Here is a 60,948-nt window from a genome sequence, read left to right on the forward strand (position 1 = left end):
TGCAAAATCTGTTGAAAAAGTTTGTTCTCCACAATTCATAAATTCTTAAATCAACAATGATGGTGGGGGGTTATTCAGGTTGTCTTTGTCTAATATTAAAATGTGCTTATCTGAAATATTAAAAGGGGAGAAAAAAAACAAAACATTAGTGTAACGAGGAGTACTTCTTCAGTGCAAAGTAGATCAGAGCCAAGTAGATCTGTCTAGAATACAAATTAGACGAATACAAACTTCCTCACACAACAAATACACAAACACTCCTCTCACCTGACCTAATATCCAGACCACTGTTGTTTAACAATCATTACAAAAATCTCAATCAGCTGGAAGAAGTTGTCCAGTACGGAAAGCATTATGAGCACTGTAAGTTGCGTAATATCTTCTCTAGTAAAATAGGTCAATAATTGCTTTTCTGCAGGAGGATATCACAACAAAGTCTGGCAATTGCAGCTAGCTGTATTACCTCCTGTACCCAGAAAACATCTGCTTTTTGCAATGAAGACTTCAAAGGAACTGTGGATCTTGAATTGCATTTAGCTGCTATTGTGGCCAGCTCAGGTAATCTTGATTAGGTGTTTAGACTGAGGCAGGGTATACAGTGTCGGAGAGCTTCCAAGAGCTTTGGTCTAAAGCTATTAAAAGATTGTACATTATGTTCCCCTGGCTTTGAAGTAAGGGCCTGCAAGAGAAGAAGGGACTCTGAGGGCCGAGTGCAATAGCAGAAGATTGATCTGCTACTTCTGTCTTATATCAAAGGAGGCCCAGGCTCCGGAAGCCAATCATTTCTACTGCTACTCTCCCACTTAGCTGGGCTAAACATTTGTAGCATTAGAAAATTGTGTACATTTAATGACACGTCTAATTGTCACAAGTTGCCTTCGAATTGAAACTCTTGTCAAAGACTAAATGGGGTGCCTTACAAAGGTCTAACAACAGTAAGCTTCTCTAGACCTCTACTGATTTAGAAAACTGATGCTGTTTGTACATTTAACACTGCGGTCTTATTCGGAAAGATTCTGATGCACACTGGGGGAAAAAAAGAGGAAAAACATACATTGGTGTAAAAAAAAAAAAAGATATCATAACAGGATCTAAAAATGATCCATCTTACTTGAACCCATATTATGTTAAATCAAACTCTTAATCCACAGGATGAGCTCAGATTTGACCCTAAAACATTGATATTCTGTATATAGATATCACACCTAATTAGCTAGATGCTCTACTATTGTATTAATATGTTATATTTAGTACAAAGCACTTACTGTGGGAAATATATAGATACTACTGATTAGCAAATCATGAAAGAAAGAACCTCAAGAAAAATCCCATTTGATCTGAATAAACTTACAACATTGCATGAACTAATTACACTACAGCAACAAACTCAATATGACTAATTCAGATTAATTTTGATCCATTCAAGCCTACTTATAACACAGACAATTAAAAGACTATTCCAATGAAAGAATATGCTTAGGACAGACTAGAATAGGCTACACCCAAATGACTGCTCCTGTTTTTATTCCCTAGGTGCTCCACTAAATAAGACATGCCTTTGGGTAGATAAGGCAATTGTGAGCTGACGGGGAAATTCAGAGGGAAGATGAAAAAAACACGAGTTAAAGAGAGAAAAAGGCTCTGGCTCTGTTTACCACTGCAGACGGCTAACGGCTCTTGACTATGTAAATGGTGATGATATGAGACATTGTAGAGTGCTGGGGCTCAGATGGGTGAACAAGGCTGGGGGTATTATATCCAACAAACAATACTGTGGCCCCACAAATGGGCCATGTAGCCCATCCTGACCAATTATGCCACTGTGCCAGGTGCAGGGACAGCTAAGAGCCCATTGGTAACCACACGTCTCTGATGTTCTTGTTGTACACATCAATTCCTAATAGGCACTGCATAACCAGACATGGCTCTTTTTATATAGTGGAAGAGAATGCAGAGAAGAACAGCTAGGCTCTTTGGCCAGGCTAATTTTCCAGTCTAGGTTGGTCATACATAGAAATATTTTAGAGGCAATCGTCTGAGAGAACAACAAAAACTATAAACTGTGGGAACACAAGAAATATGACTAAATGAGCAGACTGATTGTGGACGCAAAGGGGGAAAGAAAGTCAGCAGGAAGCAATTTAGACTTGTACTCTACCTGACGAATGGCTGCACTTTAATGGTTCCTTCAATTTAGAACCAGATTTTAATGTAAATACAGATCCTTCAGCTCTTACTCATGAGTGAATACAGACAGTTAAAAAGTTCAAATTGAAATTTAGGCTGCGTTGTATTTAGTCCTCCACTCTGAATCATTTATAGATTGACCTGTAATGCATCTGGAAACAATGTAGCCAATCATACAAATTCACTGCATAAGAGGCTATGGTTTTATACTGTGTTTAAGATTTAGCATTTAATTGATCTTTTGTCATGGTTAGTTTATTTTTAAACATTTAGAAGCCTGTTGAATATCTAATCTGTAACAAGTCTTATAGTAACAATAGCTTGGTTTTCCAAGCTGAATTGACATTGATAGTGCAGCTCCTGGTGTCTATTTTCTATAACTGCAACTTGTCTAAAAAAGGCAACAATGGAATACTGCTGTTTATGGGAATGTGGAAACAGAAATAAAATCTAACTACATAGTTCTCACAGTGTTTTTAAGAAAGATACACATCTTTTTCCAATTGTGAAGCAACCCTTAAAATATTGGCCTAAATTACTTTTTTGTCAAAAGTGATTATTTTTTTTTTGTATCATCTATCTATCTTTTTGCAAAAAAATAAAATAAAAAATAAAAATAAGTAGTTTCTTTTTTTTCTTTTTTTGCCAAAATTGCTTTTGGCAATAACCAAAAAAAACAACAACAAAAAACAACAACAAAAAAACATTACATAGGCCTTTATTTTAAGAAGGTGACATTGTATAAGTGCAAGTGTTTCCACAGGGAGACCATGTTAGTGTAAAGTTACATCAAAGTGGTGTTTTTAACTCAATCTTGTTTTTATATCTGTCATTTTCCCTTTTCCATAATGTTGATACTTTAAATGAGTCTCCCTCTTGTTTTTCATTTCCTTCTTGGGCTACAGTTTTTGGATATGCACAGCTTAGATATTCTTTGTTGCCCTTTCACTATCACTGCTTCCCTTTTCAAAGGAAACCAAGTCCATAAACTGAATTGTAACTGTAGTTAAATTAGTAAATTGCATTTAAACATCCAAGGTGATTTCAGCAACATAAAAAACAGGCACTGCATGGACACATTAAAGAGTCTGTCTTCTTGCCTGGTTGTGCAAGCTGAATTGGAATTGATAGTGCAGCCAGTTTGTGACTTGTATCTGTTGTCTCCTTTTATTTTTCTTTTAAATTTTTTTTTTTTTTTTTTTTTTTTTTGCTTTAGAGACCTTTATTTATTAGCTAATAAAGAGGATTGTGAGAAAAGGGTGAAGATGAAGGGCTGGGACTCGAAGTTGTGACAGTCTCTTCGAGGACTGAGGCCTCTCTGTACATGGGTGGCACGTCTAAACCCTGCACCAACTTTGTGCCCCAGCCACCTTTTTGCTTCCAGTTGTACTACTGACAAAATGGCTTTTGAAGAATTAGTAAGGTTCTGAAATCTTTGGATTTTTACTGAAGCAGTCAGCATACTACAAGTTTGTCTTTTGTTTTTGTAGCTGAAATCAAAGGAAGCCGTTTCAGAAACCTATAATCCCTGTAAATAATTTCAGAAATGCATATGGTAAAGATAGTGTGTTTACTACTGTAAGACTGTTGCTATCATTGAGCCACTGCAATATTATTATGTTATGACAATTATAAAGGTCTATGGAACTGGAAAAATTACATCTCTTTTCTTTGGTTTCTTGTTTTTTGTGTTTAACATAAATAATAAAGGGAATAATAAACTGATCATCTCATATTTGGATTTTAGACTTAACATCCTAGAGAGGACTTGTAAGATTCCCACATTATTATATTTTTGTCAGTAAGACTATAAAGTTTTGAAATGGTCCCTTAACACTTTCCCAGGCTGTTGTACAGCAACAATTAGTTCTCTAAAGTTATTGCTGATGTTTTTCCACCACGACATTGAGTTATTGCATACCTAAATGCTACCGACCAGCATACTGCCAAAGCTATCTAATTTTGTAGATCTGCATACCCTTGCTGACAATCAGTGAAGTTTGAAAGCAGAGCTTTGCTGCCACTTAGATATTTGAATGTAATAAGATTATTTTTGTCTTCCTTCCTTCTTCTGTTTTCTGCCTCTGGTCCAGCAGTCTGAGTTGTATTCAAGAGGACATTTCAGTTTGTCCATGACTACATTAAGCATAGTTTGTTGTTGGTAATTGACATTTTAACGACATTTTAAGTCCAAATGAACCTTTCCATAGAGCTGAATGCCACATAGGTCTAGAGGGGAAGGTCAAAGGAGCAAGGGGCATTAAACCATTATTAAAATAATGATGTGCTCAAACAAAGAGCAGAGACTTCTGAAATTGAAACACATGAAGGGGATTATGAGCCTGTATTTACAGATAATTTTTTTCTATTTTCACCTCAGGCTCACTAATGAGAGAGTATTTGAGAGCTACTAGCGAGGGAATGGTTCACAAATGGCAATTTTCAGCTTATGAAATGGCTTGAAAATTGCAGACTAAAATGCTCTTTCTGATGGCGATGAAAAGATCTCATTAAAATAAATAGCAGAGAGCCTCTTTGTTGTGCTTACTGTGCTGACGAGGGGAGCCTAATTCTCCTGCCATGTTGTTGTGCGTTAGGGGTAGAGTTGCTGTGGTGTAGGGCCCTTCACTCCAATGAGGCTAAAAGGGTAAGGGATGTTTCTCTAATGACTCAGCCTCAAACAAGTAGGAGAATGCATTATGGACAACATGCAGCTAGGTGTGATACCCCCAACATTGGCAAAGCACCACAGTCTATTATTTCTTACAAAGATGCACATGTCTAAATACAAAGCTAGGAAAATATCAAGACCAACAATGAGTGGGAAATGAAAAAGTGTTCATACTCTACGGTCCTACAACATTTCTAGAGAGATAGGTTTGAACAATAGTGCAGCAACAGAATACAGTTGCTTAAACAGATTTTTTTTTTTTCTGGCAGGGATGAGGGATCCCCAACAGATTGAAAAACTATGTAGTGTCATTGTTAGAGAAGGCGTACTTGTCTTGAATAGGCCATACAGAGGATTCTGATGGGAAGACAATCGTGTCTGCTGTCTCACTGAAGCAAATGAGTCTTTTGATGGAAAAAATGAAGGCAATGTTCATCTAACACAAAATACTTAAGTAATAATATCTTTGTGTGCTACAAAAAACAAAGGAACAGTAACACATCTATGAAGATAGAAGACATTTGTAACTTTGATGTAAAGGTTTGGTTTTACCAGTAATTCTTTCTTCTTGTTGCACATCTGTTGTCATTAAATCTAATGAAGTAGATATTACATAATCTTTCAAAACCAGAACATTAACTAATCTTGTCATTCTGCCTGTATTTCAGCTTTAACGGGTTCATTAAATAAGTTATAAACTAAACTAAATAAAATGCATCAATACTGGAGTCAAAATTACCGGACACGCCTCTCTGGCTTTCATGAATTTTACTGTTGCTACGTTTGCTTTAGTAATATTCTCACTCTCAATCATAATACAAATACTGCCACCTACTGGCCAAATGGTGTAACCGTCGAGTAAAAGATTTGCCAACTGACTCAGGCAAAAGCTGGAGGATATTCTGATATTCTGTTTTTATTCATCTAAAAGCTAACATGCAAATGTGTTCCTTCTAACTCCATGGTACAGAGAACATTTACGATGTTCAAAATAGCAGTAAGCAGCCTTGATATTCTGGACTTGTGACTTTAAAAACAAATGCAATGGCTGAAAACCACAAACACAATCTTCATTCTGATCATGTTTTCTGTAAAACAAATATCTGAATTAATGTTAATATTGGTAGTTACAGTTTAAATCCCTCAGTTGTTCATTGCTCTGGCCAAGTTTTGGCTGGTCAGTATTTAGGGCTTTCAATCAATTAGGTTCTGGTGTTTGGCACCTTAAATGTCACTCAAGAATTCTGTACATTCCTGAAAATGTACACTTGTTCTGTTAGGTGCCAGTGCCACAATTATAGGACATATTAAAAATTAGGCTGGTTTAAATTTTAACACTGTATGGACCTGCATTCCTGGATATTTAACTCTCTTTTTCCCCAAGTTTGATGTACAGTTGAGAACTTGAGTATGAAACGGCAAGAGCACCCCCTAAAGGAAGTTAGATCACATGGAACTTGAATCCTTATCAGTAGATGAAACCTGTTTGTTACTGCGCAATAGCCAGCCCCGCCCTCTCCTCACAACTCCTCGGGCTGACTACTGAACCAGTTCTCTGTCTAACAGGTCCGGAGAATCTCTAAGACCTGGGTCTTACCCTGAACAAGATCTATAAGAGATAATCTGTTTAAACTGGTGGCGAAAGAGACACGTCTAGCACTGACTGCCTCCGATCCAGAAGTTATGACCCTTTTCAGTTAAGGAACAACCAACTGAGTAGCCTTCGCAGCTGTATAATTCCAATAACCACTTCTGTTAACGGCAGTTCTCTTTCTATTGTAACGGGCACTTGTTACCGGCTAGATTTTATTTAGTGGCTAAGATTTAACACAGGGTCATTATTTTCTCTCACCAAAGGAAAGTCTGAAGCCACCACATTACTAGAATCATGAATACTGATTTTACTATAAATAGAAGAACTTTAACTCGAGTGACTCAATTAATTTCAATGTCCACAACCTAATCAGAATTTTTAAAATATATGAATTTATTAAGCAAGCTTTAGCAGGGAAAATGACAGGCATACAGAATTTACTTGTGATTACCATACAAAGAAAATCAATATAGTTTAGATCAATTCAACCTTTACCTAACAACCTCCCTACACTGTCATCTTCTATCAGATAAGGCTTTGGGGTGCGGCAGAATCTCATACTCATCGGTGGGATTGGATCAGGGCAACAGAAATCCTTGTAGTCCTTGGTCAGAGTCTTTGACTTTGAATCATAAATCCTCTTTGGAACCGAAACAAAATGAACTGTCTGCCGTCCTGCCCGAACAGCTCGTGATCAATCCTGTGACTTTTGTTCAGTTCCCCAAGTCCGTTGCGATGTATTTTGAGATCGTGGAGTTGAGTGCAGAGTGGAAATCAATGAGGAACCAAGAGATGGGGTTGGTGGAACTCGCCCTTTGGTCGGCGTGAGGAGCTCCGTTGTCCTCCTTGTGAGGCGCTTTTCTTGGTTCAGGGTATAGTCCTCTGCTGGTCTTCTTGCCGCTCTTGTGTAGAGTCTCAGCGCGCGAGCGAAGAACACCGTATCACCTCGGTCTCACATTTTTATCGTTTCTGCACTTGTGGGCATGTACCCCAGATAGAGAGAGAGAGAGCAGGGGTGCTGCTTATGCGTTGCCCGCCTCTACACTCAGGCCCCAACCGTTGTGGGAGATTGCACACCACTCTGGTGACATTCGTGACTTGGGTCATATTGACCCTGTTGCGAGATAACGTGCTGCTTTGACACCTGCGACTATTGGAAACTTTCTCAAGTGGCAGGCATACTTGTGACCTGGCAGTTGCACAACTAAACCCACTCTCATGTTCTGACATTTGCAGTTTGCACCCACCTCAGCCTTCCTTCTCTTTCTTTGATTCTATACTCTTATCTATATAATTAACTTTAATCAATAAAGTTTGTTTTATATAAAACATCAATTCATTACATTAGATTATTTGATTTTGGTTCATCGTTACAGAAAACATACTAAAATACAGAGATTACACATTAAGCAATCACTATTAATCAACACACAAAGCTGTAGCAGTCTCCTAGGCATTTTTATAGAAAAAGAACATCTGTAAGCACATCCTCATGACTGCGCAACCAGGCCCCAACTCTTAGCTCAGGCCTTCGCCCTGGTTACTGTTGAAGGTTGCGAAATAATGCACCTGTGACACTTGTGACCTGGGTCACTTTGACCCAGGCACGTAGGACACGACTCCTTTTCCGAGAAAAGGAGCAACTGCATCCTCCAAACTCACCCACCTCGCCCACCCAGGGACGCCATGTTTGTTACTGCGCAATAGCCAGCCCCGCCCTCTCCTCACAACTCCTCGGGCTGACTACTGAACCAGTTCTCTGTCTAACAGGTCCGGAGAATCTCTAAGACCTGGGTCTTACCCTGAACAAGATCTATAAGAGATAATCTGTTTAAACTGGTGGCGAAAGAGACACGTCTAGCACTGACTGCCTCCGATCCAGAAGTTATGACCCTTTTCAGTTAAGGAACAACCAACTGAGTAGCCTTCGCAGCTGTATAATTCCAATAACCACTTCTGTTAACGGCAGTTCTCTTTCTATTGTAACGGGCACTTGTTACCGGCTAGATTTTATTTAGTGGCTAAGATTTAAGCCCCAAGGTCATTATTATCACTCACCAAAGGAAAGTCCGAAGCCACCAATTTACTAGAATCATGCATACTGATTTTACTATAAATAGAAGAACTTTAACTCGAATGACTCAATTAATTTCAATGTCCACAACCTAATCAGAATTTTAAAATGTATGTATTTATTAAGCAAGCTTTAGCAGGGGAAAAGACAGGTATACAGAATTTGCTCTAGGATTACCATACAACAGAAATTAATAAAATTTAGATTAATTCAACCTTTCTCTAAAAACTTCCCTACACTGTCATCTTTCTATCAGATAAGGCTTTGGGGTGCGGCAGAATCTCATACTCATCGGTGGGATTGGATCAGGGCAACAGAAATCCTTGTAGTCCTTGGTCAGAATCTTTGTCTTTGAATCATAAAATCCTCTTCGGAACCGAAACAAAATGAACTGTCTGCCGTCCTGCCGAACAGCTCGTGATCAATCCTGTGACTTTTGTTCAGTTCCCCAAGTCCGTTGCGATGTATTTTGAGATCGTGGAGTTGAGTGCAGAGTGTGGAAATCCAATGAGGAACCAAGAGATGGGGTTGGTGGAACTCGCCCTTTGGTCCGGCGTGAGGAGCTCCGTTGTCCTCCTTGTGAGGCGCTTTTCTTGGTTCCAGGGTATAGTCCTCTGCTGGTCTTCTTGCCGCTCTTGTGTAGAGTCTCAGCGCCGGGAACGAAGAACACCGTATCACCTCGGTCTCACATTTTTATACGTTTCTGCACTTGTGGGCATGTACCCCAGATAGAGAGAGAGAGAGCAGGGGTGCTGCTTGCGTTTGCCCGCCTCTACACTCAGGCCCCAACCGTTGTGGGAGATTGCACACCACTCTGGTGACATTCGTGACTTGGGTCATATTGACCCTGTTGCGAGATAACGTGCTTTTGACACCTGCGACTATTGGAAACTTTCTCAAGTGGCAGGCATACTTGTGACCTGGCAGTTGCACAACTAAACCCACTCTCATGTTCTGACATTTGCAGTTTGCACCCACCTCAGCCTTCCTTCTCTTTCTTTGATTCTATACTCTTATCTATATAATTAACTTTAATCAATAAAGTTTGTTTTATATAAAACATCAATTCATTACATTAGATTATTTGATTTTGGTTCATCGTTACAGAAAACATACTAAAATACAGAGATTACACATTAAGCAATCACTATTAATCAACACACAAAGCTGTAGCAGTCTCCTAGGCATTTTTATAGAAAAAGAACATCTGTAAGCACATCCTCATGACTGCAACCCAGGCCCCAACTCTTAGCTCAGGCCTTACGCCCTGGTTACTGTTGAAGGTTGCGAAATAATGCACCTGTGACACTTGTGACCTGGGTCACTTTGACCCAGGCACGTAGGACACGACTCCTTTTCCGAGAAAAGGAGCAACTGCATCCTCCAAACTCACCCACCTCGCCCACCCAGGGACGCCATGTTTGTTACTGCGCAATAGCCAGCCCCGCCCTCTCCTCACAACTCCTCGGGCTGACTACTGAACCAGTTCTCTGTCTAACAGGTCCGGAGAATCTCTAAGACCTGGGTCTTACCCTGAACAAGATCTATAAGAGATAATCTGTTTAAACTGGTGGCGAAAGAGACACGTCTAGCACTGACTGCCTCCGATCCAGAAGTTATGACCCTTTTCAGTTAAGGAACAACCAACTGAGTAGCCTTCGCAGCTGTATAATTCCAATAACCACTTCTGTTAACGGCAGTTCTCTTTCTATTGTAACGGGCACTTGTTACCGGCTAGATTTTATTTAGTGGCTAAGATTTAAGCCCCAAGGTCATTATTATCACTCACCAAAGGAAAGTCCGAAGCCACCAATTTACTAGAATCATGCATACTGATTTTACTATAAATAGAAGAACTTTAACTCGAATGACTCAATTAATTTCAATGTCCACAACCTAATCAGAATTTTAAAATGTATGTATTTATTAAGCAAGCTTTAGCAGGGGAAAAGACAGGTATACAGAATTTGCTCTAGGATTACCATACAACAGAAATTAATAAAATTTAGATTAATTCAACCTTTCTCTAAAAACTTCCCTACACTGTCATCTTTCTATCAGATAAGGCTTTGGGGTGCAGAATCTCATACTCATCGGTGGGATTGGATCAGGGCAACAGAAATCCTTGTAGTCCTTGGTCAGAATCTTTGTCTTTGAATCATAAAATCCTCTTCGGAACCGAAACAAAATGAACTGTCTGCCGTCCTGCCGAACAGCTCGCGATCAATCCTGTGACTTTTGTTCAGTTCCCCAAGTCCGTTGCGATGTATTTTGGGATCGTGGAGTTGAGTGCAGAGTGTGGAAATCCAATGAGGAACCAAGAGATTGGGTTGGTGGAACTCGCCCTTTGGTCGGCGTGAGGAGCTCCGTTGTCCTCCTTGTGAGGCGCTTTTCTTGGTTCAGGGTATAGTCCTCTGCTGGTCTTCTTGCCGCTCTTGTGTAGAGTCTCAGCGCCGGGAGCGAAGAACACCGTATCACCTCGGTCTCACATTTTATCGTTTCTGCACTTGTGGGCATGTACCCCAGATAGAGAGAGAGAGCAGGGGTGCTGCTTGTTTGCCGCCTCTACACTCAGGCCCCAACCGTTGTGGGAGATTGCACACCACTCTGGTGACATTCGTGACTTGGGTCATATTGACCCTGTTGAGATAACGTGCTTTTGACACCTGCGACTGTTGGAAACTTTCTCAAGTGGCAGGCATACTTGTGACCTGGCAGTTGCACAACTAAACCCACTCTCATGTTCTGACATTTGCAGTTTGCACCCACCTCAGCCTTCCTTCTCTTTCTTTGATTCTATACTCTTATCTATATAATTAACTTTAATCAATAAAGTTTGTTTTATATAAAACATCAATTCATTACATTAGATTATTTGATTTTGGTTCATCGTTACAGAAAACATACTAAAATACAGAGATTACACATTAAGCAATCACTATTAATCAACACACAAAGCTGTAGCAGTCTCCTAGGCATTTTTATAGAAAAAGAACATCTGTAAGCACATCCTCATGACTGCGCAACCAGGCCCCAACTCTTAGCTCAGGCCTTCGCCCTGGTTACTGTTGAAGGTTGCGAAATAATGCACCTGTGACACTTGTGACCTGGGTCACTTTGACCCAGGCACGTAGGACACGACTCCTTTTCCGAGAAAAGGAGCAACTGCATCCTCCAAACTCACATCTTCGCACCGAGAGTTGCTGACACTTGTGACCTGGGTCACTTTGACCCAGGCACGTAGGACACGACTCCTTTTCCGAGAAAAGGAGCAACTGCATCCTCCAAACTCACATCTTCGCACCGAGAGTTGCTAAAGTCGCACCCACTTTTGCTCAACAACCTGTTTCCAAATAAGGTGTTGACCATCTCTGCTCTCCTGTTAGTTCCTCTTTCTCCCTTAACCTTTCACCTTTCACCACCTGTTATTGCGCCACATCCCCCCCCCTTCCTTCCCTCTCTCTCTACTCACTCACTCTCTACTTCCTCTTCTGAGAGGGGAGATGTGGTACCAGCTCTCCATCTAACGGGTTAATCGAGTTTCCTAAATCTGCTGAGATTTACCCTGTCCAGAACTGAAGTAAACTCTGTTTAAGCTGGCATCGAGAAACGATTCGCCTGGTTTCTAACGACCTCCATCCAGGTGTCCCACCCTTCTTCCCCCTGTGAATTAGCCAGACTGAGCAGCCTGCAGCCAACTAGTTTCACAGAGCACACCTGTTAACGGTCGCTCGTTCTCTTTTATTACAATTTGCTCTTGTTACTGAACCAGGTAGGTTTTAGTGACTCGGGCAAGTCCCAAGGATGATGTTTTAAATTTGGGCTATCAGGAACCAATAAACATTTTCCACCTCTTCCTCCCCAGAATCGAACATCATAGCTATTTTACAACCATCAAAGAACTTTAAGGTGACTCATTAATCGAATGTCCACAACATCTTTTAGATTTTCTTTATGCTAAATATTTTATTAGTAAGGCAATTTTGCAAGGGTCAGTACAGCTCAATTCAGTAGCAGAAATAATCAAATAAGAAAAATCTATCATCTAGTCTATCTTTCCCTAATGCTGACACTGAGAACTAAAAAGGGAACCTTTGAGAGAGACGGACGGAGTTTGGCTTTTCGAACCCCAGACCTGGCCTGATGATGAAGGAGGTGTTGCAGCAGGAGGAGGATGTTGGTTGATGAAGGCAGGGATCTCTGTAGGTCTGATGAGCTTTCTTCTCCTCATGGGTGGTGAGGTCACACAGGACTTGGGTGCTGGCAGAAAGGAAGGCATCAGTTCTTCTTCTTTGTCTTTGTTCTTTGTCTTTGTCTTTGTCTTTACCTTGGTCTTCATCTTCGTCTTTGGGGTCTGAACCCAGCTGATGAGAGAAGTGCGATTTGAAGCCACATGTTGCGGGGCAGATGGGTTGGTCCCCATGATCAGGACAGTCTTCGGCTCTGTGGCCCCGGCTCTTCTTCAGCTGCAGAGTTCTTTGTCCATCTCGATCTTGACTCGAAGCTGCCTGGAGGATCCAACCAAAGTTTCCTCTTTTGCACCCACCTTTTATAGGGTTCATCCACCCTTTTGGTTCATTTGCATTGGCTAGCACTGTTGCTGTGCTTATTTCATTGGCTACCTGCTTGGACAGATGATCTCATCTCCATCACTGTCTTAGAGACATTGTGTCCTGATGTCTGTGCTAATGTCTCAGGTTGCTTAACAACCTGTTTCCAAATAAGGCATTGACCATCTCTGCTCTCCTGTTAGTTCCTCTTTCTCCCTTAACCTTTCACCTACAATCTACCTCCAACACATCAGTGATCTTTAATTGCAGTTACACCTTTGACACCATTTCAAGTTCAGAGTAAAAATCACATTTATAACATTTCAAGTTCAGAGTAAAAATCACATTTATAACTTCTTTTACTTCTCTGATTTATCATTCATTTATAATGTTATGATAACCATAATTTATCAGTTACTCTTATTATAATCTTAATGTGAGTTATTACAAATGTTTTCTGTAAAGAAACCAAGAATAATCCATGATTCTTATTATTTGATATCAAAGTTAGTTACTTGTTTTACTTGTAAGAGTTCCCACTAATGTAAGTGTAAGTGTAAGTATTATTACAAGTAAACCAATATTAATATAAGTATTTTACTTTGAATCTTATCCAATTACTCACAATATTTAGATTTCTTTCTTTAAAACTTTCATGCTTTGAGATAAGTAATAGTCTGAACTATTTTTATAAATCTGCAGGCTGGAAACTTACTTCCTCTTTTTCCAGGAAACTGCTTTTCCTGTTTCATGACTCTCTCTGTCTTGACTATGATTTCTTATGATTAAATAGAAAAAAGTAGAATTAAAGCAAAGTTTGCAGGAGACAGAAACAACACACACAACCAAATTGATTTTATTGACATTTAAGTCTAATGTTGGGTCTAGATTTTACTTGAGTAATTAATTTTAAAGATAACTTTATTTATTTTTACTGTTAAACTAAAATCTCCAGCATGGGGAAGTGGGATGATCTCGGATTTTCTTGACAAACCAAATGTCCCTAATATTACATGTTTGTACCAACAGTAACAAAATTAAAATATTAGCCATTTTTGATCCCAACCCTATAGCATTTTTTTAATGTGTAGTAAAAAGGTAGCTAGCATTGAATTGAGTTTGAACACCTTGTAGAATCACAATTTCACATATTTATAAGCTCTTGCAGTTTTTTGCCCCCCTCCAAAGTGGCAGAGTGCTGAATTATTTGCAGAGATTCAATTAAACCAAACAAGAGTCAACAGTTGCAAATTTTATTTTTAAGGAAGTGACTGTCTATAAAACAAGACATGTCAAATCAGTGTTTGCTAATGCAGTTATGGACCTATTCAATACACTCTTAAGCTTGTTAGAACTTCTGCTGTAAGAGGGCTTCGGTCTTTACATCCCAGGAGGTAGGTTTGAGGGGATGGAATGTTTAGTCGACCTCCTCGATGGTTGGGCCAGAGGATCCGCCACCGGGAGCAGCACCGCCTGCTCCTGGGAAGCCACCAGGCATGCCTTCTGGCATTCCACCAGCACTCTGGTACAACTTTGTGATGATAGGGTTGCACACCTTCTCCAGCTCCTTCTGTTGGTGTTCATACTCATCCTTCTCAGCAGTCTGAAAAGGGAAAAAAGAAATAAAAAAAAAAAAAGATAAAATTAGGTATTAAGGCAGTTTAGGAGTGCACAACAGGAGCTTTCCCTCCCCTTTATGTACCTGGTTCTTATCTAGCCAGCTGATAACTTCGTTGCACTTATCCAAGATCTTCTGCTTGTCATCATCACTGATCTTTCCAGCAAGCTTCTCGTCCTCCACAGTTGACTTCATGTTGAAAGCATAAGACTCCAGGCCGTTCTTTGCAGAAACCTTGTCGCGCTGCACATCATCCTCTGCCTTGTATTTCTCTGCTTCCTGAACCATGCGCTCGATGTCCTCCTTACTGAGGCGACCTGAAAGCAGAGGGAATTAAGAAACTGCCAAGAAACATTTGGAAAGTGACCAATAGCAGCCCAAAACTTACCTTTGTCATTTGTGATGGTGATCTTGTTCTCCTTGCCAGTGCTTTTGTCGACAGCAGAGACATTCATGATACCATTAGCATCAATATCGAAAGTCACCTCAATCTGTGGAACGCCACGAGGAGCAGGAGGAATTCCTGTCAATTCGAACTTCCCCAGAAGGTTGTTGTCCTTTGTCATAGCACGCTCTCCCTCATAGACCTGTTGAGACCCATTTAAGACAATAAGATTGACATGTTCACCTTAACATAGCAAGGTCAGGCCAAGCTCCTTTAGAGAAGATGGCCAGAGCATTCTGACCTGGATAAGCACACCAGGCTGGTTGTCAGAGTATGTGGTAAAGGTCTGGGTCTGCTTTGTTGGAATGGTGGTGTTGCGTTTAATCAGGACAGTCATGACACCGCCGGCCGTCTCGATACCCAGGGACAGAGGAGTAACATCAAGAAGGAGCAGGTCCTGTACGTTCTCAGACTTGTCTCCAGACAGAATGGCAGCCTGGACAGCTGTAGAGACAAAAGGAACATCCCAAATCGGTTAGCACACTGGACTGAAGATCACCATGGTACATGACCTGATAAGTGTTCTTACCAGCTCCGTAAGCCACAGCTTCATCTGGGTTGATGCTCTTGTTCAGCTCTTTTCCATTGAAGAAATCCTGAAGCAGCTTCTGGATCTTAGGGATACGGGTGGACCCACCTACCAAGACAATGTCATGGATCTGGCCTTTATCCATCTTGGCATCACGGAGAGACTTCTCCACGGGGTCAAGGGTTCCACGGAAGAGATCAGCATTGAGCTCCTCAAAACGAGCTCTGGTGATAGAGGTGTAGAAGTCAACTCCCTCATAGAGAGAGTCGATCTCAATGCTGGCCTGGGTGCTGGAAGACAGGGTGCGCTTTGCCCTTTCACAAGCAGTACGCAGACGGCGGACTGCCCTCTTGTTGTCGCTGATGTCCTTCTTGTACTTTCGTTTGAACTCGGCAATGAAGTGGTTAACCATGCGGTTGTCAAAGTCTTCCCCACCAAGATGAGTATCTCCAGCAGTGGATTTCACTTCAAAGATTCCATCCTCGATGGTCAAGATGGAAACATCAAAAGTGCCACCACCGAGATCAAATATAAGCACATTCCTCTCTGACCCAACCTAAAAGTTCAGCAGGTAACAAAGCTAATTATTAGTGAACTGCAGTGATTCAGTCTCAAGTTGAAGTGTGAAACTGATTTCTGCCTACCTTCTTGTCCAGCCCATAGGCGATAGCAGCTGCAGTCGGTTCATTGATTATACGCAAAACATTGAGGCCAGAGATGGTGCCAGCATCCTTTGTGGCCTGACGCTGGGAGTCATTGAAGTAAGCTGGTACTGTGATCACAGCATTGTTGACAGTCTGAAAGAATAAAGGCAGTCGTTAGCATTCAATTTATAAAATCAGGAAAAATGTATACAAAATAAAAATTAAGCCTTACTTTTCCAAGGTAGGCCTCAGCAATTTCCTTCATCTTTGTCAACACCATGGAAGAGATTTCCTCTGGATAGAAGGATTTAGTTTCACCCTTGTATTCAACCTGAACCTTGGGGCGGGTGCTATCATTGATTACAGTAAATGGCCAGTGCTTCATGTCTGATTGTACAACACCATCGTCAAACCTCCGGCCAATCAATCGTTTGGCATCTGTAAAGAAAAAGAGCCAAAAATGTAACCAGAGTAAGGGATCAGCCTCACCTTCCTGGGAAGTAGAAAATGTAAATAGCAGAAATCTGCACCTTAAAGATGAACCACTTGAGTGAAATTTGTTAAAATGCACGTTCAGTATAAACAGTGAAGAAAAATGGCAAAATGGAAAATTTAGAATTAAAATAGACTTTCATACCAAAAACTGTATTAGTAGGGTTCATGGCAACCTGGTTCTTGGCTGCATCTCCAATCAGCCTCTCTGTATCTGTGAAAGCCACATAGCTGGGTGTGGTCCTGTTGCCTTGGTCATTGGCAATGATTTCAACTTTGCCATGCTGGAACACACCAACACAGGAGTAGGTGGTTCCAAGATCGATTCCAACTGCTGGTCCCTTAGACATGTTTACTGAGACAGGGAACAACAAACATTTTTAAAAACCCTGAAAGTCTACATAATAATGAAAAACAAGTACACATTTAAACTATACATATGTAGGAATATGTAGGATAATACAGACAATTATATTAAATAGCTCTTTATCCCAGCAACAAACACCCGGAAAGACTGCAGGAAGCGTAACCGCCATTAGAGAACATTCGAGAATGTTCCAGAAACCCCTCCCCCTACCGCAGTGAGAACACGCTGCTGACCAACTCAAACGTCTATTCATAATCCTGGCATATAAATCGTTTAATTTTAGAGTCATCTTTTACCCAGGCTTAAATAATTAACAGTATAAAATTTTATTAGCGTTCAATTACGTCTTATTTTAGAGCTGTAGGTATAAAATAAAACGTTAACAAAAGCAGTACTCACACCCTCAAACAAGAAGATCGACTTGCTAACAAAACGAGTAACAAAAATAATCTTACCAAATCGTTCGACCGGGGTTGACAGAATGTGCTAGAATGGAATGGGGAAACGGTGACAGACTTGAGACCGCTCTGGGATGTGAAGGATAAGGAATGTTCTGCTTCTCGGAACGTTATATATCACCGGCATGGCGGCCAATCAGTGTCCAGTCCTTGTTACAGCACCAATGAAATTGGTGATATCTGATGACGCTAATGACGATGTCCTCACTTCCTGTTCTTTCGGCTGAAGTCTTTCATAATCACTTTGAGAGAACACGTGCGTGAGCATGGCATCCTTTATTGAAACAAAAGGTCATTGGCTGAAGCGCATACTTTTACAAGGATTGTGCTGATGCTGATAACGAGTTTAAGCACATTATTAAAGTACAAAAGGAACTCTTAAAAGTTCATTTTGTTTTCATCTATTTTGATGGAAACAGCTGAGTGAAAACATGTCTTTCCTTCTATATTGTTAATTTTTCTACTTATTCACAAAGTGCCATGCATATTGTTTGGTTCAAGTGTTTGTAACCTTCCAGTTGTTCATTATTGCCTTGATGAGAGACTCAGAAAGTCTGTTTCATAATGCTAGTGTTTAGGCAGGAACTGTCTGTAGTTAGTTATTCATATAATTAATAAGGATGATAAAAACTGATCAATTTAATTTATGCATATAGATCCTCATCCTCGCTCATACAATATTTTGTAGCAAAATAATATTTATTGGTACAAAATGCATACATATATTTACATTCCTGTGTAAAAAAAAATACAGTCTTTTCCATGTAAACAGTGTATTTAAGCATTTTATCAAGAACACATGCAGTTGTGTAGTTAGTAGACGTAAACACCAGCAGACTTCCCCGCTTCACTTCATTTTCACATATTGCATAGGAAAGAAAAATATACATTTTCCATAGTATAACAGTTGGTCTTTAGTTACAAATTTGAAAAACATTTCAAATCTAAGGAAGGACAATTTCCCAATAAATACATGACTTTTAACAACAGACTGTCTTCGTACTGTATCATGATTTGTTGTAATTTTCAGATTTTGGCACTTTTATATATTGCATTCACAACAACACACCAAAACTGTTTGCATTTGAGTATTTCAGATTAACACACATGCATATCCATAGTTTATCATCTTTTAATGACTATCCCAGGATGGCTCATAACTATAATAGTAAAGTTTCTGAGTGCAAAGGTAGGTAATGCCTCCTTTTATTGTGCTGCTCCTTGTAATTGCTGTTGACTCTGGAAACACAATTACAGGTTTAGTAAAGTCAGGAAATCTGACTTTACTGGTCAGGTCTATCATTTGATGATGAACTTGACCACAAGGTTCCATCGTCTGAGGTTATTAAAGTGAAGTCTCCTTTATATTGCTTCTGACTGCAGCTTCCGTCTGACTTTGCGAGGTCTGCTCCGTGGTGGCGCTTTCTTTTCGAGTCATTGCATTTGGGTTTGTTACTGAAGTTATTGTTGCTGGATCCTCAACAACATACTGTGCAAATACTGTGTTGAAGAGTCCTGTGAAATAAACAGACAATGTTACAATGACAGATTTTTTTTATTTATTAAAAACAAAGACAAACTCAAAACCATGCTTATAAGAGAGAGAGGAAACGGTAACTGTAAGGAATAAGAAATCTAACATAAACTTACAGGAACATTATAACCTAAATGTTTGACTCATTTTCTCTCCATATAGCTAAATGTGGGCATGAATTATGTTTGAAATATTTCCTGGCTGGCAAGTAAGCAGATTGTTTCTGCTGCACAACATCCCCACGCCAGTCATCTTCTTCAAATGGGATTCAGTGTCATTCTCAGCAAAAAAAAAAAGAAATCAAGCCTCATTTATAAGAATAATAAAATATTCAGTGTTTGGGTTCCAACTCTATTTGATGAATGAGATTATGATCTCTGCTGTCAAAGTTTGGCGACAAAATGAAAGGAATCACAATTCACTGCCATACCTCTTCGCCTTTGCCCTTGGGAGTTCTTTTCTTCTTGGCTTGATTTTGACTTACTGCTAGTTTCTGATGGGTCACAGTCTTCATTCTCTGTAACAATGAAAACTGTAAGATGTTTGTGAATGATAAGCACATTCAAATGAAAGCATCTCTATATACAATGTTCATAGCATTTAAAGCAACTCCAGCAGAAATCTGATGTTGGTGTGTTTCTGCTCACCTTTCTTCCAGGCAATGTGTGCTCTCCTCAGCTTGATAGCAAAGAAAATGACCACAACCAGAAGGGCAAAGATGAGGCATGTCACCAGAAGTACTAATAAGGAAGAGCTTTGTTTCCTTTCTGTTTGCTTATCAGGGTCTAGGAAAAAGATATAGCACAGCTCACTAAAAGCCCATGATTGAGCCATGTCAGACCCTACATTTAACAGCATATGGTGTGTACCTGTCATGTTTATCTTTGTAGTATTATACAGGTTTATGTCCTCTTGTAAATCACCTTTAAACATAAGAAAGACATAAGAAACATTTAGTTAGTGGCAGATTAGTTGTTCCTCCTTTTAATTATTGGTAGTTAATACATCTTCCACTTTCCATAGATGGCATGTCTCATGGAAAGTGTGTGTATGGTTGTATGCTTCTGTGTGGCATACTGAAAGACTAAATAATGTAAAGCGAGAATGAATAATTTAGCTCAGGGGTCTCAAACTCCAGGCCTCGAGGGCCGCAGTCCTGCAACTTTTAGATGTGTCTCTGCTGCACCACACCTGAATAGAATAATTAAGGCTCTGGAGAACTGGTCTACACAAGGTGGAGGTAATTAAGCCATTTCATTCCAGCGTTTTGTACCTGTGGCACATCTAAAAACTGCAGGACTGCGGCCCTCGAGGCCTGGAGTTTGAGACCCCTAATTTAGCTAAATCAGCCAGTGTGTTAAATGAGGATATCCGATTTCACCACTAGATGTCAGCAAACGCATTTTCCTCAACTCATCTTTTAAGCCAAATATTAAAATGACCAATGGGGCTGTGCTGTGGTGGCGCAGGGGCTAAGCACAACCCATATATGGGAGGCCCTAGTCCTGACATGGCCGTCACAGGTTCGATTCCCGGCCTGGCGACCTTTGCCACATGTCTTTCCCTTCTCTCATTACCCACTTTCCTGTCAATTAACTATCAAATAAAGCCAACAAAACATGACCAAGGTACCTGTAGTGTTTGTTGTTTCAGAGGTGGTGTCATTCCAAATTAGGTCTGGTGTTGTAGAGTTGAGCGAGTCCTCTCTAGATAGTACTGTAAGCAAGCATATAAATGGTTCAACATTGATGTTCAAACTAACTTATTGCAGGCAAAGTTACAGAATTCAAACAGACTTTGTTTGGTAATTGGAGATATTAAGAAAAAAAGGATGGACATGTGCAGGTATCAAATTAGTATTCAAAACCTATGCTGAAACTCAGTGTTCCACCATTACACTGAGAAGATCTGCACTAACAGTGCTAACCACACACTCTGAGCCCTCCTCATCGGAAACAGATTGAGTGATATCACAACCCACAGCTGAGGTTAGATGACAGTCTGCATTAGAAAAGAGAGGTATCTGTACTTTCCATCTCAAAAACCCACCACTTGTTGTGCATGCACTATTTAGGCCTCTTTTCCTCTATTGACCTTCATGTACAAAGTTTCATTTTTAAGAACCATTTGACAAAATTTAGATTAATTGAGCTTAGCAAAGCACACCAGACAGTATTTATATAAATTCAGACAGATAGAAAAAGACTCAGGATGTGGGTCATCAATTTTCATGCACGATCAGAAACAGGTTAAAAAACATACTAATCCAGCTCCCATAATATAATTTGTTTAGGGTTAGTGGTATCTCAACCTGCTTTCACTGGTTCTGGTCTGGAAACCAGTGCTCTGTTTGGCTGAGTCAATAAATGGTAGCTACTAGAAGGCTTTGCTCTGTCCATTATTTAAAGTATTTCCTTAATGATATTGTCTTTCTTTCTCTTTTTTTTTTTACAGTGAATGGAGACAAATAGTTGGATTCTATCCATCAGCAGCCAACTCACAGGAGTAAGCACTGGTACCCAACTGGGTGAGGGCTGTCAAAGAACAATAAACCCACCTGTTCTGGCTAGAAAGCCAGTGGTTACTGGTAGCCCAAAAGAGCACTGACTTATCACAAAACACTAACATGTCTGAGTTTATGGATCTTCTGTTGGTTTTGAGGGGTTTTTATGGGTAAAACTTGAACAACTCAACTTCACTATTAAGCGATATAAAAACACACTATTATAGCATGAGTGGAAATTCACCTCTACTGATATAAAATTTGTGTTAATATATTAACACGTTATCTGCAGTAGTTTCTGAGGTCCAGTTTCGTTTTCTGCTGTCACTATTTCCTCTTTGTCTCTCTGCTCTACATACTCACAAATAGTGGAAATATTATTCAGAGCACTTGCAATATGAAAGCTCTAAAATGACAGCAATTTCACCTACCAGTGGTGTTGAAATGTGAGTGAACAGATGTAGCTGGCTCCACAGAAGGTGCAGAGGTCACAGTGAAAGTCTTGGGGTCAACGGCTGTAAGCATCTCATTGGGCGCAGATGACCACTCTAATGAGGGACCATTTGTGTTTGTGGTTGAAAAGCGGACTGCTGGGTTATTGCTTATGAAGGATCTTGAAGTTGTCCTCAGTACCCTCACAGAACTCTGAGGCTGTGCTGTGGAAGGACTGGAGGTGGATGCGAGGACAAGTTTTGTTCCTGTGAGAGAAAAAAACATTTACATCATAAAGATCAGAAACAAGTAAGAGGAAGATGTGCGTTGTCATCTGGACAATTTACAAATGACGTATCTTGTCCAACTTAATAGAGGAAACCAAACTATTTAGGATGCACAGAAAGAGGAAATGATTTTGGTCTGTTATTTTGGTCAGAAGTTCAGCGCTTAAGCCAATGAGACGGAGCAACTGAAGGGAAAAAACCTGTTGTGTTTCTTGTTTTATGACGATACAACCACACTTTCACTGTTCCACAAATATCCCAATTTATTGGAGAAGTACTTTCCTGTAAACAGGTTTCAATAAAACCTCCTGTCAGTGGGAATATTTTTTCTGCCAGGAGATAATTGACAAAGATGGTAAGAGATGTCAGAAACTCACTCTGTTTTCCAACTTTCACAAACTGCATCAAAGGCCCTGCATGCAGATCTGGGTGGTGGACAAGGCACTTCACAGTGACTCTGCTATTCTCAGGATAAACATATAAGATTGCTGCTGTGACAAAAGTTTTAGGTTCTTCATATGTAGTTCCTTGAACTGTGAGAAGAAACAAAAAAACAGTGTTCATTAACAGCCACTGAGCAGACGATATATCTTACAACAGAAAATATTTATTTAACTGTTCCCAATATTGTGGGTAAGACATTTTCCTGGCAGATTACAAAAACTCCATCAACACCTCTTGTTTACTATACTTTGTCATGTGCTTTTCCTTCTACCTTTGTTCCTTTTTAAATCTCAATTCAAAGATAATTTTTCATATTGAAGTTTGTATTTTTCTTTTTCAACATACATTGAAATTCAGGTTCATTTTTAATTTTCCAAGTGATCTTGGGAGGTTGGTTGTTTCCCTTAGCAGTGCATTTTACAACAGACTTCTCTCCTTCCCTCGTCACTGACATTCTTGGAAGATCTTTAAATAAATGGAGAAACAACAACAACAAAAAAGCATTAATTGAAACGCTCCTGTACAAATGTGGATTAAAAGGCGGCTGCAAGAAATGTTTTGTTTTTTTATTACTTTATTTAACTCACCCAATACTGTCACCCTCACGGTCTTCACTGACAGTTTGGGTTTATATTGTGTGCAAGTGTAAACACCCCCATCTGTAAAGGTGACATTGGTGATACTGATGGAGAACTGTGAGTTGGTCAGCTTGGTGATGCTGTATCGTTTGTCCTTTATTGCTAGAAAAAAAACAACAGTTTCATGCCTCTTAGTCATCATTGTGACATATTGTCATTTTCAAAAATGTTTCACTAACACATACTATGTACAATATTCACCTGAAACATGATTGAAGAACATAATTTTGTTGTCTGGGTCCTTCCACTCAACAATGCCTTTATCAGATTTGCTAATAGGACAGTGTAGATCCACAGTGGAGCCCTTAAGTGCAGTCACATTTTGCATCTTTTCTGCAAGTGAAACTGCGACAAAATAAAGGAGAAGTTTGAGTTCCTTGAAAGACTAAAGTTGTAACTGTGGCTACAGCACTTCTGACAGAAAAGTTTGAACCAGCAGAAACAACATACACCTATCCACTGGAACAATTTCAATAAAAGCGTGGAACAACAAAATAATCTTTCCTTCTCACAACTGTCCGAAGCCAAATCTACTTCTCACACCTTGACTCATCTGTTCCCCTGTTTGTCATTGCTCTGCCTCTGCTTATGTGTGTGTGGAGGTGGTGTGACCTTAAAAGAAACACTACAGACAACCAGCCCCCCTGTAGCTTTTCTGCTGTGACAGGAAGTAATGTGGTCAATTCTCTTAGCTGAGAGAGAAAGTGGGGCGGGTGTGAGAGAAAATATAGATTAGATGTAGGCTGCTGAAGGGGGCTTTGAATGTTTTTTTCTTTCCTACAGGCTGAAACACACATCTGGAAAATAAGTTTGTGGGGGCATACTGACACCGTTACTCAGGACAGTGGGCTTCAAAGGCTATCAAGACCTTGTCTCTCTTTGTAATATTTCAGGGTCATTACCAATTCTCTTGCACGGCCAAATATAAAAAAACAGCAATTCATGTTTTTGGTCGAATAGAAATACATAGATCATACGATTATACAACTGCTAATAAAAGAAAGACATAATCTAACAATAAATCAACTTGTTAATGTGTTTGACACATTTGAGCTTTAAGTCAAGATCTTTAGATTGTTGACATTGACATTTTTAATTTATTATTTGTGGTTCATTTTCAGTTTTATTTGTTGCTGATGAATGTTTTACAGACTGCAATTGTATAAGTGAGAAATTGTTAATTTGATTGGAGTTGACTAAAGGAACAGCTCTTTGAATGAATCCAGTCATTCATGACAAATGTATTATTTTCTTTCCATTTTACTCAAGGCACTGTATTTGGGCTACCGGTAATTAGATTCTTGCTTTGCACGCTTGCCTTGTGGTTCATTTTTTAGACAGATTGTTGCTTTGTTGGCAATCTTGCGATTTATCTCCCCACTCAAGCCAGCAGTCACAACTGAACCATCTACTGAATCATTTGAAACATTAACAAATCTTCATAGAAAATGCCTTCAACCTAAACAACATCAAGGAATGATTCATTTTATTTTAGTCTAATTCTTTAATTGAGTATGTCAGGACTTCTGGTCTGGATATCTACTGACCTTTTCCAGGAAACTTGAACTGGTTTCTGATACAAAGTTTAAATTTGATAAACATCTAATGTTTGATTATGTCTTAATGATTGTTTTGTGCTTCATCTTGCCTGTGAATCAACTGATAACTTTTTTAATAAACTTAAATACAATGTAACTGATTAAAACAATTTGCTAATGCCAACACCATATTTGTATATGCACAATTGTATAGTTTAAACTTGTCCTAATATTTTTCAAGCTGTACCTAAACTGTTTGTGCACTCAGTTTCTCTACAGGAGAGTATCTGTTTTGAAGAAGTACAGGCGTGTTCCTGTTCTGCAAGCACAGGCTGGTTCTATATAGTTAAAGCAGCTTCTGTAGATTCTCTAATAAGGACATTTTAGAAGAAAATAGTGTTACATAAGTGGCCGTACTCATTGCCTAAAAATAAGTAAAAGTGAAACCAAAAACCATTTAACCACAAATCCAAATATATAAGTTTACTGAAGACTTCTCTCACAAGTACCAAAAAGAAATAGACTGAACAAATAATTTTCAGGACTAACTTTAGCGGCGAAAAAGTACTAAAAGTAAACTCACCTGGTATAAGCACCAAGAAGACAATAAGCTGGAGCTTCATTTTCACTCTTTCGTTCTTCTACTTTACTGCGCTTCCTCTGCACTCGCTCTATATGTACTTCACACAGGGACCTTCCATGACATCACACATCTGTGGTTTCCCCTGACTTTTTATTTCAAGAAACTTTCATGTGATTCTCAGATGAAAAATCCAGGTCGATAGTTCAGGAATCATACATAGTTTTTATGTTGTAGCTAGATAATAATTAGATTCTGTTGTATAGATCCGTGACAGAAATACATTGTTGTTTATTTTACTTACTTTGACAACCATGTCTTTTGTCAGTCAACTAGGAAACTTGAATTTATTATTCTTAAATCTGGAGTAACCTATTGAGGGAGAGCCCAATATGCTCTGTAAGGAGTTAATAAGAAAGCAGAAGATCGATTTAGACAATAACTGCCTTCAGTTTGGTAGTAATAAAAAAAAAAAAACAACTCATTAGGTGGGAATGTGTGCCAAGCACTTTGCTAAGCAAAGATTCTAGACATTCATCCAATGGACATCCATCCGTTGCTTATACTTGCTTATCCTTGTAGGATTGCAGGGAGACTAGTGCCTGTCTCCATGGGGCGAGAGGCAGGGTATACCCTGGACATTAAGTTAATGTACTTCCATTTTCTATTATTATCCCTGCAAGGCAGAGATTTTGCCTCAGATAGATACAAAAATAATCTAAAAACAGCAAATCATGTTAATCTTTTACAATTAAATACCACTCCAAATGAAAAAACAAAAACCAAAACAATTAAGTGTGATTTCTTTAATAGAAGATCTCTCTTTTCAAGTGAATGACCAAATTAGTGATATATTGACTCACTGGGACCTTTTTATTTTAATGTTCACATCCCTCGAAATACTGGATGAGGATTAAGAGCAACCACCATCTTTCAGTCATATTTATTGGGCCTTTTCATAGCTACATGGCCACTAAAACCACTTCTGTTTGTAGTCATACACCAGCCCCTTACTATTAAATTGTAGACCAATTATCACATTTCTTTGCTAGCTTAGTGTTAAGTACTGATAAAGTTATTGTAATGGGGGATTTTGTCATCCATATTGACACTTAAAGAGATAGCCTAAATGTAGTCTTTAATGCTGCTGAGGTTTATTTGGCTTTACTCAAAATGTCCACTGACCCATTCACTCCTCTTTTCATAGTCTGGACTTTGTGCTGACATATCATATAAAGTCTGAATAACAGAACCTTTTCCTGTTTGACTATTTTTTAAATTACCTTTGAGTTTAATCTACTCTGGTCCTGAGGCAAAATAACATTCTCAGACAATGCTGTTACAACTTTAAATTAATCTTTTCCATTTTTACTTTCCTCTGTATCACAGAAAACCACAGTAGAGAGCAGCCACCTCATTTCTGGTCTTTCACAAACTGCATAATGTTACCTTCTCATTGCATGTTGCATTAAACAATGTAGCCCCCTTGAAAAAGAACGTAAGTAGGCATTGGACTCCCTGCTTTAATTAAAAATTATGTATTTCAAAGCACAATACTAGAAAATCGGAAGGAAAAAGAGCTTTACACATCTAGAAGAGTTCTACTTGACCTGGAAATAAAATCTGCTGCTATATAAAAAGACCCTTTGCTGAGCTAGAACAGCATATTTCTCATCACGGAAAGAGGAAAATAAGAACAACCCTAGGTTACTCTTCAGAACAGCTACCAAACTTAAACAGAGTCATGGTTCTGTTGAGCCATCCAATTCTGCAGCTCTCGTCAGGAATGACTTCATAGAATTCTTTATAAATAGAATTTATTCTATTAAAAATAAAATCTCTGGAATCTGGCTGTAAATGATTGCTTGGTCAGTAAGTAAGACAGCATTGGAAATTAAAACAGAGTTTTTCTGCAACGTGTCTTGAGACGACATTTATTGTTAATTGATGCTAAATAATAGGTTCTGTTTCAAGGGCCCTACGCTGCATGTTCCTTATGCAATATGCAACAAGGTAGCAACACCATGAACAACAATATCAGTGTGTGAAGTGAAACTCTGCTGAGTTTTTCTGTGATACAGAGGACAGTAAATATGAAACAAATTAGCTTAAAGTTACGTGGAAACCATGTTGCTTTTTCACCTCAAATTTTACAAGTTGTAAACATCCATCCATCCATCTTCTTCCGCTTATCCGGGGTCGGGTCGCGGGGGTAGCAGCTTCAGAAGGGAGGCCCAGACTTCCCCCTCCCCAGCCACTTCTTCCAGCTCCTCCGGAGGAATCCCAAGGCGTTCCCAGGCCAGCAGAGAGACATAGTCCCTCCAGCGTGTGCTGGGTCTTCCCCGGGGCCTCCTCCCGGTGGGACGTGCCCGGAACACCTCACCAGGGAGGCGTCCAGGAGGCATCCTGACCAGATGCCCGAGCCACTTCAACTGGCCCCTCTCGACGTGAAGGAGCAGCGGCTCTACTCTGAGTCCCTCCCAGATGACTGAGCTTCTCAGCCTATCTCTAAGGAAGAGCCCAGCCACCCTACGGAGAAAACCCATTTCGGCCGCTTGTATCCGCGATCTCGTTCTTTCGGTCATGACCCAAAGCTCATGACCATAGACGAGGGTGAGAACGTAGATCGACCGGTAAATCGAGAGCTTCGCTTTTTGGCTCAGCTCTCTCTTCACCACAACGGACCGGTACAGAGCCCGCTTGATGGCAGACGCTGCACCAATCCGCCTGTCGATCTCCCGCTCCCTTCTTCCCCCATTCGTGAACAAGATCCCGAGATACTTGAACTCCTCCACTTGGGGCAGGACAGCCCCCCTGACCCGGAGAAGGCACTCTACCCTTTCCCGGCTCAAGACCATGGCCTCAGATTTGGAGGCACTGATCCTCATCCCAGCCGCTTCACACTCGGCTGTGAACCGCTCCAGTGAGAGCTGCAGATCACGACCTGATGAAGCCAAAAGGACCACATCATCCGCAAAAAGCAGAGATGCAATCCTAAGGCCACCAAAACGGATCCCCTCAACACCCTGGCTGCGCCTAGAAATTCTGTCCATAAAAGTAATGAACAGAATCGGTGACAAAGGGCAGCCCTGGCGGAGTCCAACTCTCACCGGAAACAAGCCCGACTTACTGCCGGCAATGTGGACCAGACTCTGACACCGGTCATATAGGGACCTGACAGCCCGTATCAAGGAGCCCGGTACCTCATACTCCCGGGGAAACCCCCACACGGCTCCCCGAGGGACACGGTTGAACGCCTTCTCCAAGTCCACAAAACACATGTAGACTGGTTGGGTGAACTCCCATGCACCCTCCAGGACCCTGCTGAGGGTGTAGAGCTGGTCCTGTGTTCCACGACCAGGACGAAAACCACACTGCTCTTCCTGAATCTGTGGTTCGACAATCCGATGGACCCTCCTCTCCAGAACCCCCGAATAGACCTTGCCAGGGAGGCTTAAGAGTGTGACCCTCCTGTAATTGTAGCACACCCTCCGGCCCCCCTTTTTGAACAGGGGGACCACCACCCCAGTCTGCCAATCCAGGGGAACTGCCCCCGATGTCCATGCGATATTGCAGAGTCGCATTAACCAACACAACCCTACAACATCCAGAGTCTTAAGGAACTCCGCACGAATCTCATCCACCCCCAGGGCCCTGCCACCGAGGAGCTTTTTAACCACCTCGGCGACCTCGACCCCAGAGATTGGAGAGCCCAACCCAGAGTCCCCAGGCTCAGCTTCCAAAATAGAAGGCATGTTGGTGGGATTGAGGAGGTCTTCGAAGTACTCTGCCCACCGGCCCACAACATCCCGAGTTGAGGTCAGCAGCACACCATCCTCACTGTAGACAGTGTTGGTGCTGCACTGCTTCCCCCTCCTGAGACGCCGGATGGTGGACCAGAATCGCCTCAAAGCCGTACGGAAGTCTTTCTCCATGGCCTCTCCAAGCAGACATGTAAGCATGTCTGCTTTTAATAGACAGCTATTTATTATTGATACCTTATAGATGATGTTCGTCAGAGTCTAAATCAGTTTTCTTTTACAAACACAAAGGAAGGTCTAAGTAGAGTGTCAAAAAAAGATTTGAGGGTTCTTGACAGAGGAATGGAGGGAAAGGCTTTTACTGCCTTAGACCAGTGCTTCTCGATTCCAGTCCTCAGGCCCCCCTGCTCTGCATGTTTTAGATGTACCTCTACTCCAGAGCAGCTGATTCAAATGATTGCATGACCATCAAGTGCTGCAGAAGCCTGTTAATCACCCACATATTCAATCCAGGTGTGTGGCAGAAGGAAAACACCTAAAACATGCAGGGCGGGGGGCCGTGAGGATCGGAATTGAGAAGCGCTGCTTTAGACAGAGATGGTAGACAGAGATGGGTGCTAAGGAAGAGGCAAAGATTGAGGAAAGTGCTGAGACTCTGAGATGGTAATGGGGGAAGAGCGGCAGGCTGTGGTTTCTGGTTGGGCAAAGAGAAGTCGCAGATGTGATCTTGGCTGGACGTGGTTCCTGGCTTGATACAAACAGCTCATCAGGATCTGAGATATGGCAAAACAGGATTAATTTGATGACTCATAAAACAGCAACATAAACTTGAGGTTTGGCTCTGACCAACAAGTGGGACCATTGAACAATGAATGACTGGTCCTCTGCTTCTTAAGAATCCAGCAGCCGATTACTGGAATCAGCTGCAGGTGTGCCAGCCTGCCAGAACTCTCTCACGAAGATCCTCTATAGCAAGAGCACTCACAAAACTAAATTGTAAAAGCCTTTAGTCAAAACTGGAGCACATTCTCTTATACTGTTAAACCTGTTATCGCAGCCGTTTTCCTTCTGTATTACCCCGTTGTCGCTGCCATGCTACTTTAACATATTGTTGCTGCTACGATCATCAACTTTGTTATTGATGATTGTTTTTATTCAGCAACTGAGAATGTCATTTCACTAAAACCTAACACAGGGGTGGGCAACTCCAGGCCTGGAGGGCCGGTCTCCTGCAACTTTTAGATGTGTCTCTACTTCAACACACCTGAGTCAAATAATGAGGTCATTAGCAGGACTCTAGAGAACCTGACTGCACTGAGGAGGTGATTCAACTGTTGGATTCAAGTGTGTTGGACCAGGGAGACTCTAAGAGTTGCAGGACAGTGGCCCTCCAGGACCAGGAGTGCCCACCCCTGACCTAACATAAAAAAATTTACCCTTGTGTTCTGTGAACAAAAAATATTTAGTGAATCTGTAATTTTATAGGATTTAACATGCAGATTTCATTATATTTTGTAGACAGATATGCACATTCTATAAAACTACAATAAAAACTAACCCTAACCCAGTGCTTCTCAATTCCAGTCCTCGGTGCCCCCTGCTCTGCATGTTTTAGATGTTTTACACCAGAACAGCTGATTCAAATGATTGCATGACATCTTCTGCAGCCACCAAGTACTACAGGAGCCTGTTAATCACACAAAGATTCAATCCAGGTGTGTGGCAGAAGGGAAACACCTAAAACATGCAGGGCAGGGGGGCGTGAGGACCGGAATTGAGAAACACTGCCCTAACCCAGTGCGCTGGATATCTACTCACACCAAAGGGCTTTCAAAAAATCTGACACTGTCTGCCTGTCAGAGGCTGAAAGTAACTGTTGGTGAGCAGGTGGATGGGATGAACCTGATTGCAGCGGTGAGAGTTGAGGAGGGAAACAGAGCCGGCCAGAATCATAACATCAGGTTAATAACATGAACTGTAAAATAACAATAAAATGTCTTGCCTAACATTTACTGTTATTTTACTGTTAATTTACTGTAATGCAATTTACAGTAATATACAGTTACTATAATAATGCTAAATTAGAAACATCAAAATTCAACATTGTCCTTGCTGGGATGTCAGCCGATTGTCTCAGTTTCTGATGGAGATGTACCAGCAGCCTCTGCTGGGCTGGCTGGCTGGATTTGGAGACAAAAGGGTAAAACCTTCATGTAAATGTAAATGTGTTCAAGTAGTCAGATTTTACTGTTTGTAAATTATGGTGATGTGTGATATTCATAAAACAGCTATGCTAAATATAAAAAGTTTAGACAAGTATATTGGCAGTGACTACTCCAAGCTCTGTGTATTTATATTGGTCTGCTACTTTAGAACAACCAGATACCTTATAATTGTTTTTAAAGAACAATTGAAATATATAAACATAACTGATCAGTTGATACAGTTGGCATTTATTTTTGTTATATTGAAACAAGCTGAGAGGCATACAGGTCAAATGGCAGAACTGACGGGGCTTCTGGGAATGTGTCGGTGAAAAAAAAAGGAAGAGAACATAGATTTATGGGAGCCCGCTGCCTCATTCTGTAAAAACCCGTAAGACAAAAACAGGCAAGAAAAAAAAGCAGTTCAAACACCCTTTAATGAAAGCACCACAAATAAACAATACACCCAAATGAGCTTACATCAGAGCTGTTCAAACAATCACCGTTCAGCTCTGCTTAAAAAGAAAGAGGTTTGTTCTCCAGCATCTCAAGCAAGAAGCAGTTAATTATAGAAAACAGCAGTGATATAAAAGCGGTAGCTCCACTACAGCGGCTTTCTTCACTTGCTCTTGGCCGGTTTCTCGGTTTTCTTCGGGAGGAGGACAGCCTGGATGTTGGGCAGGACCCCTCCTTGAGCGATGGTCACACCTCCCAGCAGCTTGTTGAGCTCCTCGTCGTTGCGCACGGCAAGCTGCAGGTGGCGGGGGATGATCCGGGTCTTCTTGTTGTCCCTCGCCGCGTTGCCTGCCAGCTCCAGGATCTCGGCGGTCAAATACTCCAGCACCGCCGCTAGATACACCGGGGCTCCGGCGCCGACGCGCTCCGCGTAGTTTCCTTTGCGGAGCAGCCTGTGGACTCGACCAACCGGGAACTGGAGCCCGGCTCGAGAGGATCGAGACTTGGCCTTGGCCCTGGCTTTGCCTCCGGTCTTCCCTCTGCCAGACATGGCTACAGATGGTGGGTTATCCCAGAGCGGTGCGGGCCAACGCCTCAACCTTTATGTGGCGTAGCTTGGTGACTGATGATGGCTCCTGTCCCGGTGTTCCTTACGTATCACGACTGTAAATTTGTTGCAGCAATACGTTAACTCCTCCGCCATATTGGGAGAGGAACACAGGGCTGTCTTGTGAGCGAGGAGCTGCAGTTTTCACAGTTTACTTCTTCTAAACTAACCCTAAAAATTAAGTGAGTCTTACCAAGTTGTTTTAAAGATAAATCTTATCGAGTTTACAGTATCGATTCACTCTAGTTATAACCAGTAGATCACAGTAGCTACCAAGACTAAAACAGCTTTTTTCTTCAGTTCTACATTTGAATTGAAATATTTAAAACCGTTCTCTACTGGAGCCCGGCTTCAGGAACCTAGAATTAAATTATCAAATGACTTTAGCTGGATTCTCAGACAGCTTCATCTGCGCTAATAGCAGACTGCATTGAATTTGGTCTTACTGCACCATGGCAACCATGTCGTAAATAATTTTTAGTGACTTGCAGACAGATGTGAGCTGGAAGTTCCCATCTGTTGTTCATTACATGAATAATTTTATCTGGATTTTCAGCACTATTACTAAACTCCCAGCTCCACAGTCTTTGCTGATCCTCCAAGAATTAGAAATAACCAGAAAACCTTTCAACCTGCAAAATACTATTTTACCATCAGAATGTCTGGATTCCATTTATTTGCTTGGGAATGGAATTTATGTCACTTATTTTGGAACTAGGTAGACCACTTGTTTAAAAGTTGAAATGTCTCATGAGATCATGATGATGTGTAGGGTTCCCATGTGGCTGTCCTGAGTTCTGCTCAGGCCTTTTGCTGTGTGATTTGGATGTTAACCTACTCTTCAATGAAATACCATTAGCAGAACTACATGTTTAAAAACATGGAGCTTCAGGAAAACTTTCAAGCAATTCATACCACTTCCATTTCCCTTTTAATCTGTCATTTATTTTTTCATGAAGGGTATTGCCAGTTGAAAAAAACAAACAAAAAAACAGTGATGGAGGTAGGTGTGTGTGTATGTGCCAATAAACAGAACACTCTTCCATATAGTTGCCCTGATCAAAATTTTCCAATGTTTAAAAGGTACACACAAAAAATATCCAAAGGGGCTGTAATGTTTTCCCAACCAAGTTATGAGTTGGTCTAAGGAAGTAATTCATGCAATAAGTCCGATATGTTTCCACCCAAACTATGGCACAGGTACAGTTACGTTGACCACCTGCCCCACAGATGGCATTAGAAAGTTGCTAGGCTTTTAAAAATATCTTAAAACCGAATTTAATCAGATGTTGCTATGGACTCAGGGACATGTTCAACTTTTTCAGTCACTCCAAAGTAAAATCAAACATGGGTTCATACTAAAAAAAAAAAAAAAAAAACATTTAATTTAAAAAGAAAAACTTTATTCATGGTTTAGAAACAAATATTTCATCTCTTTTTACTGCCTTTAGTTATTCCCTTCAAAGAACCACAAATTAAACCCAAAGGCCCCTCTCCCCCCAAGGCGGTTCTGGTGAAGCCAATGTGGTAACAATCTGCATCACAGATGTGTTTCTTGAACTAAAGTGGTAAAGAAGGATTGACACCAACCAGGTTCTAAACGGGTTCTATAAAACCACTGCCAGTTGAATTACTTAGTTTGCCACATCATCATTTCTTCACTTCTCATAGAGAGACACTTTATCTTAACAGATCCCATTATTTCTATTATCCACCAACAGTGAGTCCATGTGAACACACACACACACACACACACACACACTACAGCCATTAAGTGAAAAATGGGACTGTAGAAGCTCAATGTGACACACTGGTCTAAATTCCCAACATTACAGAATGGGCCTGATGTCACGCCAGTGTTTTGATTAGTCTACAACTGAAACTAACTCCGGAGTTTTAAACGTAGGACTCAAATTTTATTGGCTAGTGGGTTCTATATGATCCTCTCTCCTTCCTCTGACCGACTGAGACAGAACCAGTTGTACAGTGCCAAGATTGGTCTTTTCAGTTCATGAGACAAGAACTGGCAACAGCTCAGATTTAGCACAAGAACCAGTTTAAAGAGAAATAAAAACAAAAAAAACCACTCTGGGCGTTTAACAGTGAAAACCAATGACATTTCTTCACAGATATATTTACCATTCACACCTTTAAGTAAGAGAAAGACTGACTGATGAGCAGACCTAATGACTGGACCAATCATTTGCAATACTTATAGCTTTATAGCTACATGACGGACCATACCTGGCCAAGTATTTTTCTCTTAATAAAGCTCAATCGCATCTATGCTGGTAATTAGAACAAATAAAACGGATGCTAGCATAGCGACCGAGCTCCGCTAATGTGAAGTTCACTAGGCATCGATTTCTCCGATATTCAAATGATTCAGTGAAAATGTTGCTGACATCTGGAGACGTTGCTTCAACTATTCCAGTTTGTTGATGCATTTAAACTTGGCCTCTTCATTCAAGTTGGTCTCGGCAAATATCAGATTTAGAACAACAAACATGGGAATTACTGCTGATATACTTAAATATAAAGTTGGCTTCATCTCAGTTCATTGTTTTTTTTTGTGTTGTTTTTGCAAATATAATTCTAGAGATTTTCAATTTTGTGCCAAATGGTCTCAGGCTGTATTTATTCATAGCCTACTTCTTCAAAATGTCCAATGCTCAAACTCCAAAGAGACCAGAAGAGATGAAGGGACAAAGTGGCAGGGAGGGAAAGAGGTGGAAGGAATATTCTCCAGCCTTTAACCAGAATCAGCCCAGGAACTGAACAAACAGGGTAATAAAAAAAAAAAAAAGAAAATTAAAAAAAGGCAAATAAAGTTGAAAATGTGTCAATAAATAGTGATTTTCTTTTCCCGCCTCAGGTCCAGTTGTTATAATTCATCTTCTACATGGTTTCCATGTGCAGCACTCTCTGCAGACTCTAAACAGGAACAAACAGGAGGAGAGAGTTAGGCCTGGACTTACTAAGCTTTAGAGGAACTCTGCTGTTGTATATTTACTTATTTTCACTCAGAGCAGTCAGTTTTCTCAGCTGGTTAGATGCCAGTTCTGGTTTTAGAGGCCCCTCAAGACCAACTACCTACTGGTGTTGCTGACTGGAGAAAGTACTGCTGCACACAATCCAGTGGCAAGTGCTTGACTTTAATTAAGAACTTACTCAAATGTGCCCCCTGCTGTCACATGTTGTAACACAACTATTTTAGTTTTCTACAAAATGTTAAGTCATGGAGGATGAGGGTTTTTTTCATGCAACCCTAAAGGTTTAGCTATGTTGTTAAATGTCTTCTACATTGCAGATGCCCCCTTTCTCTTTCAGTGATCACTGTGGTATAAAAATCTGTTTTTACAATTTCTCTGATCTGATTTTGTAAACTTTCTTATAGTAAATGATTAATTTGCTTTAAAGTTTGAACTCTTTGCTTCATAAGTATTTTAATAGACTCAATCAATATACTTTTGTTTGCAATTTTTTCTGTTTTTGGAACTAATCCAGTTAATGATATGCAACATTTTACTACAACAGCAAAATTTGCACTTCATCAATGTCCTAGTACAAGGGTCTGCAACCTGTGGCTCCGGAGCCTTAAGAAACTCTTTGGACCTTCCACAATGGCTCCTAATAGCTTTAGCTAAAAATAATCAAGAATCAACAAATGTTAATAATAATCAAAAATTTGCAGCCGTTTGAAAATAAATTTTCTATATTCTGCTACTTTTTTGAAAATAAGTTGTCTGTTTTTCAAAAGTCATAGCATTTGTGCCTCTAAACTGGTTTAAATTAGGTTGGACAAAAAGGTCTCTTGTCCTAGTCTTGGAAATGTCATGTTTCAAAATTCTTTATGCGTTTCCTTAGAAGTTGAGTGACACCTAAACAGCTTGGAAAAACATTCAATAAACAAAATGTTTCTGTTATTTTGTGATCCAGTGAATTTTACTTTGCTTTCCATGTTACCTCGGTTATTGTGGATTTCTCTCCAGTATTGTGACAGACTAACCTTTGCTCAGGGACTCTTCTGTGGGTTGTGCTTGGCTGCCAGTAGCTGTATGTGGAGTGCCCTCTTCAGTGGGCGGGGATTCACCTGGCTCCTGTTCTTCTAAGCTTTCTGCTGTGAGACAAAATCATTCTATAAAGTCTAACACACAACAAGTACAACTAATAGTGGGACCTGCTCTGCTAATAACCCACCGCTCTTTAGGTTCTTGCTTTCCTCTGTGGGAGGAATAACCTTTTCTTCTGTTGTGGCATTGACTTTGTTGCCTGCGTCTGTGCTCGTCTCATTCTTGGCTTTAGGTTTAGGCTTTGGCTTTGCAAATTTGGCTTTGTTCAGCAGGTAGTTCATTTCCCGCTGCAGCAGGAGCAGCTTAGACTCGATGTCTCTGGACAGCAGGACTGGCCGCTCATGCGGAGATCGCTTCTCCTGTTCTGCCACCGTTTCGTTTTTCCAAACCTGCAGCACAAAAATAAGCATGAAGGCCAGTTTACCAGAACTAAACAGAGGACTACACATATTTTAGCTTTGCAACTAAGACAATAATAGAATACATTGAACACAAAAAAAAAAAAGAGACAAAACCCACAGTGGGGCAAGACAGTTCAAATTGATGTGGCCCTTTCCAGAAATAAACTAGAAGAGAAAACTGCAGGAATGAGAATTCTTGATGATCTGCAGCACAACGCCTTCAATCTGTCACAATAACAACACAGATCAACATGAACCACCTACCGTAGTTTCATTGATAACTTTTTCCAACATATTTAGCTCAACTTCTGTAAATATTTGGTCATCCCCTGGAATCAGTTTGGCACCCCTGTGAAACAAAGAGAGCTCAATCCAAAACCGCACAGGAATGTTTTCACACAGCTGAGTTCAAAATAGTGCTTTAAGCAAGTAAGTACAGCTCTTATTTCTGTGGAGTCGGATGCATTGAGAACAAGGCACATGTGAGGAAAACAGCCTTGTCTAAATTGACAAGCTCTAGTCTTTACTGACAAAAGTGAAAAATGCTTGAATATTTAGTTTCCTGTGATTGTACTTTCTACAATTTCTCAACACTTCTGGGTTTTGCCTTCAGAGATAAGTTCTCTGCTAGCTTGAGGTCTGGGGATTTCACTCCATGAGGTTCATGTTTATCTCTGACACTAACATCATAAAGTGGATAGAGTCACAGTGAACTGAACTCAAGCGTTTTGGGTCTCTGCTAAACTGGCTTCTAATAGCTTTACTATCTTCTACAGTTGCTATGGGTTACACATTGCACCCACAGTGACTGGCACGGTTAGTGGTGTTGGACTGACCTGAGGAAGAAGTTGGATGTGTTGAGTGTGTTGTCGAGGTCAGTCAGCAGCTCCGGCCACTTCCTTCGCTCTGCCACCCTGAAGAACACGTCCTTACACAACCCTTTGAGCTGAGACAGCTTCTCCTTCAGCTGCCTGGTGCTGGCACCATAGCCCTCCTCGTCCAACCAGTCGGAAGCCTCCTTCAGCTTGCTCAAGATCTGCTCCTGTTCTTCCTCTGTCGCCACCTGCTGGTGATCCTCCTGGTACAGCTTGTCCTGCAGACATCAGGCAGCACATGCAGCTCTGGCTCAGACAGGAGAAAAGCTTCAGCGAAGGCCGGCATCGAGCTGCAGTCACTAACCTGCGTCTCAAAGATAAATGCTTCCAGACTGTTCAGGATCTTCTCCCTTTCCTGTTTTGCTAGATCTCTGTCTGTCAAGTCCTGCAGCCTGGAGAGAGCCAAACCTTTGCTTTTTCTGACTGCATCAACAATATTGCAATGTAGGAATAAGAAGTTTAACACTTACTTCTTCTTTGAGGAATTGAGGTCCTCAGCAGTGGGGTCCATAATGTCATTGATGAGAAATTCCATGGCGACATCTTCCGATATCTTGGTTCTTTTCTGAGGTTTTGTCTTTTTCTCCATCTCGGCATTTTCTGATTTCTGGTCACCTTTTTCCTGCTGAATGATGGCAGAAAGTTTTTATAACAGCTGTTGCAGACATCCAAACAACAATATGAGGTCACAGATAATTGGTTAAAACTGTGGAGAGCGACTCATTTTACCGGAGTCTCTGTTTTACTGGTTGTGTCCTCTGGTTTCTCCTCGTTTTTCTCTTCTGTTGGACTTTTCCCTGAATCGTTTTTAGTCTCATTGTCCTTCTCCTCATTTTTCTGGGCCTCGTTGCTCTCCTTCCCAGACTCAGGAGGAACTTCCTCTTCCTCCTGGTTAGGGACAGATGCTCATGTTTATCCCCCGGCCTCACATTATGACGTTTGTCGCCTTGGGTGGACCAAATCACTGAGGGACACTTACCTGGACGGGTTCGGTTACATTTGGAGTTGGCTCAGAGGACCCTCCTCCAAACAGCGTGGAAATGGTGTTGCCCAGTTCTGACAAAAAGCAAAACTTTAGTTTTAATTAGAAGTCATTTGTCATGATAGTTTAAACGCAGGTCAATTTGTACATGTGATTTAGTGGATAAATGAACCTAACAGTAGGCCCTTAGCTCACTCTGGAACAATTCTTCTAATGTTCCCAGTAGGGCTGTATATTGTTATTGATAATGTATATCGTGATAGACATGTGATCAATCTTAATAGATAATACATCTGGTAGAATATTCAATTAATAGAATATTCACTGAACTCCAATCCAGAATAATTCAGGATTCTGGGGGATGTAGACAGATGAAAGGCTTTAGCTGCTCTCACAGCCCCAGCTAAGGAGGGTGGCATCAACTAACTCACTCACTGTTGGTTATCCTAACAACAATCTACTGAGTAACTTGAGCAGCAGCAGCAGTTTCAGGTTTTGCCACCGTGCCTCATAACGGCTTAAATAATAATAATAAAAAAAACAGCACAAGAGGAAACTGTGGACAAAACAAGAAAGGTCACACCATCAGTATTTCAGATATTTAAAAACAGAAAGCATCAATAGTTATTGATATCGACAATTACTGATATACACTGATGTGAAACGCTTATATCGTGATATATTTTCAGCCCATCGTTCAGTCCTAGTTCAAAGACTGACATCTAATGCAAGGCTGCTAGACCGACAGATTATTGGTTAAATTAACTTTTATAATCATCATGCATTTCTGTTGAAAGGAACAGATAACATCAATCAGTAAATGTTCAACATTTGCATGTTTGTGACTTCACAGCATTGTGTGTTTCTGATGCCGTTCCAGTGTTTCATGTCTGTTGCTGCTTGCAGCTGCACTGCTTACTAGTTAAAGTAGATTCCTCTTCCTTCTCTTCCACAACTGTCTCAAAGACCGACTCCACCTGCAGAAGGAATATTAACATTTATTTTAATTAATTGAATGAGACCTTCTCCTCACCTTTCATAAATGAATAACAATGAGGGAAAAATAAAAACAAAGAAAAACAAAAAAAAACACACTGCTTCCAACCAGGAAGCTGAAAAGCCCTACAGAAGTTGACTGAAAAGATGCTTCCGACTGGAGCCTTGACTGTGGAGGACCTCACCCGGTCCAGCAGCAGAACTCCACTTTCATCCATGTTGAAATGAGCTTTGATCCCCTTGGACTCAGCATCGGCATGCTTCTGGAAGCTGTGGCCCACTCCAGACAGTTTGACCGTCGTCAGGTTCAGAGAGCCGAACACACTGCCAAACACAACCATGACGGGAAATTGCTAATATTACCCCAATGGAATAAAGCAGAAGAATCAACATATGTCAAACTTCATGATGAGAAAAACTAAAATATTTGGAAGTTTCCAAGAGCAGAAGGTGTTGAAGCAAACCTGAGGTCCTCCTGACTTAGAAAGCTGAGGTCTCCATAGTTGATATTGAAGGCGAAGTCATCAGTGTAGCGATTGAAGGTGATAACTTTCCGCTGCGGGTAGGGCGCCATCCTCTGGAACAGGATGCGCTTGTTGTGTTTCAGGGTTTTGATTCCCTCCTCTTCCTCCACCTCCCGGTTGAACTCCACCTGAAGCAGTAAAAGTATACAGGGACTATTTTGATAAAGTCTGAATATCCAGTCTCTAAGCGGAGGTTGAACCCCTGCGAGAACAGCTCTGACCTGAATGGGGAAGATGGCTGCGTCTCGGACCAGGAAGGGTTTGACCTTGAAGGCTTTACTGAGAGCAGCTGCCTGGTATACAGCTCCCATTGCCGCCGCCTCGTCTGCATTGATGTTTTTCCCCAGCTCCATTCTGTTACACAGACACACTCAGTCCTTCTAATGAAACCTCCACAAAAGCAGTGAAGTTCAGGAAATCATGGAAACTTTGTTATACTTACTTCCCCACAGCTTTGAGCAGCACTTCCTGAACCTTGGGGACACGAGTGGCACCCCCTACTAAAATCACTTGCTCAATATCTTCCTGTTGACAGAAAGACACCTTACAGCCACAGCTGTAACAAAAGCTAACCACTGTGTGTCTACCATTTACAATTTGTAGAAAACAACTTTTAGACATATCAACTTATGTCAAACAGAAAATAGCTTAGAAATTCTACTGGTGCCGACAGGACAGAACAAGGTGCCTGTAGCAGCAGCTGAGTGTGATGTAAATGAAGGAAGCAGCAAAGGACATACTGACCAGCTTCATGTCTGCTGCTGTGAGGGCCTCCTGCACCGGCCCAGGGACCCGCTCAAACAGATCAGAACACAGTTCTTCAAACTCCACTCTAGTCACCTTCGCTTTGAAATCGATATCATCCATCAAGCCTTCCACCTGTAGGATGAGGGGACCATGGCAACCAGTTAAACGTGGGTCAGCAGAGTTACAACATTTGCAATACGGGTTCACCCAGCCCATGAGTGTTCACCGGGGCTACCAGGGCTCACCTGGGCCATGAAGTCAACATTTGCACTCAGCACCGTCTTCAGCCTCTGTGCCTCTTTAAGGAGCTTGGCCATGGCTCGGTGGTTCTGTCTCACGTCCTTCGGACTCTTCTTCTGGTCGTTGAACAGCTTGGCCAGGTGGTCCTGCAGCCGCAGGTCCATCTCAAAGCCCCCAAGACTTCGATCATACCTACAGCCAGATGACATGAAGCATAGCTTGGTCTAGTAGTGAAGCCATCAGCAGCCACATTCATCAGGGATCACTGCACTCACCCAACTCCCTGGATCTGTAGCTGTGGCTGGGTACCAGACTCTTTGGTTTTCACCGTCTGGTATGAGACTATGGTGGCCGTCGTGCTGCCTGAGCCCATATCATAAAACATGACGTTCTGTAATGAAACAGGTAGAGCATTACTACTCCACTCTGAGCCATACAGATGGCATAAACCAACATACTGCTGGGGTCACCTGGGCTGTGCCGTCTATGTCTTTCCTTCTGAAAACACCATAATTCAAGGCCACGGCTGTATTGTCATTGATGAGCTGAAGAACCTTTAAACCTGCCACCTGTGCAGCATGCAAGACTGCCCTTCGCTCTGCCTGGTTAAAAAAAGCTGGTACGGTGATGACTGCGTCTTTGATCGGCTGTTCTGTAAATGTCACAGAAAGAGGAAGAGTGTCTTTGATCTACTCTCATGTGTTAGACAACAACCAATCAACTTTCTCAAGCAAACTGACCTGCAAAGTCCTGAGCCAACCCACGCGAATAATTCAAAATCATCCCCAGCAGCTCCTCAGGTGAGTAATGAGTTTCTCTGCAAGCGAAAGAGACAGGACAGACAGAAATTAGTAACACACCCTACTAAAAACCAAAAATTATATCTGATGTCTCCATGGTAACTACAACAGCATCCTGAGTCGGTTTTTATGACATTAAGCTGACAAGAGAATCAAAGTAATAACTCAGGCAGGCCCTGTGAAACATACACCCTGCTGCATCTTAACACATAAGGACATATTGTTTAGACATGCAAATAATGTGTTTTTAATTTATCTCAGTGATAAAGCTAACCAAAAGACATTTAAGATTAGAATAGTACATCACACCAACAATGAAAAGACTTAACACAGAAATGTGCCTCAAATAAAACGGAAGTTACCAAGTTCAAATTGCACCGACTCAGAATCGGCCACATTCCATGTCAATTTTTGTACTTCAGAGAACCTGATGAACCAATGTCAAACTATGAGTCTGCTTATTAAAGTAAGTACATATAAGCAGGTCCAGATGGAAACTAAACTTGTTGAAATACTTTTTCAAAATTAAACCACTCTCCATCAACTCTTCTGATAAAGGTGCTATTTTCAAGATGAAATAGAAGCAGGAATAGATAAATGTGGATACTGAAAAGAACAGAGAAGTGAAAACTCACAGGGAGTTGTTGAAGTGAACTGTTCCTCTCACCGGGTCACCCTGCAGCTGATGCTCAGGAAAACATCTCTGATAGACCTTCACCTGCAGGTTGTCATGCTTTTTACCCAGAAGGCTTTGCAGATGTCTATAAACTGTTTTGGGATTTTTCACAGACTGAAAAACAAAGGACAGCATACAATAGTGATGTAATTATTGATGATGGCCTGAATCTGTCTGAAACCAGAAGGAACATCATACCACTGCTAATGCACTGTCTCCAAATAATCTCTCGTTTTCCTTTAGGCAGACCACTGTGGGCGTTTTCCTTCTCGACTCCCTGAGGAAGAAGGATTTCATATTGCTAAGTACATGTTTAAAGACTGCAAAACATTTCTAAATGTTTCACCAGGGTCATCTGATCATAATGAAATCAAATTAATTCCTACTCACCTGTTGAGAACAATCTCCATTGGCACACCAGGTTTTACTATTGCCATCTTCATCCACTCACTCCCAAGGTCAACTGACATCACAGCTACAGTCACTGGAAACACAAAGGGCAGCATTACATTCAGCTGGGAGGGCTTTAATCAGTCAAACAGTTTAGTCAAATTATTCTAAGCCAAATCAAACATTTTGTGATCAATCCTCATCAAATCTACCAGGAACTGATTTTCTTTTTCTTTTCATGCTGAGGGATGATTACCTGTGAGAGAAGGGAACAGGGCAAGAAGAAGAGAGGTGAGAGCAACCAACATCTGGATCCTTACTCCCATGATGAGCTGTAGAGACACAAAACATTTCCTGCTAAAAATGCATAACACAGTTTCATCAGTTTGCATTTGCAACATAAAACTAAATTATTTTATCTGCTAAAATATATACATTTGTTGGAATTATATTGCATATATTATAATTATAATGTGACATAGCATAATCATGTAATGTTTGGTTTTATTTTAACTTTAAGGCAGCAAGTTAAGAAAAATATATGTAATTAGAATTTGACTGCTGATGGTCCAGAATAAATTATTTGTAAGGGAGAGCAACTACAGGAGCCTTGTTTCATCCAGCTGACTGGCAGTGTACAGAGACAGATGTGTCAATTTAAGATCAGCAAACTGAAGGAAGAGTATGATGGAAAATGATGGCGGCATGGAAACTGTAGCATTTTAACTCCTTGATAAATTATAGAATGTGGAAGAGACCCACAATTAACAAATGGGCCTCCTACTGAACATGATAAAACATTCATTTTCCAACTGTGTGCATCCATGCTTCTGTAAACATGATGTCAATATAGGAGACGTTCAACAGCTGAGTCTCAGATCAGCTTTTCAATTAAAGCTGTCATCACCCAGGGTTACAGATGCACGGGTTTACTTCAGAGAAACAGACTCTGGTGTACTGGTTTTAGATCTCGAATCACATTTAGTCCAGTTACTTATTACCAATATGGCGTTAGTAAGATGACATCACCTTTATCACATCAGGAACTTGTCTCACTTCACCTGCATCCACCCAGCTGTTCACAGCTGCAAAAAACACGTGGCATTACAAACACCACCAGGATGTGTTCTGGCTGAACCTCGGCTTTCAGCAATAAACAATGAACGCACTAAGGTCAAATGTCAGGAGAGGGAGGTGGGAAAATGTCAGTGCCCCCTTTACAAGAGAGATTCAGTTTCATATCCGAATGAACAGCCTACACATAACTTCTGTTCAAACACGACGACGACGTTACAGATGAGAAGAAGAGTGAAGCCGTCCTCTTAGAAATGATCACTTAACTTTAACATGCACTCTGTTTAGCTTTCAAAAAGCAGAGGCATGTGCTGCTGAAGTAAAGGCAAGTTTATGGTGGAGTTAAGTTTAACCGTACCGGTCAGATTTAGCTTTGAAGCAGAGAGCAAGTAACCTTTAGTTCCTACTATATGTATGAACATAAACTCATGCTCCACAAGTAATACAGTAACGGTACGAAGCGGAAACAAGGAGCAAAGTAAAGGCGCACGAGCAGCTAGCTATTCGGAAGCGGAGCGGGAACTTACGTTCTCCGGGTGATCAGATGAAGCTGTACAGGAGCTTCCACACAGTACACTTTCAGCGGGAGATTCTAAGACCAGTTCACTACGAACTGCCTTGATTTGCAGTCTCTCTGCTGTCTCTGTTGGGAGTTTTAGTTCCCCTTATCACCGGTTTACTGGTTGCACTCGGGCCCAGAACGCGGCGTTACCTCATTGGATCCACCGAAGATGTAGCCGGTGAAAAGCTGTTGTCATGCCAACAATATTCAGAGGCGCCGTTTCCGGCTCGCCCTAAAATACTCAGGGAGAACAGGATGACTCTGTGGTATATTTTACCTGGAGTCGTTTTTAAGACGATAGCAGCTTAATCTCTGTTGAGAAGCGTGGTGACTTTGTAAATGAATACCACAGTGCTTTATTCTAATCACAAAAATAAATACTGTACCCTTATTGTGTAAGGAGAAGTCCACATTTCCGGTTCGTAAATTCTGCTGCAGTTTTGTCGTAACCGGCATTGTTTCTACAGGTCTAGTCCCGCCCACTTTAGTCCACGCACTGTTGAATGATTGGTCCACGAAACATGAGCGAAGTTAAAAAACAAAAAAATAAAAATAACTTAAACCCTATTGGTCCACGTTCAAGCGACGACATTTCCAGGTAACAGTTTGACAAACCGAATGTTTCCTCATGAATTAATGTCATACACTAGTGAGAGATGAATCTCATATTACTCCCCTTGTAGAATTAAAATGTAAAAGAAAAATCACTTTTGAAACAAAAATTACATCTGATAAAAAATATTACAAAAACATGTAACGTTGAAAATTATGTCCTTATGCCATCACCCTAATTTATGTCAGCTTGGAGTCTGGATTCATGATGGCCCACTCCGAAATGCAAATGTCACTTTCTGTCAGAGTAAACATGTTTACAATTTTATATATATCTCAAATCAACCAGGGTTAGGAACAACGTTGGGCTTACCTGACTAACTATGGTTTAATTGGTTATCCTGAGCCGGTGTGTCTTGCAACCTTTAGATGCATCTCTACTTCAACACACCTGAGTCAAATGATGAGGTCATTAGCAGGACTCTGGAGAACCTGATTGAATCCAATAGATTCAGCTCTTGGATTCAGGTGTGTTGGACCAGAGAACATCTAAGAGTTGCAGGACACCGGCCCTCCAGGACCAGGAGTACCCACCCCTGCTGTAGTGCATTTATAGTTTCAGAATGATATGGGCAGAGGGGGAAGGAGAAAACATCCAGCAACCACAGCAACTATCCCATTACTGAGTTCAAGAAAGAAATCCATCTGCAGTGCGCATGGAACATGTACATGTGGTGTCTCCTCTACACTATGTCGCTCTATTGCAGGGGTCTCAAACTCCAGGCCTCGAGGGCCGCAGTCCTGCAGTTTTTAGATGTGCCACAGGTACAAAACACTGGAATGAAATGGCTTAATTACCTCCACCTTGTGTAGATCAGTTCTCCAGAGCCTTAATTATTCTATTCAGGTGTGCTGCAGCAGAGGCACATCTAAAAGTTGCAGGACTGCAGCCCTCGAGGCCTGGAGTTTGAGACCCCTGCTCTATTGCAATCATTTTTAAAAGCAACACAATGTTTTCATAAAAAGTCCCTCCAATCCCTCCAAAACAAAAAAAAGAAAGAAAAAACAAACAAACAAAGAAAAATCATATTGGTTATGTAAAGAAATAAACAAATTAGGTTTATTTGTGAAGTAACAGAAACCGTGTCCAGTTGAAATACACATCTTTGATGATCACCTATGGGATAAAGCAGGAGGACCCAATTAATTAAGAGGAGACATTGTGACATAAATAACACTACAACAGACATATCAATGACCTTTACAACTAATTCCGTATTAGTGATTAAGAGTATGATGGATAATTTCACTACTGACAAATGGTTTGTATGAAATGACCAAAAAAAAAAACCCACACAAGACCTAATGACTTTCACAATATTAACTATACAGTTTATGAAGCGTGTCAAACTGATGAAAGTGTTAAATCACTTTGTGCAAGAATTACAAGCAAGCACAAAGTACATATGAAGCATTTTCCAAATGTGATTCAGGAAATTTATTGATGGATAATGCATTATAGAGCAGTTTTCATAAGCAGGCATGCGTCTTTGCTGATAAATGAGTGACTGTCCAATGCAGACGCAAGGCTGAGTGGTTGGTCTGAGCATTGAGAACACAATTAAAGACAGATATGTCTAGCAGTTTCTCTTGGTGTGGATCAACAGGTCTCGCTGCAGGTTGACTTCTAGACTTCCAACAGTTTTGCTCCCTGGAGGGTCAGTGACCAGCGTCAGTTTGTTAAACACTCCTCGACCAAAATAATCAGCCACTACAGAGAAACCATCATTGGAGCTTCGGAGCTTAAAAAAAAAAAAAAAAGATTTTAGAACATGTGCAGAAGACAATGTAGAATATGAAATATTGAAAGTCTGAGGAACGTATTTTTATAAAAATATTAAAGGCAAAAAAAGTCAAACATGTCACTAGAGAAACAAGTGACTAGAATATGTTTTCCTTCTTGTTACCTGTCGATTGAAATGGTCATGGAGATCCCGTTTCTGGTCTTGAGCGCGCAGCAGATCCATGACTTTTCGGTTTTCTGGAGTGCAGGTTGGACACTCGGCATCACTTTCTGCATAACTTTCAAAGCAGTGTTGGTGAAAGGAGTGGCTACACAGGAAGTGTACAGATGGAAGCTCCAAGGGGCTGTTACACATGTTGCACTTAGTCTTCTGGAATATCTTGGCACTGTGTGGAAACATGTCAGTTTTTTTCTGTTAAAGGCCCCACGAGAGCTGCAGGGATGAGTTTTTTACCTTTACTTGACTCACCTTGCCTTCAACTCCTGGATTTCAGAACGGAGATGAGAAGTTTCCTCGCGGTACTGGCAAATTTTACGCTCGTCATCTTCTATCTGCTGGCTCTCTCGCTGCAGCTTATTGATGAGGTAGTCTTTGATGACTGACAGAGTGGCCGTTGAGTTGTGTGCTAGTGTCTGCACGACTGATTAGACAATAACTAGTTATTTGCTGCTAAGCATCGACTCTCAGAGAAAATAAAGCCACATCCTGCATAAATACACCATGGCAACAAAATCAGACAGAGACAGTAAGGTTCTGAAGCACAAACAAAGTCCAACATTTTTTATCCTATCTTAAACACAATGTATCATTAAACCAAACCAACAAGTTACGCATTACAATTTCAGAGCACATTGTGTTATGAAACAATACAACAAGCAGCTCACCAAGTAATGGAGGCATGAGGTTCTTCTGGTCAATGTGATGTAGGACCTCACTGATATAGGCCTTACAGTCCTCCTCTTTTCTGGCAAAGTATCCGAGAGCCTGCTCCCAAAGGCAGCCCTCCTGGTCTCCATAACGTTTGCAGGCATCTACAACTTTTCCATACTCCTCATTCTGCATGTGGTAATGCATGATTTGCTGGTAACTGTACAAACACATACATCATTAAGTTATGATATAAAAACACAATCAAGATGTTCTTTGTAACGAACACCTGCTCATTCAGACCACTGTTCATTCCGCAGGTTATTACACAGTAATGAACTCTATAAATGACAACATTACATTTCTCTTCCTCTGCCACTGTACAATGAAGAGCAAGTAACAAGTGAAGGGTCACTTTCACTCATTACACAAACCAGTAACCATATTCAGGATGCACACATGAACATCTACTCTGATACAAATATTCAGCCACATTCACCTCTAGGTGGTGCTGTGATAGAAAATAGTCAGCTTATAACTCCACAACTACCAGTTACATTAGCAAAAACTGATGTGGGCAAAGTTTCGTAGAAAGATTCCCCAACATATTACTATGGTTGGTAGCTAGCCACTGTGCAAAAGTTGTTGGACTACCATATTATTTCCCAGAGAGCCAGAGTTGATTGTTTTGCATTAGGCAAAACAATCAACTCTGAGCCAATAAAACTAGATTTTTTTTTCCCAACTGCAATGAAGGTGGCACTGTAAAATTGCAAAATTTGTTACCCAAAAACTGCTGATCAGATTTTCGCCAAGCTGTGCACTACATAGGCCTTACCTCAGAACCTTAATATGGTCATGGTTGAGTGACGTGTGGGAGGCTTATTTACAAAAATGTGAAAAATACTTCCTCTGGCCTTCAAACTTTTACAACAAAAGATTCTAAAATCACACGTTCATCCAAATGAGCACTTTTACCCCTTCCCTGCTGTGTGACCGTTACATCTGCCATGCTCCTCTTGAGCGTCACATTAAGAATGTGAGAGCTTAAACCCGAACCAGGTTCAGATTATTTCCATTTTTGCATCTGCTTTTTAAACAGGCTCTTCCCTTGCACTTTCAGTCACGCTGCTTCCCACTTTCTCTGTTTTGATGCTGTCTGATTACATCATCAACAAGCATTACAGTGGTTGGTGGTTGACTGCAGATCTCTACTGCAGGCCAAATTATTATCATTTCTATTGTATACCAGATATAAACATGCATTCCTAAAAAAATGTTGAGTTATTTGTAATATTTAAATAAAAATTCTGCCTGTCTGTTTTGGTTTGAGCACACATGGCTGATTGATGAACCCTGCTCTCCAGAAAGACCTGCAGTAAACTACTTACAGTTTGCCTTTCTCATACAGGTAGAGGACACCTTCTTTAAAGTTGTGCATCTGGCAAAGGACCAAAGCCTTATCAAACACAGTGTTGTCACTTCTTAGCAGCGAAAGGGCTTCTCCCTGGCAAACCTTTTTTTTCTGTCAAATATGAAGCGGACATATAATCACATAATCATAAATAGCAAAGCTAACAAAATGTTTAAAAATACAAATATCTATGTAAAGGAACAGCTCACATGTTTTCATTTAAGAACATCTTAAAAACTGACTCTAGGAAAGCCCAAAATGTCAACATTGAGTAAAGATATATGGATTTTAAGGTGGTTTTATACTTTTCTTATTCCAAAGTGTTTCTGCATTTTTTTAATCCCTGTATATATTATTGTGCTTTAACATCAACCTGCCAATGGGATTAGAGATGGTAATTAGCAACTTGCTATAATCTCAGGTATTTACATGAAAATGTCCATTAATGTATATTGCCCTATTTTAAAAAAATAAACTTGAACATGTGTTGGTTTGGCACTAACCTCAGGGTCTTGTTCGTGTGCCCAGTCTTGCAGTCGGAGCTCCAGCAGTGTGTCATACACACCCTGGGATGAACGAGGGTCCACCTCAATCATATGCTCCAGGAAGGCTTTCAGCTCACGAGGGTTATTGGCAAAAATTGGGATGAATTCTTCAGAATTTGCCTTGAATTAAAATGACAAAAGTCACACATGAGAGTATTACTGATAGATGTTGGCGACTAGCCAAAACAAAACAAAAAACACACACACACACGGACCTTGTTAAGCAGACTACTGTCCAGGCTGACTTTTTCCATCGAGTTTTCACTCGGATGATAGTTGGTGCATAAGCGCTTCAGGAGCAATGTGGTGCCTTCAGGAACATGGTGCATGAGCGTCTTTCCATAGCGCTTCATGTTGCTTTCAGTTTGTTCAAAAGGCAGGCGGCCAATGTACCGCAAGCCTTCCTGATAGTTCTGCAGTGGGAACAGAAAGAGATGATTGAGTTAGCGTTATGAGCAAGCAAGAAATTGACTATATTTCATCAGCATGAAACCGTAGGCATAGATTGAGCTGCTATAAAAGCAACCGAGACATACATGTTTAACATGCCACTGAGAAACAGCAACTGATAAAAAATCTGAGGAAAAAAAACTTTCCCGCATTAAGAAAATACTTTTACAGATTCTTTTGAATCAATTCATAACCATAGATATGTTCCCCAGAAGATCAGGTCAACCTGACACACACACACACACACGTCACCTTCAGGTCCTCCAGCTGGATCTTCAGGTACCACTCATGATGCTGGTGGCGTTCAGCCAGGAACACAGCATGACTGTGGTATCCAGCTTGGCGAAGAACCTTGATGGCAATCTCAACATCAAAGTGGACCTCATTCTCGCTGCTCTGTGAAAATACAGACACACAAACATTACTCAAAGACTAATCTGTTTACCACAAAAGTCCCAATAAAGCAACAATGAGACAAGTCAGAGCTTTCTTTCCTTTGTTTTTCACTATTGACATTAAATTCTCACCTTGATGAACTCTTCCAGCTTGGAGCTGTCTTTGAGTTTGGTGTAGCAGTTGAGCAGCAGGGTAGTGTGGTCCGCATTGGCCAGAGACTGGCGGTGAAGGGCCTGCAGGTATGCCGTCAGGTTGTGGATTCTTTGGGCATCCAGGAATTTCCTAATAACATACGAAGGCTCCAGCTTCCCAGTGGTGCTGATTGGAAGCATGACAAACCAAGAAGATAGACAGTTAGGTCTTGACTGAAAGAAACATCAAACACCAACATAAAATAATACATGATTTTGCTCTGAAACAGATTAATGATGAACTACCGAATATACTGCTGGATGGCACCATCATGATCTCCCTTCAAGTATAGATGGTCGCCATACTGTCGAAAGATCTCTGACAGACCGTCACTGTCCAGATGCTGGCTTTTAGCCAAGTTTATGGCCATGACAAACAAGTTCTTCTTGAACAGCATCTTGACAGACAACAAGACATGATTAGTGTTAAAAAAGTTTGAGGAGCTTATTGAACTTCTCGAAGAAAGTTAATGATTAGCAATTAATGACCTCCAGTTTTGTCTGTGTGTCCTTCTCTTGCAGAACAAACATTTTCCCATTTCGGGTCAGAATGTAGAAGGATCCCCATTCTGCCAACACATCAATGACATCATCGAATGAGGCGCTGTAGGCGATGAATTTGTTGTCCAGGTCATAGATTGTTAAAACTTGCTTTTCTGACAGAGAGTTCTCGCCACTGCCAAACCCTGATCTAGGGATAAAAACAGATAGTCAGCAGCAGGCCTGTCGCAATAAATAATAAATTAATTAATCATACGATAAATTAAAACTATTGACGTCATTTTAATGATCGCCTTTATCGTCTCTTCTGGCCTTTTTCTCTTTCTGTTGATGACACTGAATGAAAAAAGGCTCAACTCCGCTGCTCTCCACTGACCCTTCCTTCCTCATATCTTTAGTGCAGTGTTTCTCAATTCCGGTCCTCACGCCTCCCTGTCCTGCATGTTTTAGGTGTTTTCCTTCTGCCACACACCTGGATTGAATATGTGGGTGATTAACAGACTTCTGCAGCACTTGATGGTCATGCAATCATTTGAATCAGCTGCTCTGGTGTAGAGGTACATCTAAAACGTGCAGAGCAGGGGGGCCTGAGGACTGGAATTGAGAAGCACTGCTTTAGTGTAATGTCCAGTTCACACTACACCATCTTAGAGCTGTCGGCCGATTGTCTGCCCATTTTCAAAACCTGAGACCAAACATTAGCCCACAGAAATCCTAGGTATAACGGTTCTATCGGGTTTCATCGTGCCGTGTGGTGTCCAACAATGGGTACAAAATAATGGCCACAAGTCCAGTGAACTCATTTTAAAACCAGGCATTAATCAAAGCTTTACTACAATCTACCTGCAGTGCATGTGGCTCTAGTGTCAGCGTAACGTCCTGACTGAATGAAAATCATTAGAACCTATTTATGTCACGTTAACGAAGAACAGCTGAAAAGTTACCGGGTTCATTAATTGCCTAGCAATTTGGCTCCAACTCCTCCCCTCTCATTTCTATATTCTTTACACCAAATGTTTTATAAACATTAATGTTGTTTCCACATATCATCTCCAATGTCCGCTGGACTTCGGGTTGCGCCGTGTCAGCTGTTTGGGATTCCCTTCTGTAATTTCCCCTCAGAAAGCAGGAGGAGAATCCGGCTTTCTGATTGGCTACCTGGCACATTCAATAGGCTGCATTTACTCTCCCCGTTGGGGAAAACCCCTGATTTAAATCAGAGCGGCCACAATGATCTACTGTAACACACCACACACTACAGGATGATTGGTTACGAAATCACAAGCAACAATCATAAGGGGAAAATGTAGGAGTGAACTAACGTGTAGTGTGAACTATTGCATCAGGTAGTCGATGTTCCATCTTCTCTATTTAAATCTAATGATTACTGAAGGACAATATGGTTTACAGACTTCATAATCTGCACTCTTTTGGTTGAATGCAGTATTTATTTACACTTTGGTGTTTTTATTCAAGTACATTTTTGTTAATGGAGACTGAGAATCCATTCTATTTTTGTTTTTAGTTGTTTTGTTTATTTTGTTTATCAGTTCCAGTGTTAAGTGTTCTTTTGAAAATAAAGTTTATCTATCTTTGGCAGGAAATCACATGCATTATTATGTCATTTCCATTAAATCAGTGTACAAAGGTCTTCAAACAATACTATCGTTTATCGCAATAGTTTTTGAGACAATTAATCGCTCAGCAAAATTTGTTATCGTGACAGGCCTAGTCAGCAGCTTCCTTCGTGTGCACTGCTTATTAATCATGGAAGTCTGATGTTAAACCATGTCTCCTAACACTTACATATCTGACAGCAAATACTGTAGACATTTATGCAGTCTTACATTTGAGTAAAAATAAATAAATAACTCCTGGCAAAGCACACTGAACCATCTCTTCTGGAGTGTGTTACTAGTTGACACATCAGCCTAACAATCTTGCAGGGGTGGGCACTCCTGGTCCTGGAGGGCCGGTGTCCTGCAACTCTTAGATGTCTCCCTGGTCCAACACACCTGAATCAAAGAGCTGAATCTATTGGATTCAGTCAGGTTCTCCAGAGTCCTGCTAATGACCTTATTATTTGACTCAGGTGTGTTGAAGTACAGATGCATCTAAAGCAGGGGTCTCAAACTCCAGACCTCGAGGGCCGCAGTCCTGCAGTTTTTAGATGTGCCACAGGTACAAAACACTGGAATGAAATGGCTTAATTACCTCCTCCTTGTGTAGATCAGTTCTCCAGAGCCTTAATTATTCTATTCAGGTGTGCTGCAGCAGAGGCACATCTAAAAGTTGCAGGACTGCAGCCCTCGAGGCCTGGAGATTGAGACCCCTGATCTAAAGGTTGCAGGACACCGGCCCTCCAGGACCAGGAGTGCTAACCCCTGTTGGAGCTGGTAAAAACTTGACAGCACAGCTGTCTTATTCAATATCTATATGCTCCCACTAGCTCAGGTTATAACAGGAAATAATATTAGCTACCATAACTATGCAGATGACACACAGCTCTACATTACAATGTCACCAGGAGACTCAGAACCCATCCAATCACTGAACAGATGCTTAGAACAGATAAATGTGTGGATGTGCCAAAACTTCCTCCAGCTGAACAAAAACAAAACTGAAGTTATTATTTTTGGACATAAAGAGGAACGATCTAGAGTCAGTACACAGCTTCAGCTACTACAACTAAAAACCAGTGATCAGGCCAGAAACCTGGGAGTAGTGATGGACTCTGACAATGAACATTCAGAGCCACGTAAAGACAGTCACAAAGACAGCCTTCTATCACCTGAAGGACATTTCCAGGATTAAAGGACTAATGTCTCAGCCAGATCTAGAGAAACTCATCCATGCGTTTATCTTCAGTCGTATTGATTATTGCAACAGCGTCTTCACAGGTCTGTCCAACAAATCAATCAAACAGCTGCAGCTGATCCAGAATGCTGCTGCTCGTGTTCTCACTAAAACCAGGAAGATAGAGCACATAACACCAGTTTTAAAGTCCCTCCACTGGCTCCCTGTAGCTCAAAGAACAGACTTTAAAATACTGTTGTTAGTTTATAAATCACTGAATGGTTTAACACCACAATACATTAAAGATTTGCTGCTGTTGTATCAACCTTCCAGATCTCTCAGGTCTTCTGGTTCTGGTTCTGCTCTGCATCCCCAGAACCAGAACCAAACGAGGAGAAGTGGCATTTAGCATCTATGCACCAAAAATCTGGAACAAACTTCCAGAAAACTGTAAAACAGCTGAAACACTGACTTCCTTTAAATCTCAACTAAAAACCCACTTGTTTAGAGTTTTATTTGAAACGTAATCAATTATAAACTTAATGATGGAATCTGACTTGATGTTGTGTTTTTATTGTTGATTCTATGTTGCATTGTGTTTTTGTGTCTGATTTGATGTAAAGCACTTTGAAATGCCTTGCTGCTGAAATGTGCTATACAAATAAAGTTTGATTGATTGATTGATTCTGGGTTCAATCCTGACTTGGGGTTTTTCTTACTGAGGTTTGCATCCAAACTCCACACCCTAATCTAACTCTAACCCTCTGATAAAAGAGTGTGTGTGGTTGCTTGTCATATGTTTCTGGCAAACATCTTTGCTGATAAATTGATGAATGTGTAACATAACCACTATGTTTGTTTTTTTTCCTGAATAAATACATTAAAAAGTAAATGTATCAAACTGTCATGTAGAACAGTTGCTATGATTTCATTGTTAAAAAATATTCAGAATTTCCACTGTTTGTAACTGATTTGGGTGAATCACGATGTTTTCAGGTGTGTGTGAAATTAATGATTAAAAAGGGGCGTGTGCGTCGACGCGAGAAGGCGCAACTGGAGAGGAAGACGCTCACCGTCAGATCTGTGCAGCGGGAGTTTTGACTTGTCTGAACGTTTAAAATTAGTAAAAATCAAGGAAAAGACATAAAACAACGATCAAAGTTTGTCCCAGCGCCGCAGATCATATCTTTGGAACTGGATCGGAGTTTGCACCCAGGAAACACCGCCCGGTGCAAGAGGACGCCACCGAGGGGAAAGAAAGATGTTCCCGTTGAGATCTGGACTTTACTTTTCTTCTTGGGGATTTTTGGTGGTACCACTCTTTTTTTCTCATCTCTTTTTTTTTCTGGGGGAGGTGTGGGGGGGTTCACGTTTGGATTTTTCATTTTGGATCAGGACTTTGGATTAGAACGGGGAAATACTTCCAGGACTTTGTTTATTTTTCAAGGATATGGAACTTCTTTGTGGACAAAAATCTCTTTGAAAAAGGGATTGGAAATTTTTGGACATTTAATTATTGAGGTCTTTTGCTGATTCAAACTGAGTGATCTAAATCTACCATAATTATTTTTTGAGAGATTTTGGTTATCAATCTATTTATCAAGATAACTATTATTATTTTGCGATATTGTAATTCTTTTTGAATAAATCATTGTTGCTAAGAATCAACAAATTTCTTATTGAGTGGTTGGGTATTTATTTATTTTTATCAAATTAATGGTGTAGCATATTTTACCTGATTCCTGGGACAGATCCCCCTTGAGTGTATTGTGAGTTCCGCTTTAAGCCGAATTTTACAAATAAATGCAACCTCTCTCCCAATGACCGCTGGAGCTAGGCTCCAGAGTGCCCTACTACCCCCTCGGAGCTCCCTACCTAGAAATGAATCAATTCTATCATAAAAATCTTTGAATGCATCAAGAGTACCATTATACTGGACAGATCAGTCAGATTTTGGTTCTTACTTGTTGGGTGACTTCACATCTTTGATCAGCAGGAACAAGTATCCCCGGTGCCAATGGGTCAACAGCTTGTGGCCATCGAAGGCAAAGCAGGGCCCTCGTTCATCAGGCTGGTACAGGTAAACACATTCATCCCCAGCCACAATGAACTGGGAATCCTGGGACGGATCTGCCAGGGATGAGCAGCACAGGGCGCAGCCATGGGTATCCAGCTCTACTTTCGGATACTCCTTGTTAGACAGAGTGTAGCACTAAGCAACAGAAAACAGGAACACAACCGATTTGTTCAAAACTTGTTGGATCAACTGGAAGATACATGGTGTCTGCAATGCTTTAGGGGAATGCCGACTTACAAAGACTTTTTCCAGAGTGGCAACAAACAAATGTGTAACTTTTGCCATTTGGCGGAAGGCCAGGCCTGTGACGGGGCAGCTCCCCTCATGCAGAGTCAGAGTTTTACTATGACGGTCTCTGGTGATGTCCCCTTTGGTTAAAACCACGCTGCCATCTGTGAAGCCTGCCAAGAAACACTGTTACTGAGCAGAGAGAGTAGAACATGTGACTTCCACAAGTTAAAGGCAGAGGGAGAGCTGTCTCACCTATAGCCATGAAGTTCAGGTTCTCATGTACACTGAGACAAGACACTTCAGCTGGTTTATTGCCGGGAACTGCAGGAAAGATTCTGGTGCAGAGTGGATTCCCACTGTCTCTCTTGTCAAGGTTCCAGACCTTCACCTGAAAAATAAGACATTAGTCTGGTGCTGGGCTCTGATTCTGTACCTACACTACACGTCTGTGGGTCCACTAAGGAAAATACTAGCTCATTTTTGTATACTGGCAAAGAAGTGTAGAACAGTTACTAACTTGGATGGTTTCTCAGTTACAATATAGTTGGCATACTATATTGTAACTGAGAAACCATCCAAGTTATTGTTATGATTGTAAAAGGTCACACCTACCAGAGGATTAATGCCATGTTCATCCTGTCCCACTGATACCAGGATACTGTGCTGTTTCAGCTGGAACAAGTGAGTCACCCGCAGCTTGTACGCCTGGAATGACGTCAACTGTAAGGAGCGTGTCATCAGCCAGATCTGTCCTTCCATATGTGTTATTATAGAGTTAAGAATTTTTATGCCAAGATATGTTAGGAGAGAACTGATCAAAGTGTTAGAAGTTAACTGATTTATTTAGACATCTTTAATAGTGGCTAATATTCCAGTCTTTCAGAACTCTTACTAAACCCTTTAGTAAGAGGTGACCTACATCCTCCTGGCGTATCCTTACACTGCTCACAAAACGTTAGGCACATTTAGCTTTCAGTTTGACTAGATAATGCCTCATGCTGTTCACTAGTCGACTTATCGTCTGCTGGTGTGTAGCATCACTCGGCCCTCAGGTCATTGAGACTGTGGGGTCCAGAGTTATGAGTGCTAACACTGTGACTCGGCTGATCCCAGAGCAGTTGTATAAGATTCAAGTCTGGAGAAAGTGCGGACCCCTCCATTCAAGGTAGCCAGTCTCCAGCAGCCTTTTCCTATTTTTGTGACCTCAAAAAAAAAAAAACCCGTAGAATTGTTGTCCAATGCTAAGTATTATAAATCTTAATTGAAATTGACATTGACATCCAGTTCTGGGACTTAATCCAAGTAAAGTAAGATATGTTCACTTATCACCAGGTCAAGTATAATTTTTTACCTGAAAGAAGGAATTTACAGCTTAACAGGGGAGCATCGTGTGGAAAGAAAGACTGCCTCACAAACCAATTCACTCATTCTCCTTGTAGCAACAATACACATCAGCAGATTAGCTCCCATTAGCCGGCCGGACTGCTTCGTTGTTAGCCTGCACTATTCCGGCAGAGAATTGTAGCCCCGACTTCCTGTTAAATTAACTACAACCGATTTCTGTGACTGATGTCAATGTATTTCTGAGGTCTGCCTTTAACCGACAAACTTAACACTGGAGTAACATCGTCTGGCTGAACAAGGATATCTCCCAGAACAACATGTCCCCGGCCAGAGTCACTCGCCGAGATTCCTTTAGGAAGAATAAAAGTTTTTCCGCCATCTGAAGGATCCTTCACCGTGTCCTTATCAAAAAAGACAAATTTTCTCCACTGTAGAAATGCTGCCATTATCGTAAGGTTAGTCAGCTAATGACCACAGAACTTCATCATGTGATGGCAGTCACGTGACATGACGCCTTCTTCTTCTTCTTCCTCTTCTTCTTCTTCGGCAGCATGCATCCTTTATTGTTGCACTACTGCCATCTATTGGATCCTAATATCCATTCGTCAAATTCTCATAATGATTCCAGTATTTTGTTAAAAAACGAAAAATCTTCTTTTTCCCCTCAATACTATTTAACTGATCAACTACATTCTCAAATTTCAATTCCTTATTAAAACCTAATTCAGTTTTTAATAATCTCTTTTGATTTACATATTTTCTACAACAAATAAAAACATGTTCCATCGTTTCTACAGCATCACACCAACTCCATAAACCAGTAAGATGTTTCCCCATCTTAAAAATAGTTCAGTTTTAAAAAAACTGTGACTGGTTCTTATTCTATTTATAATTATCTCCTCCCTCCTGTTTATTCCTCTAATCTTTGCTACGTCAACTGTATTTTGTATCCTATAGAAATGCCTTCTATTTATTTCATTATCCCACATAATTTTTCATATCTTCTTACTTTCTCTCCAAACTATACTTTTGCCTTCAGATTTAGATAATCTTATTGGCATATCAATATCTTTTTTTTAATAGCCTCCTTAGCCAACCTATCTGCTCTTTCATTTCCCAAAATACCCACATGAGCAAGATTCCAAAATAATGTTTTTATTTTTATTTTGTTCACATATTCTATGATGAACAGCCATAATCTCATAAAATATATTTTATGATTATTTGTACATCCTTTTTCAATACTCAACAATGCAAATAACGAATCACTACAAACTATTTTATTTATATTAGTATTCTCCACCCATTCTAAAGCTAATAATATAGCACATAAAATTCTTGTCAGATATCTGTTATATTTCTTTTCTTAATATTTGATAATGATCTGTCTACATTAATATATTTCCATGTCCATGTAGGTCTCAAAGGCCACAAAACTGTTGGACTAAATTCCTTGTTATATACATTACATGTTTTTGCTCTAGGGTAATTAACCATTATCTGTTGTCTTCTGATACATGATGGCATTTCTCCTGATTCTACTTATAAAGCACATACTGGAGTTGATTTAAGTGCCCCTAAACAAATTCTCAATGCTCTAGTTTGAATAACATTTAATTTTTTTAATCTAGTTTTAGCCACTGTACCATATGTCACACTCCCATAATCTATTCTTAACGGAATTGGTGACACAAACATTTTTAAGAGATTCAAAATTTGCCCCTCATGTCAACCTGCTAAACATTTCTTAATGTTAAGAACCTTTTTACTTTTCTCCATAATATGTTCTATGTGATTTTCCCAAGTTAATTTCTTATCAAACACTACTCCCAAAAAACAAAAACAATCAACCCTTTCTAACTCTTTCCCATATAAATACAACTTTTTATCAACCCCCATTTTTTTATTTGTAAAAAACATTACTTTTGTCTTCTTGATTGAAAATTTAAAACCCAACTTTCTCTATTCCTTCCTGAAGTTTTAAAATAACATGTTCCATATTTCTTCCCGTTTTCCATAGAGCTCCATCATCAGCAAAAAGTGACTTGCCAAAACTAATTGATAATTCTTTAAAAATATCATTAATCATAACTGAGAATAAGTAACATGACGTTTCTTCTTGTCGGTCTTACTGAAAGTTGGCAACAAACTTAGTAGCATTACCGCCACTTACTGGTATGGAGTGTGGTTTGTGATCTATCTATCTATCTATCTATCTATCTATCTATCTATCTATCTATCTATCTATCTATCTATCTATCTATCTATCTATCTATCTATCTATCTATCTATCTATCTATCTATCTATCTATCTATCTATCTATCTATCTATCTATCTATCTATCTATCTATCTATCTATCTATCTATCTATCTATCTATCTATCTATCTATCTATCTATCTATCTATCTATCTATCTATCTATCTATCTATCTATCTATCTATCTATCTATCTATCTATCTATCTATCTATCTATCTATCTATCTATCTATCTATCTATCTATCTATCTATCTATCTATCTATCTATCTATCTATCTATCTATCTATCTATCTATCTAAAAGCTCAATAGGTATGAATCTTTTTCCTAAAATTTGTATAAAATGGTCCAAATGTTTGGCAGAAAGCAACTTATTGTACAATTGTAATTATGTTTTTTTGTTTGTTTTTTCTTTTACAGTTGTAATCTGGAGTCCAGTGAAAGAAACCAACATGCAAGGGTGTGGTTATCTACAAACATGGCTTTTGATGGCCTTTTGTGTGGTCATATTCATGTTCAGGCAGGCCATTTAAATAGAAAAGGTGAAGCCAATTACCCTTTCAGTCA

The 60,948-nt window shown here is 40.5% G+C and overlaps 5 protein-coding genes across 13 annotated transcripts; all 5 read right to left on the reverse strand.

Moving 5' to 3' along the window:
• Positions 1-14,315: 14,315 nt before the first annotated feature.
• On the reverse strand, positions 14,316-17,779 carry hspa8 (heat shock protein 8). Its single transcript, XM_044141055.1, has 9 exons — positions 17,627-17,779; positions 16,950-17,159; positions 16,545-16,750; positions 16,313-16,465; positions 15,669-16,224; positions 15,381-15,583; positions 15,083-15,281; positions 14,779-15,011; positions 14,316-14,679 (listed from the first exon to the last, which is right to left on the reverse strand). Exons 2-9 carry the CDS (start codon positions 17,152-17,154, stop codon positions 14,494-14,496), a joined length of 1,941 nt encoding a protein of 646 aa, XP_043996990.1. The 5' UTR covers positions 17,155-17,159; positions 17,627-17,779; the 3' UTR covers positions 14,316-14,493.
• Positions 17,780-18,318: 539 nt separating this feature from the next.
• LOC122845064 (cytotoxic and regulatory T-cell molecule) lies at positions 18,319-25,638 on the reverse strand. Of its 2 annotated transcripts, none has more exons than XM_044141057.1 (11): positions 25,589-25,638; positions 23,669-23,812; positions 23,417-23,569; positions 23,175-23,294; positions 22,763-22,918; positions 22,098-22,364; positions 20,796-20,879; positions 20,033-20,086; positions 19,811-19,948; positions 19,594-19,680; positions 18,319-19,144 (listed from the first exon to the last, which is right to left on the reverse strand). In XM_044141057.1, exons 1-11 carry the CDS (start codon positions 25,626-25,628, stop codon positions 18,975-18,977), a joined length of 1,413 nt encoding a protein of 470 aa, XP_043996992.1. In that variant the 5' UTR covers positions 25,629-25,638; the 3' UTR covers positions 18,319-18,974. The 2 variants fall into 2 exon arrangements, with proteins under 2 accessions (XP_043996992.1, XP_043996991.1); XM_044141056.1 differs by having other exon boundaries at positions 19,594-19,695.
• Positions 25,639-31,967: 6,329 nt separating this feature from the next.
• Positions 31,968-33,542, reverse strand: LOC122845067 (histone H2A). Its single transcript, XM_044141066.1, has one exon. The coding sequence runs from the start codon at positions 32,554-32,556 to the stop codon at positions 32,170-32,172; it is 387 nt and encodes a 128-aa protein (XP_043997001.1). The 5' UTR covers positions 32,557-33,542; the 3' UTR covers positions 31,968-32,169.
• A 452-nt stretch (positions 33,543-33,994) lies between these two features.
• Positions 33,995-45,900, reverse strand: hyou1 (hypoxia up-regulated 1). Of its 8 annotated transcripts, none has more exons than XM_044141060.1 (25): positions 45,340-45,424; positions 44,347-44,402; positions 43,574-43,649; positions 43,318-43,411; positions 43,126-43,204; positions 42,887-43,041; positions 42,192-42,268; positions 41,922-42,103; positions 41,727-41,842; positions 41,457-41,643; positions 41,209-41,343; positions 40,907-40,989; positions 40,686-40,818; positions 40,405-40,592; positions 40,126-40,264; positions 39,864-39,921; positions 38,942-39,018; positions 38,692-38,850; positions 38,433-38,584; positions 38,267-38,354; positions 37,924-38,180; positions 37,352-37,436; positions 36,814-37,075; positions 36,623-36,733; positions 33,995-35,547 (listed from the first exon to the last, which is right to left on the reverse strand). In XM_044141060.1, exons 1-25 carry the CDS (start codon positions 45,407-45,409, stop codon positions 35,498-35,500), a joined length of 3,069 nt encoding a protein of 1,022 aa, XP_043996995.1. In that variant the 5' UTR covers positions 45,410-45,424; the 3' UTR covers positions 33,995-35,497. The 8 variants fall into 8 exon arrangements, with proteins under 8 accessions (XP_043996995.1, XP_043996994.1, XP_043996993.1 ...); XM_044141059.1 differs by having other exon boundaries at positions 36,623-36,730; positions 38,433-38,587; XM_044141058.1 differs by having other exon boundaries at positions 38,433-38,587.
• A 698-nt stretch (positions 45,901-46,598) lies between these two features.
• On the reverse strand, positions 46,599-58,658 carry vps11 (VPS11 core subunit of CORVET and HOPS complexes). Its single transcript, XM_044140926.1, has 16 exons — positions 58,427-58,658; positions 57,391-57,539; positions 57,031-57,166; positions 56,785-56,948; positions 56,435-56,682; positions 51,663-51,864; positions 51,420-51,571; positions 51,114-51,300; positions 50,839-50,982; positions 50,352-50,549; positions 50,095-50,256; positions 49,569-49,702; positions 48,195-48,397; positions 47,779-47,950; positions 47,473-47,695; positions 46,599-47,307 (listed from the first exon to the last, which is right to left on the reverse strand). Exons 1-16 carry the CDS (start codon positions 58,566-58,568, stop codon positions 47,143-47,145), a joined length of 2,781 nt encoding a protein of 926 aa, XP_043996861.1. The 5' UTR covers positions 58,569-58,658; the 3' UTR covers positions 46,599-47,142.
• Positions 58,659-60,948: the final 2,290 nt, after the last annotated feature.

The sequence above is a fragment of the Gambusia affinis genome, linkage group LG15 (genome assembly GCF_019740435.1).
Source record: "Gambusia affinis linkage group LG15, SWU_Gaff_1.0, whole genome shotgun sequence".
In the NCBI taxonomy this organism is placed as follows: Eukaryota; Metazoa; Chordata; class Actinopteri; order Cyprinodontiformes; family Poeciliidae; genus Gambusia; species Gambusia affinis.

Coding starts and splice junctions, on each gene's coding strand:
- hspa8 (XM_044141055.1), bottom strand. CDS start 17,154: ATGTCTAAGGGACCAGCAGTTGGAATCGATCTTGGAACCACCTACTCC. Junction 16,466..16,544: donor CTGAGGCCTACCTTGGAAAA/GTAAGGCTTAAT, acceptor TTATTCTTTCAG/ACTGTCAACAATGCTGTGAT. Junction 16,225..16,312: donor CCTATGGGCTGGACAAGAAG/GTAGGCAGAAAT, acceptor CTGAACTTTTAG/GTTGGGTCAGAGAGGAATGT.
- LOC122845064 (XM_044141056.1), bottom strand. CDS start 25,628: ATGAAGCTCCAGCTTATTGTCTTCTTGGTGCTTATACCAG. Junction 22,365..22,762: donor TGTGAAAGTTGGAAAACAGA/GTGAGTTTCTGA, acceptor TTTCTCTCACAG/GAACAAAACTTGTCCTCGCA. Junction 19,696..19,810: donor ACACATTGCCTGGAAGAAAG/GTGAGCAGAAAC, acceptor AACATCTTACAG/TTTTCATTGTTACAGAGAAT.
- LOC122845067 (XM_044141066.1), bottom strand. CDS start 32,556: ATGTCTGGCAGAGGGAAGACCGGAGGCAAAGCCAGGGCCAAGGCCAAG.
- hyou1 (XM_044141058.1), bottom strand. CDS start 45,409: ATGCCGGTTACGACAAAACTGCAGCAGAATTTACGAACCGGAAATGTG. Junction 39,019..39,863: donor AGAGGAATCTACTTTAACTA/GTAAGCAGTGCA, acceptor GCTTTTTGTCAG/AACTGGGCAACACCATTTCC. Junction 38,181..38,266: donor CATTTATCTTTGAGACGCAG/GTTAGTGACTGC, acceptor TGATGTCTGCAG/GACAAGCTGTACCAGGAGGA.
- vps11 (XM_044140926.1), bottom strand. CDS start 58,568: ATGGCAGCATTTCTACAGTGGAGAAAATTTGTCTTTTTTGATAAGGAC. Junction 57,540..58,426: donor GGGACATGTTGTTCTGGGAG/ATATCCTTGTTC, acceptor CTATAATAACAC/ATATGGAAGGACAGATCTGG. Junction 50,257..50,351: donor ACAGTAGTCTGCTTAACAAG/GTCCGTGTGTGT, acceptor TTTTAATTCAAG/GCAAATTCTGAAGAATTCAT.